The sequence below is a fragment of the Neoarius graeffei genome, chromosome 3 (genome assembly GCF_027579695.1).
Source record: "Neoarius graeffei isolate fNeoGra1 chromosome 3, fNeoGra1.pri, whole genome shotgun sequence".
Taxonomy (NCBI): domain Eukaryota; kingdom Metazoa; phylum Chordata; class Actinopteri; order Siluriformes; family Ariidae; genus Neoarius; species Neoarius graeffei.
In genome coordinates, this window is record NC_083571.1 from 3,482,809 (window position 1) to 3,535,304 (window position 52,496).

At 42.3% G+C, this 52,496-nt stretch overlaps 1 protein-coding gene across 1 annotated transcript; it reads left to right on the forward strand.

Moving 5' to 3' along the window:
* Positions 1-15,065: 15,065 nt before the first annotated feature.
* On the forward strand, positions 15,066-37,797 carry calm1b (calmodulin 1b). The gene is made up of 6 exons (XM_060916270.1): positions 15,066-15,171; positions 29,516-29,546; positions 31,275-31,418; positions 35,008-35,114; positions 35,224-35,359; positions 36,802-37,797. Exons 1-6 carry the CDS (start codon positions 15,169-15,171, stop codon positions 36,828-36,830), a joined length of 450 nt encoding a protein of 149 aa, XP_060772253.1. The 5' UTR covers positions 15,066-15,168; the 3' UTR covers positions 36,831-37,797.
* Positions 37,798-52,496: the final 14,699 nt, after the last annotated feature.

Consider the following 52,496-nt stretch of genomic DNA (forward strand, 5'->3'; position numbering starts at 1 on the left):
CCACATGTAATGTTCATGAAATCAGATTTATGGTCACCTATCTGCACAAACTGTTGCCTGTTTCTTAGATAGCTCGACAGCCAACTCCACCCAACTCCCCTAACACCACACTTTTCTAGTTTACTAAATTTTAGGAAGAACATCAGCGAGATATCAGTGTAGAAACGCTTTACATTTGAGTCCAGGCAGATGAACAGAAGCTTGGAGCTCTGCAAATACCGCAGCATCGATCTGAACTGTAGATAAACAGCCAATGCACAATTTAATTCTCCCTGTGACAGCAGTTTGAGTTGAGAGCGTGAAGTGATGCATTTGAGTAAATCTGCGTTAGTCCTGCACTGCTCTGCATTATGCTGTGTTTTATTGCCACTGCATTGCATAGCAGCATAGCTTCCCTCCATAAACACACGCCCGAGTTCTTCCTCAAGTGTGTGTACGTGTGTGTGTGTGTGTGTGGGCATGTTTTTGTATCTTGGTGGCTTAAAATAATTCCCTACAAGGAAGTTATATATATATATATATATATATATATATATATATATATATATATATAAAACTCAAAGTTACAAAAACCTTTTAGTTCCTGAAGATTTAGGTGCAGGATAATATTAATTACCTACATTAAGAAGTATTTCAAAAGAAAGTCCTCACAAAGATAGTAAGACAAACGTGTGTGTGTGTGTGTGTGTGTGTGTATTCTGGGAATAAATTACTGCGTACTACAGTGGGGGAATTCATCAGACTGAGGAACTCCCTGGCAGGGCATCCCAGCTCAGCAGTTCCCTTGAGGCAGCTGTGTGTGTGTGTGTGTGTGTGTGTGTGTGTGTGTGAGGGGGATGCTGAGGGTGGGGATATACTCTGCATTCATTTTGATTTTTGTTTTCTTCTTCTTCTAATATTTTAGTTATAGAAAGTGATACTAAACATGTACACACACACACACACACACACACACACACACACACACATGCGTATAAAAGAAATTATTAGAGATGATTTGGTGTAAAATGATTTTCTGATTGACTCTGTATGAAGTAAATTAAAAATTGCGAGTTGGTATCCATGTTGTATTTCACATCAGTACACCTGTTTAGTTATTGTACACAGGCACTGTAGAATATATAATAATAAACAGTTAAAAATATAGTACTCTCAAGATCTACAGTATCAAAACCACCAAACTTCCCCAAACTTCAACTCTGTATAATGTATGTTGTACGAGATCTTTTCACACGATGCTTATCAGACTTCTGTATTGCTCATATATCTGTTCAACTGCATGCACTTGGGGCAGCACGGTGGTGTAGTGGTTAGCACTGTTGCCTCATGGCAAGAAGGTTCTGGGTTTGAGCCCAGCAGCTGGCGAGGGCCTTTCTGTGTGGAGTTTGCATGTTCTGTCTGTGTGGGTTTCCTCTTGGTGCTCCGGTTTCCCCCACAATCCAAAGACATGCAGGTTAGAATAATTGGTGGCTCTAAACTGACCGTAGGTGTGAATGGTTGTTTGTCTCTGTGATGACCTGGCGACTTGTCCAGGGTGAACCCCACCTCTCACCCATAGTCAGCTGGGATAGGCTCCAGCTTGCCTGTGACCCTGTCGAACAGGATAAGCAGCTACAGATAATGGATGGATGGATGCACTTGGAACACCTTCAGAAAGTTAAGGGGTTTTAGCTTCTTTAATGTTTTTTACGTCTGCTGCTGGTGCGAGAGGGACTTTGACTTGACTTTGTAAGATTCTGTTTGGAAGCTTTTCAGACTGCCAGAAAACCACAGCGAGGACCCTGAGCATGATGTGAACATCTGTCCCTCTGAATGCTGAAAATCGATTCTGTCTTGATTGTAAATATCTTTGGATTAAAGTGTTTGATAAGTACAACCCTGATTCCAAAAAAGTTGGGACAAAGTACAAATTGTAAATAAAAATGGAATGCAATAATTTACAAATCTCAAAAACTGATATTGTATTCACAACAGAACATAGACAACATATCAAATGTCGAAAGTGAGACATTTTGAAATTTCATGCCAAATATTGGCTCATTTGAAATTTCATGACAGCAACACATCTCAAAAAAGTTGGGACAGGGGCAATAAGAGGCTGGAAAAGTTAAAGGTACAAAAAAGGAACAGCTGGAGGACCAAATTGCAACTCATTAGGTCAATTGGCAATAGGTCATTAACATGACTGGGTATAAAAAGAGCATCTTGGAGTGGCAGCGGCTCTCAGAAGTAAAGATGGGAAGAGGATCACCAATCTCCCTAATTCTGCCCCGACAAATAGTGGAGCAATATCAGAAAGGAGTTCGACAGTGTAAAATTGCAAAGAGTTTGAACATATCATCATCTACAGTGCATAATATCATCAAAAGATTCAGAGAATCTGGAAGAATCTCTGTGCGTAAGGGTCAAGGCCGGAAAACCATACTGGGTGCCCGTGATCTTCGGGCCCTTAGACGGCACTGCATCACGTACAGGCATGCTTCTGTATTGGAAATCACAAAATGGGCTCAGAATATTTCCAGAGAACATTATCTGTGAACACAATTCACCGTGCCAGCCGCCGTTGCCAGCTAAAACTCTATAGTTCAAAGAAGAAGCCGTATCTAAACACGATCCAGAAGCGCAGACGTCTTCTCTGGGCCAAGGCTCATTTAAAATGGACTGTGGCAAAGTGGAAAACTGTTCTGTGGTCAGACGAATCAAAATTGGAAGTTCTTTATGGAAATCAGGGACGCCGTGTCATTCGGACTAAAGAGGAGAAGGACGACCCAAGTTGTTATCAGCGCTCAGTTCAGAAGCCTGCATCTCTGATGGTATGGGGTTGCATTAGTGCGTGTGGCATGGGCAGCTTACACATCTGGAAAGACACCATCAATGCTGAAAGGTATATCCAGGTTCTAGAGCAACATATGCTCCCATCCAGACGACGTCTCTTTCAGGGAAGACCTTGCATTTTCCAACATGACAATGCCAAACCACATACTGCATCAATTACAGCATCATGGCTGCGTAGAAGAAGGGTCCGGGTACTGAACTGGCCAGCCTGCAGTCCAGATCTTTCACCCATAGAAAACATTTGGCGCATCATAAAACGGAAGATACGACAAAAAAGACCTAAGACAGTTGAGCAACTAGAATCCTACATTAGACAAGAATGGGTTAACATTCCTATCCCTAAACTTGAGCAACTTGTCTCCTCAGTCCCCAGACGTTTACAGACTGTTGTAAAGAGAAAAGGGGATGTCTCACAGTGGGAAACATGGCCTTGTCCCAACTTTTTTGAGATGTGTTGTTGTCATGAAATTTAAAATCACCTAATTTTTCTCTTTAAATGATACATTTTCTCAGTTTAAACATTTGATATGTCATCTATGTTCTATTCTGAACAAAATATGGAATTTTGAAACTTCCACATCATTGCATTCCGTTTTTATTTACAATTTGTATTTTGTCCCAACTTTTTTGGAATCGGGGTTGTAAACGTAATGTTATAGTTTACCATGTTGCTTCTTTGACATATGAAAGAGACCTTAACACTGTATGTGTGTGTTTTGCTTGGCTTCTCATACAGATGGTTTCTAAGTCAACCACTTCTTCTGCATCCATTGATCTGCTTTTTTCAGTTTTCTGTGGTTTTAGTTTCCTGTGCACCAGCCAGTGCTTTTTTCAGAATTACATTCGTTTGATTTTTGTTTCTTTTTTGATGGCATAGTTTGCTGCATTCACAGTATGTGGCTCTAGACAACCCATCAGAACCTTCCTCATCTAATGGATTCTCTCATCTGTCATTTCCCACTTTTTATTATAAACAAAATTCGCTGTCATTTTTTCCTCTCATGAGTGTCACAAATTCTGGCTTTTCCTAAATTTGGATTTGAATTTGGATTCATTTGGAAATGAAATTTGCTCCAAACTATACTGAGAGAGTGTATTTAACGTACAATTTCTGTTGTATGTTAGTTTATGGCAGTCAGAATCTTTCTTTAGTCCAATTCCTATAGAACAGGGAGGAAGTTCAGCCATTTCTAGATGTCTAAGAACAAACTAATTTATACTGATCTCAAACTGAAAGCAACTACAATTAAATTCCCTAGTGAACTATTCAAAATATCCAATCCTTGCAAAGAAACACATTCAGTTAATAACATTGGTACATTTTCTCAGTGCTCTGTATTACAATGCATTTAATTTAATCCAAGCAATATAATGTTATCTGAACAAGTATGCAGTTTACAGACTCTAAAACTATAAGATATGAGCCACCTGTTCTGGTATCAAAGGTCACCTATTGTGCTGTGTTGATATTGATAAGGCTGGCTGTTGACTGGTACACAATAGCTGGTCATTGATTGCTAATGTTACACAGTCTTAGATTAAAATCAATTTACAAATAATTAATACTGAGCATTAATTGAAATTTTATTTAAAATTGAGGAAGAAACATGTCTCCTAACCTACTTGAGCCTTATTGAAGCATTTATTAACCCTCAAATATCAGTTGTATGAAAATATATCAAAAATTAGAATTAGGTGAAAATGGATTTTTTTAAACCCCTGTAGTTTAAAAATACTTGAGAGACACAGAACAAAAATTTGGAAATATAAAATATGGGTCTTGGGGATTACTGAAAAAAATTTACAAGTTCCTAACTGCTATCGCACATTGGATTTCTTGCTACTGAAAATGGCATGTTTTAGAAATCGGCGAATTTCAAAACCCTATTACAGACAAACTAGGAATAGTGGAGACTTGATAAAACTGAAATTGGTAGATATTTCTGTGTAGATTTGAATAACATTCTTAGTTTAAGCATTACTGCCACAGGCAAGCTTCCAGAATGAATTAAAAATGCAAAAAATGCAAATTTGTCTTTTTAATTTCCTTGTTAAAATCACCATTTAATATACAATGACCATTGAAATTCTAAGTTGAAGCTTGTAGTACAAGACATTGAGTCTCTCTATGCAAAATTTTAGGTTTCTATCTTGCATAATAAAGATTATATTGCACTTTGAAATATGTATGTTTTGAGTAAAATGCAAAAAAATCGAAAAATTCAAATGCCTGTATCTCTGAAACCGTTGGAGATAGGAAGCTCAAATTTTGGGGATTAACTTCTTTTAATAGTATCTCTGAGCCCTCCAAATTTCATTGAAATCTGAGATGGTCGAGCATAAATTTGTCAGATATTTGTTGATTTGGCATGGAATGACCCAGTAGTATCATAAATAAACCTTACAAATGAAGCCAGTGATGGGCACGAGGGCACTAATTACAGCACATGTTGGTTGACTTCTCATTGACCATGTTAGGGGTTCAGTGTCTGGTTCTGAAATCTCCTGCTGACATGTTGCTCCTACTGGCAGATTTAGACACTGACTCAGAGTGAAATCTGACCCAAACACAGCAACCTTAATAACTTGCCAAACGGACTGGCCACACAGCACTTTTAGGTAACTGTAACCTGGTTTTGTGTTCACAAAGATTCTCGTGATCTTGCTTAAGCCCCAGGCAGGGAGACTCACACACTCAGGACCCCCTATTCCTCTCTGGGGCTTTTGGAACTAAGAGATTTTCAGAAGTGAGTTATTATCCAGTGGTTGGACCCCAAATACCACAGACAGAGACATACAGGATGGGCACGGGCGCAGATAGAGGGGGGGACGGGGGGGATTCGTCCCATCCAGATTTAAATTCACCTCGTTCGGTCCCCCCCACTTATAGGGAGGAAAAAACATCTATGCTGTCTTTCTTTGCATAAGGCAAACCTCACGGAAAAATCAAAAGACAAATTACCATTCGGTTTATTGAGGTGCACAGCAGTACATACATAGTTGCAACTGCGCAGACTGCACGGGTTGCGAGCTCGAGCTTGGTTGCTATGGTTACCCACAACAAGTTTGACAGGCATATCGGGGACAGCTCCTCCTAGTTCAGGACCCCAACACGGCATGATGAAGGGTGCCAAAAGGCAGAAAACGATTGCATCGTTTAAAAAAAAAAAGACTGTAAGTAAACTGTGCCTTACTTTATCATATCACCTTGCAATTTATTGATAGTCTGTTCAAAGTAATGTCGTAGTGAAAGTAAAATCGTACGGAGTAGAGATGCCTTTCTGGTAGCCTCCTTCTTTCGGTGGTAGCCTGTAGATACAGTGCTCAGAAGGCAGTTTTAATGTTTAATCTGGCGTTCCCTGCCATAATTTCAGCGAGCATATTGTTTCATAAGGAAACTTTGCGAAGAGTTGTTGACTGACTGCCGCTCACGCAACACACAGGCATAGTTAGAAAGTCAGGATGCACTAGTTTACACTTTACACACACACACGTAGCCCAGCCTCTCGCTATGTTTAACAGTTGGAACTTAGCGGTTTTAAAACTAGTTTTGCAATTTCTGTGCGTGATGATAATGTGTAAACTTTGGATTTCCATAGGCTATGTTAAAATGTTATCATTGTCCTGGCCTGCAGGTAGTTCCTGGTGATGGCAGTGAAGGAGGTGAAATAACATGTATATACACTACCGTTCAAAAGTTTGGGGTCACCCAGACAATTTAGTGTTTTCCATGAAAAGTCACACTTTTATTTCCCACCATAAGTTGTAAAATGAATAGAAAATATAGTCAAGACATTTTTCTGGCCATTTTGAGCATTTAATCGACCCCACAAATGTGATGCTCCAGAAACTCAATCTGCTCAAAGGAAGGTCAGTTTTATAGCTTCTCTAAAGAGCTCAACTGTTTTCAGCTGTGCTAACATGATTGTACAAGGGTTTTCTAATCATCCATTAGCCTTCTGAGGCAATGAGCAAACACATTGTACCATTAGAACACTGGAGTGAGAGTTGCTGGAAATGGGCCTCTATACACCTATGGAGATATTGCACCAAAAACCAGACATTTGCAGCTAGAATAGTCATTTACCACATTAGCAATGTATAGAGTGGATTTCTGATTAGTTTAAAGTGATCTTCATTGAAAAGAACAGTGCTTTTCTTTCAAAAATAAGGACATTTCAGAGTGACCCCAAACTTTTGAACGGTAGTACATATCTCATCTCATCTCATTATCTCTAGCCGCTTTATCCTTCTACAGGGTCGCAGGCAAGCTGGGGCCTATCCCAGCTGACTACGGGCGAAAGGCGGGGTACACCCTGGACAAGTCGCCAGGTCATCACAGGGCTGACACATAGACACAGACAACCATTCACACTCACATTCACACCTACGCTCAATTTAGAGTCACCAGTTAACCTAACCTGCATGTCTTTGGACTGTGGGGGAAACCGGAGCACCCGGAGGAAACCCACGCGGACACGGGGAGAACATGCAAACTCCACACAGAAAGGCCCTCGCCGGCCACGGGGCTCGAACCCAGGACCTTCTTGCTGTAAGGCGACAGCGCTAACCACTACACCACCGTGCCGCCTGGTAGTATATATATATATATATATATATATACACACAAAATGGAATCATTTGCTGACAGCTCAGTCCCCCCCAGTTCAAAAATCCTATCTGCGCCCCTGAGGATGGGTACAGGCTCTAGTATGCTGGAGACACAAGGCTTTTCAAACAAGAGTTCTATCTGGGAGTGATGCCCCTTTAGAGAGACTCAACATGGATACCTCCTTGACTGGCTGAAGAGCAGTGTCGTGCCACAGTGGCATCGGGGCAGTTGACTATGGGGTGGTCATGTGGTTTTGTAAACCAATGGATTGATGTACAGGTCATACTTCTTTGGCACATGTATCTTAACCCATAACTAATAGGAGTAAATTGAGACTTGTTGTTACAATATTATTCATGACCAACTGAGGACTGCGGTGAGGTTCATTCCTTCCTTCCTTCCTTCCTTCCTTCCTTTATCGTCCTTTCCTTTCCTTCCTTATCTCTCCCTGTTACTTATTACCCCCAACAAGGAGGTTTTGTTTTCGGTGTGGTTTGTTTGACTCTAAGAAGGATTGCACAAAACCTACCTACCCAATTCCCATGAAACTTGGTGGAAGGTTGTAGCATGGCTCACCGAAGAACTTGTTAAATTCTGGAGTGGATCCCAGTCACAGGGATGCCAAATCTATGAATTTAATTTTACTTTCACTAACATTGTGAGATACAGCATTTAGCCTTGGCAGAGGACTGTACTCTCCGAGTGCACTTCTAGCTCCTTATTTTTCTCTTCCTATTACTTTATTATTTTGTAAAATTATTTGCTATCTTGATTATTATTATTATTATTATTATTATTATTATTATTATTTTAGAAAGGGGGACGTCTATGGGGTAAATTGAATCGCTGCACACGCAACCAGAGGAATCTGGACACTTGTTCAGTGCTGGAACATTTGCATTGAACAAAATATAGATTATGTAGACAAGTTTGTGAGAGCTATTTGCAATAAATAATGCAAAATTACAAAATTTAAGTTGTCATTTGACTCACCTTCATACCTAATGCTTACATATTCCTGTCTCACATGATCAATAAAAAAATATAATTTGATGTTGCTTTCGACGATCTCACATGATGGTCTTTATTCTGTCTCAGTTATCTAATGTCTAACTAGAATTTACAGAAATAGTTATGAATTTTAAGTTACATGAACTCGTGCAAATTTAGGAAAATGCCTGTATCTCTGAAACTATTGGTGATAGGAAGCTCAAGTTTTGGGGATTAACTTCTTTTAATAGTATCTCCGAGCCCTCCAAATTTCATTGAAATCTGAGATGGTCGAGCATAACCTCTTGTTTATTTGGCATGGAATGACCCTATTGCATCTCAAACGATTAGAATATCATGAATAAGTTCAATAATTTCCATCAGATATTTAAGAAAGTGGAAAATTTAATATATTCTAGACTAAACTTTCTCAACCGGGGTGCCGCGGCACCCTGGGGTGCTGTCTGGCTTCGTTAGGAGTGCTGTCAAACAATTATATATTCTAACATTGAAATAAATAAAATGAATTAAAATTCCAAAAAATGATAGTTACGGTACACTAATGCAGATCATCGCCGCCTCATGCATCATCAAAATTTGTCTCATGGCCCCCTTTCCCGTGTCACAACGTCACTGCTGGGGTCAGCGTGACTGTGTATATTTTATATGGGGGTGCCTTGAGAATTTGCATACTTCTGAATGGTGCCATGACTGAAAAAAGGTTGAGAAACACTGTTCTAGACTCATGACACGTAAACTAAACTGTTTCAAGCATTTTTCTCTTTTAATTTTGATAATTATGGCTCACGGTGCAAAACAATTTAAAAGCCATCTCAAATTATTAGAATATTTAATTTCAAGTTTGAGTAAAACAGTATAAATGCCATGCACCTCTTGGTCTAGTTCAGTTCACACAACCACAATCAGGAGGAAGACTGCTGACTTGACAGTTGCCCAGAAGATGAGCATCGACACCCTCCACAAGGAGGGTCAGCCACAGAAGTTCATTGCTGAAAAGACTGGCTGGAAAAGGTGTAAAAGCAACAGAGATGAGTGCAGCCTTGAGAGGATTGTCAAGAAAAGTTGATTCAAGAACTTAGGAGAGCTTCACATGGAGTGGACTGAGGCTGGTGTCAGTGCATCAAGAGCCACCACACCCAGACATCTTCAGGAAAAGGGCTACAACTGTCACATTCCTAATATCAAGCCTCTCCTAAACCAGAGACAACATCAGAATTGTCTTACCCGGGCTAAGGAGACAAAGAACTGGACTGTTGCTCAGTGGTCCAAAGTCCTCTTTTCAGGTGAAAGTAAATTTTGCATTTCATTTGGAAATCAAGGTCCTAGAGTCTGGAGGAAGAGTAGAGAGGCACAGAATCCAAGGGGTTTGAAGTCCAGTGTGAAGTTTCTGCAGTATGTGATGATTTGAGGTGCCATGTCATCTGCTGGTGTTGGTCCACTGTGTTTTATCAAGTTCAAAGTCAACACAGCATCTACCATGAGGCTTCCATCTGCTGACAAGTTTTATGGAAATGTTGATTTCCTTTTCCAGCAGGACTTAGTACCTGCTCACAGTGTCAAAACTACTACCAAACTGACCATGATATTACTGTGCTTGATTGGCCAGCCGACTCACCTGACCTGAACCCCAGAGAGAATCTACGAGCTATTGTCAAGAGGAAGATGAGAAACACCCGACCCCAAAATACAGACGAGCCGAAGGCCACCATCAAAGCAACCTGGGCTTCAATAACACCTCAGCAGTGCCACAAGCTGATCACCTCCATGCCACGCCCCACTGATGCAGTAATTTGTGGTAAAGGAGCCCCAACCAAGTACTGAGTGTATAAATGAACATAGTTTTTAGAATTTGGACAGTTCTATATTGTAAATGCTTTCTTGATTGATCTTAGGAAATATTCTAATAATTTGAGATACTGGATTTCTGATTTTCATCAGCTATAAGCCATAATCATTTAAAAAAAAGGTCTGAAATATTTCACTTTACGTGTCTTGAATGTAGAATATATGAAAGTTTACCTTTTTGAATTAATTTCCAAAGAAAAACGAACTTTTTCATGACATTCTAGTTGTTTGAGACGCACTAGTAAATAAAGGTACACACTGAGGTTTTTAAAACATTTTATTTCGTACTTATACAGTCCAGCTCGGCGGCATGGTGGTGTAGTGGTTAACGCTGTCGCCTCACAGCAAGAAGGTCCGGGTTCGAGCCCCGTGGCCGGCGAGGGCCTTTCTGTGCGGAGTTTGCATGTTGTCTGTGTGGGTTTCCTCTGGGTGCTCTGGTTTCCCCCACAGTCCAAAGACATGCAGGTTAGGTTAACTGGTGACTTTAAATTGACTGTGAATGGTTGTATGTGTCAGCCCTGTGATGACCTGGTGACTTGTCCAGGGTGTACCCCGCCTTTCGCCCGTAGTCAGCTGGGATAGGCTCCAGCTCGCCTGCGACCCTGTAGAACAGGATAAAGCGGCTACAGATAATGAGATGAGACAGTCCAGCTCTTATAGGTCTTCTTGTCAGAAAATAAATTCATTACCTGGTTTAATTCTCCAGAAGTCTTCAATTTGTCTTCTTTCTCTTGCAACATTTCCACTTTTTTGAGTGTGTGTTTTTGTTCTTTTATATACTTTGCAGTTTGTGTGTGCGTTTTTTTTCTAGGTGTAAGAGCCAACACCTGTCTTAACCAGAGTCTGCTGATATTGTAGTTCTCTTTCTCTCTGTGTAGCCAGCTCGACACTTTTACAAGTTCTGAGCAGGATTTGAATGGAGGCCCCTAAGCCACAAACTTCGCTGCAGTTCCCTGTCAAAGTGACGGCAGAATAAACAACTTCCTTTGTCAGTGGTATCTCCACGCTTTAAACCAAATCGAATGTCATGTCTTCTTTGAAGAACAAACTCCAGGTCATTTATTTATTGAGGAACATGATCCTGTATTAGGGCGGCATGGTGGTGTAGTGGTTAGCGCTGTCGCCTCACAGCAAGAAGGTCCTGGGTTCGAGGGCCGGCGAGGGCCTTTCTGTGTGGAGTTTGCATGTTCTCCCCGTGTCTGCGTGGGTTTCCTCCGGGTGCTCTGGTTTCCCCCACAGTCCAAAGACATGCAGGTTAGGAGATCCTGTATTACATATTAAGTGAGTGTCAAAAGTATGGGAACCTTTGCTTTCAGTATCTGCTCTGAACCCCGTGTGCAGAAATAACTGCAGCTCAACGTTTGCAGGAACTGCAGCAGTTCTGTGTGTTACTTTTCTGAAATGTAACTTCAAGCCTCATTTAAATGAAGAGCGTACGTGCTGTTTTAGTCTTTTTCTCCATCCTGACTCGCTGCACTAGTGTAGGAGGTCAGCAATGACAAATTGACCAAATATATATTGCACTTCTACTTCTACTAGCTCATCAAAAACATTGCATGACTCTGAATCAGTGGAACAACAGAAGTCAAGAAAACAAACATGAAAACATGATGAAACTTTTATTGCATATAGATTTATTCAAGTCCTAATTTATAAATCTGGAATAAAAGATGCAGGGTGGTTAAGGCTTGGGGTTGTGGCAAGTTCATGTCAATTTGGGGTCATTTAGCAAAAATTAGAACAAATAGAACCTTATAAATATATTAATATACAGTACACTGGTTTATGTTCTGTATATATCCTGTTGTGGTTAGCGCTGTCGCCTCACAGCAAGAAGGTCCGGGTTCGAGCCCCGGGGCCGGCGAGGGCCTTTCTGTGCGGAGTTTGCATGTTCTCCCCGTGTCCGCGTGGGTTTCCTCCGGGTGCTCCGGTTTCCCCCACAGTCCAAAGACATGCAGGTTAGGTTAACTGGTGACTCTAAATTGAGCGTAGGTGTGAATGTGAGTGTGAATGGTTGTCTGTGTCTATGTGTCAGCCCTGTGATGACCTGGCGACTTGTCCAGGGTGAACCCCGCCTTTCGCCCGTAGTCAGCTGGGATAGGCTCCAGCTCGCCTGCGACCCTGTAGAACAGGATAAAGCGGCTAGAGATAATGAGATGAGATGAGATATCCTGTTGTAATATTTGGACTTAAATCATACAGACAGACTTCTGCTTTGTTGGATCCTTCCTTCTCTGTGTGTGTGTATACTACTGAGGACCAAATTTCCTCACAAGGATAGTAAAATCTGACAATTTGAGCTTGTGGGGACATTTGGATGGTCCCCACAAGGAAATTGCTGTTGTGGATTTTTTTTAAATAAAATAAAAAAATAAAAGAGCCAGAAAGTTTCGTTTTCTTTATTGAGATTAAGGTTAGGTTTAGGTGCAGGCACAGCATTAATTAACTGCAAAAATAATTATGTTAATGGAAAGTCCTCACAAGGATAGTGAGACAAACGTGTGTGTGTGTGTGTGTGTGTGGAGAGAGAGAGAAACCCTCTTATCAGCATGAGCATTAAACAGTCTGGAGAGGTTGCATTACAAAACACTGAGCACACACAAGCGACCAGTGTGTGTGTGTGTGTGTGTGTGTGTGTGTGTGTGAATTAAAGTGAGGACGCATGGGCTTTTCTGTATCAGCAGGGGACACACACACGTTTTGAATGTTCATATTTTATACCATTATATTAAACTAGCTCACTGTTACTGGCTCCACAACTCAAAGCCTTTCATTATTAGCAGGTTACTATGAGTTTTTCGATGATGACCCCATGCTGATCATAGCATACACTCCTGCACACAGTGTTTACATTCACATTATCATTTACTCATCTACAGTATCATGTGCTTGTAAAAAAAAAGTACATGTTCTTTAATCAGGTAAAAACTGTTGTGGACCAAGATGAAAAAAGAAACACTGCGGCATGTGATTTTATCAGAAAATAATTAATTCTGGGTCATCACATCACCTTGTAACTCAGTATTTTACTATTACATCATCATCACACACACAGTGTTTATTATTCACATAACACACTCAATTATCTGTGTAAGTATACAACATAATATTAACTATTTCAGATTTAATGATCACTGTCACATATTTGTGTATTGTTGCACGAAATTATAGTAACTGGATATTGTACAAGAATGTATGTGTTGGTTATGTGATCGAGTATTCATTTTCCTTTAATCCTGTAGGTGTGTCACCTGGTCAAATGGGATAATTGTAAACACTGGTGTTTCATTTCCTAATCACCGTCAGATGTGTTTAATGAACAGGTAGAGTCCATCCTGTGGGTCGATCTGTGTGTTCGACTAACACACACCATCATTACAGTGGTGCTTGAAAGTTTGTGAACCCTTTAGAATTTTCTATATTTCTGCATAAATATGACCTAAAACATCATCAGATTTTCACACAAGTCCTAAAAGTAGATAAAGAGAACCCAGTTAAACAAATGAGACAAAAATATTATACTTGGTCATTTATTTATTGAGGAAAATGATCTAATATTACATATCTGTGAGTGGCAAAAGTATGTGAACCTTGGCTTTCAGTATCCGGTGTGACCCCCTTGTGCAGCAATAACTGCAACTAAACGTTTGCGGTAACTGTTGATCAGTCCTGCACACCGGCTTGGAGGAATTTTAGCCCGTTCCTCCGTACAGAACAGCTTCAACTCTGGGATGTTGGTGGGTTTCCTCACATGAACTGCTCGCTTCAGGTCCTTCCACAACATTTCCATTGGATTAAGGTCAGGACTTTGACTTGGCCATTCCAAAACATTAACTTTATTCTTCTTTAACCATGCTTTGGTAGAACGACTTGTGTGCTTAGGGTCGTTGTCTTGCTGCATGACCCACCTTCTCTTGAGATTCAGTTCATGGACAGATGTCCTGACATTTTCCTTTAGAATTCGCTGGTATAATTCAGAATTCATTCTTCCATCCATGATGGCAAGCCGTCCTGGGCCAGCTGCAGCAAAACAGGCCCAAACCATGATACTACCACCACCATGTTTCACAGATGGGATAAGGTTCTTATGCTGGAATGCAGTGTTTTCCTTTCTCCAAACATAACACTTCTCATTTAAACCAAAAAGTTCTATTTTGGTCTCATCCGTCCACAAAGCATCTTTTCAATAGCCTTCTAGCTTGTCCACGTGATCTTTAGCAAACTGCAGACGAGCAGCAATGTTCTTTTTGGAGAGCAGTGGCTTTCTTCTTGCAACCCTGCCATGCACACCATTGTTGTTCAGTGTTCTCCTGATGGTGGACTCATGAACATTAACATTAGCCAATGTGAAAGAGGCCTTCAGTTGCTTAGAAGTTACCCTGGGGTCCTTTGTGACCTCGCCGACTATTACACGCCTTGCTCTTGGAGTGATCTTTGTTGGTCGACCACTCCTGGGGAGGGTAACAATGGTCTTGAATTTCCTCCATTTGTACACAATCTGTCTGACTGTGGATTGGTGGAGTCCAAACTCTTTAGAGATGGTTTTGTAACCTTTACTTTTGCCACTCACAGATATGTAATATTGGCTTAAACATTTCTTATACTTTCTCATTTCAGAAAAAGACCGATTTTGTGGTGAAATGTTTTAATCTTTTGAAAAATATGACATATATAATGTAATAGAAGTCCGTGTTGCAGCAGCGCCCTCTAGCGGCCACTGAAACCGCGGAAGTGCGCAGAGGGGCAGTGGGCGTGGCCCGGAAGTGGGAGTGTGGTGGCGGAGGGATCCAGTTCCGCCTCAGAGCGAACAGCACCGCTGCAGCCGGATCACAGCCTCTCTCTCTCTCCCTCTCTCTCTCTCAGACATGGTGAGCGACACTGACGGGCTGATACTTATTTAAATATCTATATATTTATCTGCACACTTTATGTCTGTTTATCGTGTTTGATGTTTTGCCGCTTCCTGTTTACCGCAGACAGATGTGTGGCCTGATTATAGTCCGCATCTGTCTGTGGGATTCATTCAGACATTAGAAAATAAAGCTGCAGTCCGAGAGGTTTATTAAGGATGATGTGATAAATGTGTAAAGAATGTGTTCGATAGCCGCAGCTGGGTTTAACTGCGGGATTTAAACACGCAACCTTTCGGTTTATCAGTGCTGATGGAGGAGTCACTCACTAATTAATCAACTAGGCATGGGATTTATTTTCCTCATTACAGTAATAAAGAACACAGGGTGTGTGTGAATCCAGACAGTTTATCTTTCAAAACTATCCAGAAGAGCCAGTGTGTTCCTCATAGGAAACGGGATTAGTGTATAGTGACCAGCGTGTGGTGAGCTGTGCGTAGTGACCAGCGTGTGGTGAGCTGTGTGTAGTGACCAGCGTGTGGTGAGCTGTGTGTAGTGACCAGCGTGTGGTGAGCTGTGTGTAGTGACCAGCGTGTGGTGAGCTGTGCGTAGTGACCAGCGTGTGGTGAGCTGTGTGTAGTGACCAGCGTGTGGTGAGCTGTGTGTAGTGACCAGCGTGTGGTGAGCTGTGTGTAGTGACCAGCGTGTGGTGAGCTGTGTGTAGTGACCAGCGTGTGGTGAGCTGTGTGTAGTGACCAGCGTGTGGTGAGCTGTGCGTAGTGACCAGCGTGTGGTGAGCTGTGCGTAGTGACCAGCGTGTGGTGAGCTGTGTGTAGTGACCAGCGTGTGGTGAGCTGTGTGTAGTGACCAGCGTGTGGTGAGCTGTGTGTAGTGACCAGCGTGTGGTGAGCTGTGCGTAGTGACCAGCGTGTGGTGAGCTGTGCGTAGTGACCAGCGTGTGGTGAGCTGTGTGTAGTGACCAGCGTGTGGTGAGCTGTGTGTAGTGACCAGCGTGTGGTGAGCTGTGTGTAGTGACCAGCGTGTGGTGAGCTGTGCGTAGTGACCAGCGTGTGGTGAGCTGTGCGTAGTGACCAGCGTGTGGTGAGCTGTGCGTAGTGACCAGCGTGTGGTGAGCTGTGTGTAGTGACCAGCGTGTGGTGAGCTGTGTGTAGTGACCAGCGTGTGGTGAGCTGTGCGTAGTGACCAGCGTGTGGTGAGCTGTGCGTAGTGACCAGCGTGTGGTGAGCTGTGCGTAGTGACCAGCGTGTGGTGAGCTGTGCGTAGTGACCAGCGTGTGGTGAGCTGTGCGTAGTGACCAGCGTGTGGTGAGCTGTGCGTAGTGACCAGCGTGTGGTGAGCTGTGCGTAGTGACCAGCGTGTGGTGAGCTGTGTGTAGTGACCAGCGTGTGGTGAGCTGTGCGTAGTGACCAGCGTGTGGTGAGCTGTGCGTAGTGACCAGCGTGTGGTGAGCTGTGCGTAGTGACCAGCGTGTGGTGAGCTGTGTATAGTGACCAGCGTGTGGTGAGCTGTGCGTAGTGACCAGCGTGTGGTGAGCTGTGCGTAGGGACCAGCGTGTGGCGAGCTGTGCGTAGTGACCAGCGTGTGGTGAGCTGTGTGTAGTGACCAGCGTGTGGTGAGCTGTGCGTAGTGACCAGCGTGTGGTGAGCTGTGTGTAGTGACCAGCGTGTGGTGAGCTGTGTGTAGTGACCAGCGTGTGGTGAGCTGTGCGTAGTGACCAGCGTGTGGTGAGCTGTGCGTAGGGACCAGCGTGTGGTGAGCTGTGCGTAGGGACCAGCGTGTGGTGAGCTGTGCGTAGGGACCAGCGTGTGGTGAGCTGTGCGTAGGAACCAGTGAAATGTACAGTGTTTAGTGAATTGTGTGTTGAGGTTGATTAGGTTTAAAATAGGGATGAGTCATGGTTTTGGAATATTTGAATAATCGTTAAACTATCAATAATAGAAGAGTTGATGTGACGATGGTCTTGTGTTCCGGGCCCCCAGGCTCCTGGAGTAAGTAACACGTTCCTGCTGCCTTAATGTCTGTAAACGCTGTGTGCCAGGCGCTGCTGATCAGCAGAAGGAGAACGCGGTGTGTGCCAGTGAAACGTGTGTAACGCTGTGAGGTTAGGAGACGCGTAAAGATTCCTACAGCAGTGAGACAGTTAAAACACCACAGGGAAATCTAGTGTTTAATCTGTCTGTCTGACTCTCTCTCTCTCTCTTTGTCTGTCTGCCTGTCTCTCTCTCTGTCTGCCTCTCTTTCTGTCTGTCTCTCTCTCTGTCTGTCTGTCTGTCTCTGTCTGTCTCTCTCTCTCTCTCTCTCTGTCTGTCTGTCTCTCTCTCTGTCTGCCTGTCTCTCTCTTTTGTCTGTCTGTCTGTCTCCCTCTCTTTGTCTGTCTGTCTCTCTCGCTCTCTCGTGTAAGACACTGTGACTCTCTCTGAAGGCTGTACTTATCTCTCTTGTTTTATTTACACCGTAGGTGAGGAATGACTGACTGACTGACTGACTGACTGACTAAAGCCAGCATGCATTTAAACCCTTGACCCAAAGATCATTAAAATATCAGAAGGAACATAAAGAATGAATAAAAGCGCAGCAGTGGCGTTTGGCCGCGCCGTGCGCGTGCAGCCCTGAGTTGGTATAACCGTGTGATGTAATGAGGGTCAGCGATCCAGCGCTCCGACTGCAGCCAGTTAATCCTGTAACAGGTCTGTGAAACAGAAACAGCCGAGCCATCCGTCCCTCAGCTGTGCTTACAGATGTTTACAGATGTGCTGTGAATACATTAGCGTGTGCTTCCAGGCTGTGTTGTGTATCGGTTCGATTCCGATCATCACTCCACTGTTAACACCGGATGCGCCTGATGCGAAAGATCTATCAGGAAGAGAAAATGCCAGATGAATGGAGAGCCAGTGTTCTAGTAGCTGTCTATAAGGAGAAGGGAGACATCCAGGACTGTGGCACTTACAGAGGTATAAAATTCTGAAGATCTGGGAAAGGTTAATAGAGAAAAGGCTGAGGATAGAAACATCAATAGGTGATGAACAGTTTGGTTTTAGGCCAGGTCGGGGAACCATGGATGCAGTTTTCACACTGAGGCAGCTAATGGAAAAACATCGGGAAAGAAGAAAGGGCTTGCACCTGGCATTCATCGACCGAGAAAAGGCATATGATGGAGTTCCTCGACAAGAATTATGGAGGTCCATGAGGATTAAAGGTGGGCCAGAAAAGTATGTGCGCTTAGTACAAGATATGTACTTGTGTGCTAGAACTCGGGTAAGGAGCAGCGGGGGCCTGACGGGATGGATTACTGTTCGAGTGGGCCTGCATCGGGGTCTTCGCCTAGCCTCTACCTTTTCCACTTAATAATGGATGCCATCTCTGAGGGAATAAGGGACCCATCTCCCTGGTGCATGCTGTTTGCTGATGATATTGTGATCTGCTGCATAAACAGATTGGAAGTCGGAAGGAAATTGGAGCTTTAGAAGAGGGAGGGTTAAAGATCAGCAGGAAGAAAACCGAATACCTGAGTTTCTGTGATGGAAGTGAGGGTGAGGTTAGTATGCGAGGGGAGTCCTTGAAAAGAGTGGAGAGCTTTAAATACCTGGGATCCACCGTGGCAAGTGATGGAGATTTAGGCGCTGAAATAACACACAGAATCCGGGCAGGTTGGAGGAATTGGGGGAAAAAGAAATCCGGAGTATTGTGCAACAGAAAAATAAATATAGGGACCAAGGGCAAGGTTTATAAGACAGTAATAAGTCCAGCACTGCTATACGTATAGAGAAGACGCAAGAGAAAAGACTGGATGTGGCTGAGATGAGAATGTTGAGATGGGCGTGTGGAGTAACGAAGATGGATAAGATCAGGAATGAAAGAATAAGAGGAACTATTTGGTGACTGAAGCTTTCAAGAAAGTGCAGGAGGGGAGACTGCAGTGGTATGGCCATGTAACGAGAAGGGAGGAGGAGCACGTTGGAAGGAGGGCGATGGAGACGGAAGTGCAGGGAACTCGAAGTCGTGGAAGACTGAAAAGAAGATGGATGGACAGTGTGAGGGAAGATCGAAGAAGAAAAGGACTCACGGGAGGAAGTGGAGGAGACGTGTCAGAAACGCCGACCCCACGTAGAAGTGGGAAAAGGTGGAAAGAAAGAAGACTCCACAGTTAACACCGGAGAGAAAAACCAGTGAAACGCTTAATTTACTGTAAAGCACTGAGGAGAACATCCAATAACAGGAAGATCTCGAGAACAAGATATAACTTAATTACTCCATAATTGAAAAGTGTGTGTGTGTTAGAGAAAGAAATGGCAAACAGTTAGACAGGAAACAACTGAACATCTATAATAATAATAAGTCTGATATAGTATTAGGGGGCGGCACGGTGGTGTAGTGGTTAGCGCTGTCGCCTCACAGCAAGAAGGTCCGGGTTCGAGCCCCGTGGCCGGCGAGGGCCTTTCTGTGTGGAGTTTGCATGTTCTCCCCGTGTCCGCGTGGGTTTCCTCCGGGTGCTCCGGTTTCCCCCACAGTCCAAAGACATGCAGGTTAGGTTAACTGGTGACTCTAAATTGACCGTAGGTGTGAATGGTTGTCTGTGTCAACCAAGTTCCCGGGGGTGCACGTCACAGACAACTTCACCTGGTCTGTGAACACCGCGTCACTGGTCAAGAAAGCACAGCAACGTCTGCACTTCCTACGTAGGATGAGGAGAGCCCACCTGCCCCCGCCCATCCTCATTACATTCTACAGAAGCACCATAGAGAGCGCTCTGACCAGCTGCATCTCTGTTATCCTTTTTCCACCAAATCAGTTCCAGGGCTGGTGCTGGTTCACAGCTCGTTCAACTTGCGAGCCAGCTGAGAACCAGTTTGCTTTTCCATAGCTCGCGGTGCTAAGGGGAGCCATGTCATTACGTCGCTGTATACGTCAGTTACGTCGCTACGTTTGCATAAACCTTGGCGCGAATATCGAAACAAAAAGAACACAGAAGCAGCAGCAACAACAACAATAGTAATAATAATAATGGCTGACTTTGCGTTTGTACAGCTGCGGCTTCTCGTCGCTTAAAAATGGCGATCTTTCGTGGTCTTGTTATTGTTGTCGGTCTTAACAACTCCGCGCCCCCCCCGCTGATGTAAGCGGTTCTTTCCTCTGGCCCAGCAGAGAGTTGGTGCTAGCCTGGAACCGGGTTTTCTGGCCCCAGAGCCAGTTCTTTGTCAGTGGAAACAGAAAACCCGGTTCCAAACTAAGCCCCGAACCAGCCCTGGAACTGCTTTGGTGGAAAAGGGGCAAAAATTGAGCATAGGTGTGAATGTGAGTGTGAATGGTTGTCTGTGTCTATGTGTCAGCCCTGTGATGACCTGGCGACTTGTCCAGGGTGAACCCCGCCTTTCACCTGTAGTCAGCTGGGATAGGATCCAGCTCGCCTGCGACCCTGTAGAACAGGATAAAGCGGCTACAGATAATGAGATGAGATATAGTATTAATAATAGATAATGATTAATAATGACCAATGAGCTGAAGTGTGTGTGTGTGTGTGTGTGTGTGTGTGTGTGTGTGTGTGTGTGTGTGTGTGTGTGTGTGTAAAACTCAAGCACAAGTCAAATGTAGGCATTTTAAAACCTGTTTAAGACCAAAAGGAGAAAACTGACTACGGTTCAAATCCAACACACACACTTTAACAGCTATAAGTTATTACAAACTGAATTATTTGTTTGTCCGTTATACCATGACACGCCTTGATAAAGTGTGAATAAATCACACATCAGCCCTATTCTCACTGGAATAGTTTACACGTGCAATGGAGTTATGAGCGGAGAATATCTGGGGTTTTAGTCCCATCTGTGACCTATGAGGGACAGATTGATCCGTATTCTACAGAACGAGCAGAATGCTAACTCCGGGTAGCATCCCGTTCTGAACAGATGTGCTGTTAACGATCGGGTTTTATTCTGTGGCCGAACAGGTTTTCCACTTCTCTTCAGAATAACACACACTCCAGGAATCACTGAATCTTTTCTCGCTTCTGTCGTCTCGAAAGCTGAAAGGATAAAACGCAGAACAGTCGGTGTTATATGACGTTTAAAAGGACGCGTCAGATTAACGTGATGATTACAGCGAGGAATGTTCACACAGATCAGTCTTCTCATTCATATTTCATATTAGTTTTAATTTTTAAATTGATTTTATGTTGCCTCAAACTGCAGTTTACAGCAAAAGTAAAAAACAAACAAAACCCCCTATTCAGACTGGATTAGTTTATCAGCGAAACATCTGAAATAAGTTTCATATAAAAACCTGGCGTCCACGCAGCGATAGAATGATGACAGGAGGAGGGTTACAGCAGGCGGTGTTTTATACGAACCCGGGCTTCTGTGTCGCGTCGGTTGTTAGACGTTTAACGAGCTGTTAGTTCTACAGCAAGGCATTATTTATATATACAGTTCTGATATGTATGTACGATATAATATGATTTCATTTTTCTATGATATTTAAAAAAATATATATTAAATGAAGAAAATTTTAATTGCAAAAAAGCAACATTTATTTTCCTATTATCAACTCATTTTGTTAAAGTAAAAAACAACAACTTGTTGTTTATTAGAAAATGAAACCAAATCATTATTTGTCCTCGTTTTCTAAAGGTTGGAGTAAAATATAATCACCTGTTAACTAGAATATTCCTTTTATTAAAAATGAACAAGAAGACCGAGTCGTGTGTTTCCCCCAGAGGTGGACAAAGAACCCGACTTCATTACTTAACTCGGAGTCCAGATCCCGCTGGTCAAATGTGACTCCGATACAAGTGAAAGTTGTCCAGTCAAATTTTTACTAAAGTTAAAGTACTGAAGTATTCGCTTTTAAAAATACTTAAGTATTAAAAGTGCATTTCCTGTCAGCGCATTGTTGTATTATTGCCACAACGCTTACAAAACCTAACGCCTCTGAAGCGACCGACTGGATTTACTGACTAACTTGTAGAACCTGGAGAATAAACGCCTGGTAGAGCATTACAACATGAAACACAACTGAACTGAAAAAGAGCCAGTGTCATTTTCATTTTTTGTAATTGTAACCCTCCTCCCCACCGCCACAAAGCAGCACGGTAGCGTTCTGCCCCGCCTCTGGCAGTGTGCACATGTACGGTATGTGTGTATCAGGGGTTTTTCTAGAAAAATTTAGTATGAGGGCGCTCACCATGGCGAGGGAGCGGGGGGGGGGATGGTGCCGGTTGTCCGTCCCCCCCTCCGCCGTGCAAAGCCTTTGAAAAATTGAGGCTACAATGGGACATTCTGAGGCTATCTGAGAGGGAAATTCTAACAAATTGTCAACATTGAAAAAGAAAAGTAATCATCTTCTGCCCCGGAAAGTCTTTGGCTTTCTTCCGTTTTGTGCCGCGGGATGACATCTTTAAGGCCATTATTAAAAAATGTTCTGTTTCCGGTCCACCGGCCAGGTGAGCGCCGTTTGTGCGGTTGAATTTTTTTTTTTTTTAACGCCGGTTTTTCGACATTTTTTTTCGGGTTCGTAAATGACAAATAAGTAGCCAGCCGGGGAGAGTAAACACAAAATAAACTCCTGTGCACGCAGTTCCCAGGATTAAATGTATTTTCCACAGACCATTTATTTATTCACTTTACTCAAATACTTTACTCAAATGGCAGTAAATCTTCTTTCTTTTCTTGCGTATTGCATCATGAGGCGTTCCTGGCTTGTAAATCTCTTATTTTCGGTGCATGACACATTCACGCAGCTGAGCATGCTATGAATTAACAACGACAACGGTCTGCAGTGGGGCGACACAATTACACACTCAGCCAACATTTCTCCATTTGTGTATGAAAATACACTCCAACCACTCAGTTTGGCTTCATTTACAACCAACGGTGTCTTTTGATGCCGGCACGTAATTGAACGAGAGAAGACTGGTTTACCGGAGACAAAATAAGCGTCATCTCTGCTTCTGTTCCCTCCGACACACTACTGCCTCCGCCGAGTGCGCGCGCACTCTGAACTGAATCAGCTCTGCGCATGCGCCGTGCGGCACAAAAAAATGTCCGCCACCATGAAGGAAGCAGATCCGGAGTTTTCAAACATTTGCTTAAGTGTGAAATCGCAAAATGGTATTCTAGCGAACAACAAAATAGTAAAGATTCAGAAAAACAAATCATTCAGTGATCATTTTAATAGTGTAATTTAATCCGAACTAGGCCTAACGCTCGATTTAGAACTACAAAAAGTCCGTGTGTCGGACATTTTAAGTACCTTTGTAAAAGTTTTGCAAATGTTGCAGTCAGCATTTAAAATGCTAACTTAAAGTTTTTGTACCAGTTTCAGTTGATTAAACTGTCATTTTATTAAATGTGTCTGCTTTTGTAATAAAAAAGTACTGAAAGAAAAAGCAAACACAACATTGCGATTTCTTATCCATCCATAAAAAAAAATAATAATAATAAAAAAAATAAATCCCTCCCTCCTGACTGAAAATTTTTTTGCTCACCCAGTGGACAGGAAACGGATTTTTTTTTTTTAAGGATGGCCTAAATGCCCAAGTGTCAACAAAAACAACTCGCGAACTACTTCTGTCAAAAGCTCCCGCGCCGGTGGGTGAAAGGTCATTCAGTCTCGAGAAATCTCGCTCTACAAGTCAGCTGACCTTGTATGTAACCCATGTCAAATCTCGCAAGAGCAGCCGCGACAAGTAAAGAACTAAACAACATGGCGTGTCAGTCTGGAAAACGCCAATTCGGATTGTTTTTGCACCGTCTGGCGGTGTATCTACTATGACTGTAATATTTTTGGAGTAATTATAACGTATTTGATGATCAGACACATTGTCACGTGGTGTTGCTGGGATGTTTTCACGGAGAAAAGATCGTTCTGAGAAAGATTGCATGTTGTGCAGTAGCATATAAGTGCATGGCCTAAGTGTGACTTGGGGTTCAATTGGCATTTCGGTAAGAGGGCGCAGCGCCCCGTTCCCCGGTTTAGACGAAAGCCTGGTGTATTAATCAGGAAGACAGTGGAATAGTTGTAAATGCAGCTTGCTCAGAAAATTAAAAAAAAAAAGACAATCCAACCTGATTAAAACCCAGATCCATACCTCGAGCTTAATAACAGCCCAACAGCAACTCTGCTTTAAGACAAAAAAAAAAGCACGAGATCATCATCTGACATCAAAACAAAAACAATTTGTTGTGACTGACTAGTACAATACTGTCCATCTCACAGGTCATTAGGGCTGTAACGATATGCGTATCGAAATCGCGATACGCAGAGCCACGATCCGTGTCACGATACAAGAAGGCAGAATCGCGGTACACCCTTTCAAACTTCTCCTCAGCCCAAAAACAGAGGCGCTTCCAAACTTCAATTTATGAATACTTTACTTTTTATTTAAATTACATTTTAAACTTACTTAAATTACTTTTATTTTTTATATCTATTAGTAAGTCGTTTTTTCGCTGACCTGTGACAATCTTCTGCGAGTCACTCAACGTCCACACTCGCCACTGGCAGAGCATTCATTTCTTTTAAGCGGTCGCCATTCTGGTTGCGACGCGGGGAGCGAATCTGTAAACAAGCAGCTCATTGGCTGGCTAGGTGTGCCACAAGCCAATCACAATCACTTGACCGGAAAGGCATGCAGTGTTGCCAGATTGGGCGGGTTTAGGTGCTTTTTGGCTGGTTTTGAACATATTTTGGGGTGGAAAACTTTAGCAATATCTGGCAACACTGAAGGCATGTCTGCTTGGGCGGAAGCCTTCTGCGGCAGTTACAGTTTGACACGCGAGCAATGTTTCACCATAAAAATTCCGTAATTTCCATCTGTTTTCCGCGATCACAGAAAATCATTGGCCCTATGAGAGTGAGACAGTGAGAGAGCCACCCCCCAAAAAAAAATTTTAACAGATTTACACGATTTGGAAAAATGACTTTTTCAGAACCGAAAAAAACAGAGCTTCCGGCTCAACAGTATTATTTTGAGAAATAAAACAGTCTTTGGATATACATTTGTTCATTTTTGCATACATATTACTCATTCTCTGCAGTGGTCTGAATTATTTGTTATTAAATAGTTAATGTAAGTAAGTAAATGTTAATAAGTCAAATTTACTACTTTAAAAAAACATTTTAAAAAAATCGTGGGCGTATCGAATCGTGGGTCAAAAATCGCGATACGAATCGAATCGTGAGTTGGGTGTATCGTTACAGCCCTACAGGTCATGTGCGTTTTCATGCATGTATGACTCTGCCTGTGGTTTAACGCTAAGCTAGCTCGTCAGTGAAGCGCCACCTGACATGCTAGCAAAATCTTTTCAAACTCAAAATCACATTGGGTAGCTAATGTTACTAGAAAAGAAAGATTTCTACATTTTGTTTATTTGGCAAGATTATGCTAAAACATTTCTGAAAGGACTTCAGATAAGTTAACGTTATTCATGTTAGCATAACTCTCTGTTTTTACATGCTAACTGCGTGTTAACGTTAACCGTAGACAAGGCTACAGCAACTTGGCGGGCAAATCCATAGAAAGTCATTTGACTAACCAGACTGCATAGCTGTTGCAACGTTATCGCTAGCTTTAAAAGCACAGACAACTTCACTGCAAGCTTTCTCTTGGAATAAAACGTTTATATCCCTCAGTATGCTTCCGCAGGTTGGACGGCGAGTTTTTGTGTGCTCCGTTTTAGGCAAACAAAGCGAACATTTAAAATGAAATGAATCTTTAATCCTTTCAGAAAACTGACGTGTTCTAGCTATAGCCATGAGTGCGTGCGTTCCCCAGATGAACCGCCTCCTTCCGTTCTGCCATCAACTGAACGTGTTCAAATAACGCTGCTGAGAAATCATTGAACTTGATTTTATACAGTCTGTGGACGTGACGTGACCCGAGTGATTACTGATCGGCTCTCGGTGTCACCTGGGAAAAAACAATCACGTTTTAGAAAAGAAAAGAAAAAAAACATCCACTTTCAAAGCTGCTTCATAGTAACGAGGAGCTTGATAGAAATGTAGTGGAGTGAAAAGTACGATATTTGTCTTTTAAATGTCGTGAAGTTAAAGTCATAAGTTGCCAAAAAAAAATTAATACTCAGGTAAAGTACAGATACTCAAAGTGTATTAAGTACAGTACTCAAGTAAATGTACTTGGTTACTGTCCACCTCTGATATCCCCCCTCCCCCCCAATATACCAACTATATACCAAGTTTCAAGATATTATTTGTCACATTTTTCAAGTTCTGCTGCAGGAAACCAACCTTCCCTCTTTACACTGACTTCAGCAGCCTATGCCATAAACCCACCGGACCTTTGGTCCAGGTGAGCTAAAAATGAAAATTTCTCACATTTCTTAGTATCAAACGGCACAAATAGATTACTGAATCAACACATATACCAACTTTCAACACCAAACCACTTGTAGTTTAAGTTCTGCTCCAGAAACAAAACCTGCTCCTAAGATTAACCTGAGAGACTAAGTCTGAAACTGTTTCCATGGGAACATTAAAAATTTAAATTTCTCAAATTTCTTAGTATGAAAAGGCACATCTACATCACCTTGTTAACATGTATACCAAGTTTCAGATCCGTATCATCAATAGTTTTGGATATATGCTCTAGAAACCAACATCGCTCTAAGAAACTAAGTCAAAATCTATTTTTTATGTAAAAATTTGAAAGATACTTTTTTTCAAAAATCCAAACTAGCAAAAGGCACCAGTTCACACGTTGCTTGATATTTATACAAAGTTTCATGAAGAAATCTTCAGTAGTTTTATAGATGTGGCCTGGAAACGAAAACGTGACCAGACGGATGGAACCCGTTTCTATTGAGGTATTTCACCTGACGTCACAGGGTCACGTGACGCCCCGGTGTCCACCATTTTGGACGGCAAGCTAGCTAATGTCAGCAACATAGTAGCTGGTATGTTACTGTAGCAATATTTACGTTCAGTCATTTGGATGACTGTTAAAACCTTTCAGTCTCAAGTTTTTCCTTTACTGGATTTACTAGTTTACTGAGCTAGCACGCGATGGCTCCCGGCTCGGCCGGCGAGCGCGCGATGGCTCAGTAAACTAGTAAATCCAGTAAAGGAAAAACTTGAGACTGAAAGGTTTTAACAGTCATCCAAATGACTGAACGTAAATATTGCTACAGTAACATACCAGCTACTATGTTGTTGACATTAGCTAGTGCTAACAGCTAGTTGCTAATACACTGCTACAACACAGACACCGACCCTAATAATACAGTTCTTGGTCATTGCCTGGTAACAGCAAATTTATAACGGGCCATGTCTCAACAGACTAAGAAGTTATTTCAATGACATTTAATAACATTTTGTTTATCCTGAGGACCGAAAGTAAATGAAAATGTGAACAAACCTTAGCTGTAATAAGATGGCAACCACCGGCTCCAGGGACGACCCGCTGATGTAGGCATGTTACCCAGCCTGACACAAAATATTTGTAGGCATCCAAACTCGTATACGCTTTCAGATCAATACCTGTGTATGGCGATGGGTTTTTAACGACATAGGTATACAGATCATGTGGGCTGAAGTCAGGTAAAGACGAGGGCTTCGTGTACTTCCGTACGTCAGTGAACAATCCTGGTGGAAGCAGGTAAACGTCGTTCTCTAAGCCTGCTAACCTCAATTTTTGCAAATCCCTCTCCCTCTGCTCGCCCTGTAAATGCCCTACGTCGCTGGATAGTGAAGGTGTTTTCTGCATCTCGCTCCTTTTTCTTTTATGTTTTTCGTTTGTCGCCTTCCTCGCATTCAAACTGATTCGAGCCGTGCCATCCAAAATGGCAGCGTCACATGACTTGGTCACGTGAGTGAAATACCTCAATATCCCCTGCTGAATTCTTTTGGGCAGGGGATAAAAAGTTAATAACAAATATTCCTTTTCTTAATAAACTTTTATGAACATTTGTTCTGCCTCCATTTGCTTCTCCTTTCTTTATCTTTCAGCAGTCTGTAAAGAGAGCGAGAGAGAGCGCGACGATTTCTTGTTAAATCTTTGTACACAATCGCACAACACCTCTTTGCCATTTTACATCTGTTTATTGTGTTTTTGTGGCATTAGAGCGGCGTTACTTCCACCTACAGTGAAGTCACGTATTTTGTTATTGCACCCCCTACTGTCTAATTGTACGATGAATGAAGATATCAGGCAGCGTCAGCACATGGAAGATGATGATGATGATGATGATGTGACCATCTTCCGAGAGGAGGACCGTTGGACCGTTCGAGCCTGTGTGTAGAATGAAGGATGACTGCTTGTTGAAGATAATCATGCTTGGTACAGTTGATGGAAGCAACAGAAAGAGGCTGGCCTAGACGGGCGGGGATTGGTGACATCACAGAATGGACAGATATGACCTTTCACTAGGTGACTGAGAACAGTGGAAGGCAGTGGGAAACGTCAGGAAACGAAGCACCAGCGGGGTTTTTTGAGCTCATGGACTATTGATTGATTGATTGCTGTCTAAACAACACAATTACAGCGAGGAAAATCTAAGAGATTACGCAGCCTGAATAATCAGGATTGGTGTTTTTACTCAGCCTCGGTTTGCGATGTAATCCTCCGTGGTTGAGCGGTCTAGAGCGCCGTGTAGGAAAGGAACGGCTTTTACAACGTGGAATCCTGGTGTCGACGAGTTTCTGAGTGGACTTTTTTTTTTTTTTCTATTTGTGTACCGTAGCTTCTGTCTCACGCTCAGACCTGCACAGGTCTCTAGTTCATGTGGGAAGTGTTTAATATCTTGGCGAGGGTCACTGATGCACACGCTACGAAACTAAACACGGTAAGATGCAGCAGTCAGACATCAGACGAGCTCCGAGAAGGTGATGGAGGACGGAGAAGAGCACCACCAAGGCCGTTCCTGATGGAAACGCAACTACAGAGGAGCTCCTGTAACCCAGGGAACGACCCCACAACCCTGTGTGTATTCACCCCGTCTGAATAGGGCTGGAGCGAGTGAAGGCGTGGCTGCTGTACGAAGGATGACTCATTATTCTGTGCTTATTAGAATATTAGACCACGCCCATCATAAAGGATTTTATTGCGTTTTAAATTAAATATTGCAGGATGTTTGTATAAAATACCTCCATGGTTGTATCCGTACCGTACCCGGCGTTCCCTCGGCTCACGAAATTGCAGCACGTTTTTCCATCCCGTTTGAGTTTTAACGGCGTTATGTTTACGCTTAATAAATCAGTGTTGATGAAACTGTGCTTTTAAACGCAGGTTTGACTGAGAGTGCAGTTTTCTTCACATAAACATTAAATTAATTTCAGATGCTGATCATTTCAGCTCTGTAATAATCCCATTTCCCTGTGTTTTGTGTTAAAGGCTGATCAGCTCACAGAGGAACAAATCGCAGGTAAGAGCTGACGACTGTCTTTAATCTGTACAACCGAGTGATCCACTTCTGCTTTTCTTTAGCGTTTCAATCTTCGTTCCCAGCACGAGAGCGCACACACACTCTCCCATCACGGAGTTTATTTTATATTTGTGTGTGTGTGTTACCCATAATGCACTGTGAGCGTACATCAGGTTGAACAGCCTGTACAGGTGTCTGTAGTGGAACTGGATCTCTAGTTATGCTGCGTTTCCTGAAGATCCAGTTTTACATAGTGTGAAAGAGAGAGAGGGGAAAAAAGGTGAAAGGGGGAAAAACCCTCCGTTTTAAAAGGGAAAATGTTGTTTAGAAAAGAAAAGAGATGAGGATAGAAAAATAAAAGGACAAAGTACATAAGAGGAATAAAAAGCAAGTGAGAATTAAAGAAGAAAAGATGAAAAAGGAATTGAAACTAGATGGAGACCGGGACTAAAGTCACAGAAATGTGCGCTGGCTGTTACAAACCGGGACGTCTGATCACCGTCCCCTGTAGCTCCAGAAAACTCAGAGTTATAAGTGATTGAAAAAAAAATAATTCTGTTTTTCATGGATCATTCCGGATCAGCGATCCTGATCAGCACCAAAAGTCCTAGCAATGTAACTCAGCCCAGAGGTGTTCTGTATGTGACGATTGGTTGAAAACTGATGGAGAAATAGCCTCCTAAAAATGTTAGAATAATAATAAAAAGAATGAAATAGAAAGCTCCTGGGTGAGAGTAATAATAATTTGTGCTAGTGCGAATTAATAACTGATAGAAAGTACAGGATGGATGGAGAGGAAGACAAGTAGAATAGAATGAGCAAAGAAAGAAGGAAAGTGAAAGTAGGAAAAAAGTAAGCTGAAAAAAGGCAGAAAAGAGGAGTCAAGTTCGAATAAAAGAAGGCGAAAAACAAGAGAGTAAATAAATAAATAAATGGATGTAGAGAGGAGAAATGTAGAGTAAACCGAATAGACATGAATAAAGAATAAGGGAAAGGTTATAAAGTGAGGGAGAGAAAGAAAGCAAATGAAGATGGCGCATATTAGACGCAACAAAGAAGAGAGAAATTCTGACTGACTGAAGAGAGGAAGAAAAGTAGACGAAGAGAAAGTGGAATCGCACTCGAAGCACGCAGACCTCCAGCAGGGACGAAGTCGACTCGCAGCTAGTTTATACGTCTGGATGAGTCGCACTTCAAAGCCATCGCAGCCCGATTTAATTGTTTCACATTAATCTATTTTGAACCCCGTGTGGTTTCCATGTGTGTTACGTTTGAGAAAATATCCTCCATGTGGATCTCGGAGAATTATTAGTACCTGTGATATGAAGTCGTCGTATTTCTACATTGACTGTTTTTTTTCTTTATTGAACTTTACTGCCATCTGCTGGATTTTATGATGTATGGCATCGTTGAGCACAGACTTTCGTCGAAGCTAAATGCTGTATCTTCCTTGGCCCGTGTTACACCTTTCCGCCAAGTTTCATGGAAACCTGGTCAGTAGGTTTTGCGCAAACCTGCGTACAGACAAACACTGAAACCAAAACCTCCTTGACGAAGGTAACAAACGAAGTGTGTTCTAGTTTATTAACGACATCACCTGATTGGAATCCACACTTCCCGCCATTCCTCAGTGTGTTTCAGGCTCGGATTAGATTCTGTTTTCTTTACCTTTGTTTAAACCGTAGTGTTTTTAAACTCCGCCCCCGGACTGTTTTTGTTTGTTTACAGAGTTTAAGGAGGCGTTCTCGCTGTTCGATAAGGACGGAGACGGCACCATCACGACTAAAGAGCTCGGAACGGTGATGCGCTCTCTGGGACAAAACCCCACCGAGGCTGAGCTGCAGGACATGATCAACGAGGTCGACGCTGACGGTGAGGGTTTAATTTAAAAAAAAAAAAATGGAATATTTTAACTTCTTCCACTCATTAATCAGCATGAGAGAGAGAGAGAGAGAGAGAGAGAGGTGTAGGGGAAAGGAAGTGAGAGAAAACGAAAAAAACTGATGGATGGAAAAAGAAATGTAGAATGAAATGAAGGAAGGAGTGGAATGGAGAGAAAAAGAAAAAAAACTAAAGATAAGAAAACGAGAACAAAAGGGAGAGAACAGAAATAAGCAAAAAAAGAGAAATCAGTAAAATGAAAGAAAGGAAAGAGGAATGACTATAAATAAAAGAAGAGAATAGAGAAAGGAAACCTTACATGTTGCCTGTTATTGAATGGATGAACAAAATTGTGCTTTAAAAAAAAGAAAAAATTGCTGAAGGAGTATTTTCAAGTTCCTTAAATTGACCAATTAAAATAAAAGTAATAAACCTGATTTAAATCTGAATTTACTTATTTGTATTAAGATTTATTTACCGAACATCAGGATCACTTTCAGGATCAAAACCTCCATAATTTCAACTAATTTATCATTTTAAATTACACAAATACACATTATTCCAAATAAACACGCTTCAGTTACATTGTGTCCGTGATCGTTTCCAGGGGGCCAATAATAGTGTTTGTTACAAATATATTTCTTGATGAGGGATTTGTTTTTCTCTGAATGCATTTATTTCAATTAAACGTTGGATTTTCTCTTTTTTTTTTTTCAGTGTGAGATGAAGCGACTTCACCAAAAGGTGGATTTGTTTTTTTACTGAGCTTTACAAAGGGTGCCAATAATTATGGAAGACACTGTAGGTCAGATGATGATAAGGAAATAAGTGATTACATAAGCCCCACTGCGCTCTTCACGCATGGAGATGAGAACGCCGCGAGTGGCAGGCATTCGGAGGAAAGGGTAGTTCAGGTGTTAACGTGGGAGGCGTGGCCTATAAAAGACACCTCAGTTTCACCGTGATGTCGGATTTGGGGAATCGATCCATGTCTGTCTGTTTCTGGTCTTATCTCTCTGCAAGAAAGGAAGGGGGAAAAACAACTGATGAAAGAAAGGAGAAAAAGATAGAAAGAAGTGAGAAGGAGAGGAAGAAAATCGAAAGGAAAAAAGACAAAATTAAAAGCAAGAAAGAGAATTAGAAGAAGAGACAGGACAGAAAGAAACAAAAAAGGAAAAATGTACACAACGAATGGGGAGAAGAAGAAATGTAGAATAAAATGAAGAAACAGAAATGAAGTCAGAAGGAGAGGTGTGTGTCTGAAGGAAACGGGTTCCGGTGCTGATCTCGGAGCTGGAACCCAGTGAGGAAACGAAATGTTTAAATTTGGTTTAATTCTTGTTGAAATCGCTGCAGGGGTGTTTCTGATTAACGTTGGGCGGAGCGGTGCAGGAGGGCGGAGCGGTGCAGGAGGGTGGAGCGGTGCAGTCCAGGACAAGCTCCTCTTTCCACCTCCAGGTCGTTGGATTTAAATGAGTTTGCAAAATGCAAAAACGAAGGTCACCTTTAACGGCGTCTCCACCCGAGAATTTCCCTGGAGGTGAAGGCGGAGCGTTTAACCGCTGGGACGTGAGCTTCTTTTGCATCTCCATACCAACGCGGCTGCTCCGGAACGCCACACGGGCCGCGTTCCAGATCCGCGTCAGCATCAGGGTGTCCCGTGTTTGTGGGTTAAAGACGAGGAAAACGACATGGCTCCAAAAATCTCTGATTCACAGCCGCACTGGTTTTATTTTCTACAATTCAACGTCTATTTTTATTTCTAGTTTTGCTTTTAATTTCAGTCGTTTTTATTTTATTTATTCACGGCTCCTGCTGTTGATCTGCAGTGGGTGCTGTAATATTAATTACAAAGCAAGAAAGCAAAAGAAATGAGGAAGGAAGAAAGAAAGAAAAAGAGAGAGAAATGAGGAACCAAGAAAGAGAGAGAAATTAGGAACCAAGAAAGAAAGAGAGAGAAAGAAAAAGAAATGAGAAAAAAGAAAAAGAAATGAGGAACCAAGAAAGAAAGAGAAATGAGGACGAAAGAAAGAGAGAATTGAGGAACCAAGAAAGAAAGAGAGAGAAATAAGGAACCAAAAAAGAGAGAGAAATGAGGAACCAAGAAAGAGAGAGAAAAAGAAATGAGGAACCAAGAAAGAAAGAGAAATGAGGACGAAAGAAAGAGAGAAATGAGGAACCAAGAAAGAAATGAGGAACCAATGAAAGAAGGAGAGAGAAATGAGGAACCAAGAAAGAAAGAGAGAGAATTGAGGAACCAAGAAAGAAAGAGAGAGAATTGAGGAACCAAGAAAGAAAGAGAGAATTGAGGAACCAAGAAAGAAAGAGAGAGAAATAAGGAACCAAAAAAGAGAGAAATGAGGAACCAAGAAAGAGAAAGAAAAAGAAATGAGAAAAAAGAAAAAGAAATGAGGAACCAAGAAAGAAAGAGAAATGAGGACGAAAGAAAGAGAGAAATGAGGAACCAAGAAAGAAATGAGGAACCAATGAAAGAAAGAGAGAGAAATGAGGAACCAAGAAAGAAAGAGAGAAATGAGGAACCAATGAAGGAGAGAGAGAGAAAGAAAAAGAAATGAGAAAAAAGAAAAATAAATGAGGAACCAAGAAAGAAAGAAAGAGAAATGAGGACGAAAGAAAGAAAGAGAAATGAGGAACCAAGAAAGAGAAACGAGGATCAGATATAGAAAGAAAGAAACAAAGAAAGAAAAAGAAATGAGGACCCGACAAAGAAAGAAAGAAAGAAATGAGGACCCGACAAAGAAAGAAAGAAAAAGAAATGAAGACCTGACAAAGAGAAATGAGGAGCCAAGAAAGAAAGTAAAAGAAATGAGCATTCAGAGAAAAGCAGAAAGAAATAAACAGAAAAGAGAAAAACAAAGAGGTGAGAAAAGAAAAAAGAAGAAGAAGAAAATCAAAAGAAAAGAAGACGACAAAATTACAAGTGAGAAAGAATTAAAAGAAGAGAAGAAACGGGACAGAAAGAACCAAAAAGGGAAAAGAATGAATGAAGAGGAGAAGAAATGTAGAATAAAATGAAGAAGCAGAAATGAAGTCCGAGGGAGAGAAGTGAAGACGCACGTTTTTAGGAAGCGTGTGAATATAAACTCCTGCAGTGGAAGCTCTGAACCTTCCCAGTGAGGAGACGAGGTCATGCTGAAGGTTGTGAATAAACGAAGGCGGTGAGCGGTGAGTTTGGTGAAGAGCGAAAAATGGAAGTGTGGTGTCCAATACGCAGCCCATAATAACCATAACAATAATAACCAGACCGCTTCCAAATATAGACGGGGGGGAGGGGCTCGGCTCGTTTACACTGATGGGGTTTGGGACACGCCCTTATCCTTTAGAGTCTCGAACAATAATTCCATCCTCGTGCTGGTTGATGAGCTCAGGGACGAAGGGTGACCTCAGTCTGAAAGCCCTGTTGGGAAGTAAATTAGGAGGCAAGAACACGAGGTTGATGTAACGTTCAGGTTCCAGAGTGCGTCCGTTCCGCTGGTTGGATAAACAGAAACCCGAGTCGCTGTGGTGGGATTTGAGTGGTGGAGTGAACACTGTATTATTGTACATTTCTGACTCTCAGGTAACGGAACAATCGACTTCCCCGAGTTCTTGACCATGATGGCCAGGAAGATGAAGGACACGGACAGTGAGGAGGAGATCCGTGAGGCCTTCCGGGTCTTCGATAAGGTTCGTTTGAACACATCAGCCTGTTTAAACGGCGCTCACGGGTCATGTGACATGTCTCGAGCCAGGTTCTGTCCCAGGTGTGTGAAAGACACTCTTTTCCTCTCTCTAGGATGGAAACGGCTACATCAGTGCTGCGGAACTGCGCCACGTCATGACGAACCTCGGCGAGAAGCTCACAGACGAGGAAGTGGACGAGATGATCAGAGAAGCCGATATCGACGGAGACGGGCAGGTGAACTACGAAGGTACGGAACTTATTCAGACTGGAGATGCTGTAAACAGGGCTCTAATCCCGATCTGCTAGATCGGACTGGATTCTGAGTTGGAGATTAGAATTAGCGGTGAAAGTTCATGATAAACCTCAGGAGTTAGTGGGTAGGGTTTAACGGTGGTTACTGCGAATAATTTAGGATCAGAGATTAGTCTCGAAGGGGTTAAATATAAAAGTTCATGAACATTCTACACTGCAGCCTCGCTATAGCGAACTCCTTGGGTGCGTCCAAATAACTCGTTATACCGACAAGTTCGTGATCCTGAAATGAAGCCACTCATCACACCAAACACTCAGTCTTACGTAAAACAATACCAACAGTGTTTCATTTATATTTACGCTTAATTCACTTCCACATTTACGAAGTAAAGGAAATACATTACGCTCGCCGTTGTTTGCTGGCTGCATCTTCTTTCTTTTCAGCTCGTCGTGTTGATCGCAGTTAAGGACGAAGTCTCGGAGTTCTTTTACTTTAAAAGTTGAAATAGAATTTTTCGGGATACTGTATTCTTTAGACAAATTCGTTGCTTTCTCACTGCTGCTCACGTACACGAACAAAGCACCATCAGGACTAATTACCCTGCACCTGTTCCGGATTAGAGTGCCATCACAGTGCGCACTTATAAGGACTCTCAGTACCCAGCGTCTCACATTACCAACCCTTTTGTACCACTGTGTTGATATTCTGGTTTCTGACTCTGGGTTTTTATTTTTATTTGATTTGATTTGATTTATTTTTGGATTTTGCCCTTTGTCTCCGCCTTTGATATCGTGTCTGTGCTTCGCTTGAGCGTTACCTGTTTCTCGACTCTGATTCGGAGCTGTTTGCCAACGTGTTTTTTAAATAAAACTCTTCCGGCGATTGCATCCGTCTGTCGCCTGTGTTTTCTGACGGACAGAGAGTATCTTATGTTTACGAGTTGCCATGACAACAGTGCTTACAGAGTAAAAACTCGAGTAAAGCTGATTTTTAGCTCGCAAAATAAAGTCCTTGAAGGAAATTGGTGCTCACCGTTCTCGATAATTGTTAGTGATCGACGCCTAAGCGAGGCTCGTTAAGCCTTTGTTTTATGGCGTGAACACATTTTGTTAACTTCACTGAGGACTTGATTACTTATTGTTTGTCTCTGAGGGGAAGAGGAGCGCGCGGCTCAGTGACGTTTTCTTTTGAAGACTCCGACTCGTCGTTGTTGTTAAAGGCGGAGACGCGATCTTGGTTTGTTAAATGCGAAAGTTCGTAGTGAGGGTTTGTTTTAGCACAGCTGCAGTGTATAAAGCCAGTTTGAAGTGTGATGTTTCCTGAATAAATGAAACACTCTTCATGTCTTGATTAACGGTTTATTAATAAATTATTTAACATCACCAGAACCACACTGCCTGACCATATTTATTTATTTATTTATTTAATCCCCCCAGAATTTGTACAGATGATGACTGCGAAGTGAAGCTTCCCGCCATCTTAGAAGAAAAGTTGTATTTACCTCTTATGGGAAATAAATATCCAGTTATTGAGAATTGTTTCTGTACAGAGAATGACAATGCTGAATTTAAAATCTCTTTCTTCTGTCCACACGGATATAAAATCAACAAACCTGCATGAAAACATTAGTGTTCCGTCCCTGCAGATCCCCCGTCTGTTCTTCACAAACTCCAAGAATCACCCTCCAGCTCACGACACACACACACACACACACACACACACACACACACACACACACACACGTATATCTGTAACACTCGGGCCATGTGTGATCTCTCCCCTTCTCTCCCTTTCTCTTCTTCCTGCATGCAGAGTGAGAATGAACGTCATGTCGGACTTTTTGTACATCAAGACAAACAGCTATCGATATTAGGCATGTGTTGATATTAATATTTACACATCTTACAATCATTACATCATATAGTTTAATTACGGTTTACCAAAAATTAACAGTATATTAATAACTGGGCATAAAGAAATCACGACCTTGTTAAAATGTTAAAGCTGAGTGTGAGAAAAAGATCTTAATAATAAAAGTATTGTCCGTTAAGTACAGTTTTATTATTATTATTATTATTATTATTATTATTATTATCACATGCCTAATAAATAAAAGCTGAGGGACTGTTACTGTATGGATGGAAATAAAAAATAAAATTGGTTAAAGTCTTAAACATTTGGCATGATTTGGTTTCAGTGCTTATTATTATCATTTTTATTTTTTAAAGGTTATTTTTGTGTTAATTTTTGCTTGGATGGCCCTCGTCCACTGTGGAGGAGAACCGCATGCAGAACACTTATTATTTTTATTATTATTATTATTATTATTATTGAATCCATTTTCTTTGCTAAATTACTGTTTACATCCATTCCAAGTTGTACATGCTATTCTTTTTTCCCTCTTTTTCAAATAAAAAAAACTCCATAAACAATGTGTGATTTGTTTATTTCTAATTATTTATGGCTATTTTTTAATTAAAGAAGAAGAAGCCTTTATTTGTCACATGCACACTTCAAGCACAGTGAAATTCATCCTCTGCATTTAACCCATCTGAAGCAGTGAAAACACACACACACACACTCACACACACACACACACTCAGAGCAGTGGGCAGCCACACCAGAGTGCCCGGGGAGCAGTCAGGGGTTCGGTACCTCGCTCAAGGGCACCTCAGCCCAAGGCCGCCCCACGTTAACCTAACTGCATGTCTTTGGACTGTGGGGGAAACCGGAGCACCCGGAGGAAACCCATGCGGACACGGGGAGAACATGCAAACTCCACACAGAGAGGGGCTCGAACCCGGACCTTCTTGCTGTGAGGCGACCGTGCTAACCACTACACCACCGTGCCGCCATTAATTAAGAATCTATCTGTCTTTCCTCCTCTCCATCCAAGTGTGAACCTGTCTTACAGCATTAATAAAGAAAGCTGTCTGTCCATCGGTCTGTCTCTGTTTAAAGCTGTCTCATAACCCGTTTATCTGTATAACCAATCTCTCTCTCTCCATCCACTCATCCTAATATCCATCTGTCTATCTGCCCGTGTGTCTATCCTTCTACTTGTCTGTTTTTACGGGTCTCTCTTATTTCCCTGCACAGTTGTCTTTCCCCTATTCTCTTAATAAAATAGAGCTGTCTGTCCAACTTTCTGTTCACCTGTCTGTCTATCCATCTAACTCTGTACTTCAACACTTCTCTTGGCCTGCCATCCATGTGTCTGTCTACCTTTCTATCTACTTCTAACTACCCAGTTACCCATCTCTCTCTACCCTTCTGTCTGTCTGTCAGCTATAAATAAAAAAAACTGTCTGTCCCATTAATCTGTATTTCTAACCATCTACCCATCCCATCCATTAATCTGTCTGTCTGCCCTTCTATCCCACTCTTTTCCTGAGTTTGCTTCCCTATGCACATATGTCTCCCCATCTACCTGTCTGTCTGTTTACCACTTGTTTATAGATCCGTCTCTCTCTCAGCATTAATATAAACAGCTGTCTGTTCATCGTTCTATCCATCAGCAGAGGGAAAGTAATAGAAAAAGGCAAAAACTCCAGTTTTCTTTAAAGATCGACTGACTTTCAGATTTTTCAAGTGTAGGTCATAAAAAGAATTTTCCCCGACACCCAGTTATTTTTGTTTAATGTCCGAAAGGGACTAAACTCAGCAAGGTGTGGCGGCCCCTGGAAGCTCTGCAGTTGTTAAACGCCCGGAGACGCGTTGTGAGCGGTCAGAGACATGTCATATCAAAAATATGCTTTAAAAGTAGGAACTTTCAAAACCATTTTATTAGTCACTGAAAGTGATATTGTCAGAGTTGCAGGTACAGTGGTGCTTGAAAGTTTGTGAACCCTTTAGAGTTTCCTATATTTCTGCACAAATATGACCTAAAACATCATCAGATTTTCACACAAGTCCTAAAAGTAGATAAAGAGAACCCAGTTAAACAAATGAGACAAAAATATTATACTTGGTCATTTATTTATTGAGGAAAATGATCCAATATTACATATCTGTGAGTGGCAAAAGTATGTGAACCTTTGCTTTCAGTATCTGGTGTGACCCCCTTGTGCAGCAATAACTGCAACTAAACGTTTGCGGTAACTGTTGATCAGTCCTGCACACCGGCTTGGAGGAATTTTAGCCCGTTCCTCTGTACAGAACAGCTTCAACTCTGGGATGTTGGTGGGTTTCCTCACATGAACTGCTCGCTTCAGGTCCTTCCACAACATTTCCATTGGATTAAGGTCAGGACTTTGACTTGGCCATTCCAAAACATTCACTTTATTCTTCTTTAACCATTCTTTGGTAGAATGACTTGTGTGCTTAGGGTCGTTGTCTTGCTGTATGACCCACCTTCTCTTGAGATTCAGTTCATGGACAGATGTCCTGACATTTTCCTTTAGAATTCACTGGTATAATTCAGAATTCATTGTTCCATCAATGATGGCAAGCCGTCCTGGCCCAGATGCCGCAAAACAGGCCCAAACCATGATACTACCACCACCATGTTTCACAGATGGGATAAGGTTCTTATGCTGGAATGCAGTGTTTTCCTTTCTCCAAACATGACACTTCCCATTTAAACCAAAAAGTTCTATTTTGGTCTCATCCGTCCTCGAAACATTTTTCCAATAGCCTTCTGGCTTGTCCACGTGATCTTTAGCAAACTGCAGATGAGCAGCAATGTTGTTTTTGGAGAGCAGTGGCTTTCTCCTTGCAACCCTGCCATGCACACCATTGTTGTTCAGTGTTCTCCTGATGGTGGATTCATGAACATTAACATTAGCCAATGTGAGAGAGGCCTTCAGTTGCTTAGAAGTTACCCTGGGGTCCTTTGTGACCTCGCCAACTATCACACGCCTTGCTCTTGGAGTGATCTTTGTTGGTCGACCACTCCTGGGGAGGGTAACAATGGTCTTGAATTTCCTCCATTTGTACACAATCTGTCTGACTGTGGATTGGTGGAGTCCAAACTCTTTAGAGATGGTTTTGTAACCTTTTCCAGCCTGATGAGCATCAACAACGCTTTTTCTGAGGTCCTCAGAAATCTCCTTTATTCGTACCATGATACACTTCCACAAACATGTGTTGTGAAGATCAGACTTTGATAGATCCCTGTTCTTTAAATAAAACAGGGTGCCCACTCACACCTGATTGTCATCCCATTGATTGAAAACACCCGACTCTAATTTCACCTTCAAATTAACTGCTAATCCTAGAGGTTCACATACTTTTGCCACTCACAGATATGTAATACTGGATCATTTTCCTCAATAAATAAATGACCAAGTATAATATTTTTTGTCTCATTTGTTTAACTGGGTTCTCTTTATCTACTTTTAGGACTTGTGTGAAAATCTGATGATGTTTTAGGTCATATTTATGCAGAAATATAGAAAATTCTAAAGGGTTCACAAACTTTCAAGCACCACTGTATATGCGTAGAACATAATTACAACTGATATATGGTTGTCTTTATGAACGTTGCATTGTTATATAATGCATTACCACATGACACACTACAGTGTAGAACACTGACCACAAAACACCTTCCGTCAGTAAATTATTACTGTTTTAGCCACTGCAGTCTGAGCTCCTGCTCAGGACAGTCAGTGTCCAGATAAGACGGTGATTATCCCCAGGGACACTGAGGGACTGTCAAGGCCCACTTAATACAGAACTCAATACCGAGAGAACTATAAACACAGACTGCAGGAGCTGCATGTCTGTAATACACAGTCAGTAACTGCAGTCTGAGCTCCTGAGTCGAACAGACTGAGAGAACGATACACCGATTGTGTGAGCTGCATCTGAACAAGTCCTATAATAAGTCTCAGTTCGCAAGATTCAAGGGATTTCAAGCAGATTTTCTTCAGAGCCACTGCAAAAATCAACATCTCTCACAGCTGCTGTTGGAAAAATCAAAGTGAGGCTCAGTTCCAAAATGGCACGTGTCCCATGTACATACACAGGGTATAGTGAGTACAGGGAGACCCTATTAATGAATACAAGCAGGAGCTGGACAGCCGACACGTGTGCGTATGCAGTAAGCCTGCTGCAGCATCTGATCATTTTGGCTTGTGAACCTGCATTTTAATGATACTATAAGCCAGGGGTTCCCAAACTTTTCCATGCCAAGGCCCCCCAAACAGCATTAGCTTCTGGCTGGGGACCCCCTTTGCAAACCCACAGACAATGCTACAAAATGTGTAAAGAAACATCAACTTTTAGAATGTTTTCTCTTACTTTTATTCAATAGTCAATAATTATTACATTTGTTTAGCACAAGAATATTATTAACTAACATGTTTTCAACACAAATATTTTTGCACTGAACAATAAACTGTATAACCTCCTGTAGTACCTGATTCAACTCGTTATCCATCCTTTTTGCGACCAGTGCCTCGCGATGGAGCATGCAGTGTGTGGCCCCTACATGCGGGGCCTTCTGCTTAATGAGAGCGGTCACTCCACTGATCTTCCCGGTCATTGCCGCGGCTCCGTCCGAACACACCCCCACACAACGGGTCCAGTTCAATCCGTTAGACTCTATGTAATCATCCAAAACTTGAAAAATGTCTTTCCCAGTAGTTCTTCTTTCAAGTGCTTTACAAAATAGTATTTCCTCCACAAATCTTTCCTGTGAAATAAATCTGATGTACACAAGCAGTTGGGCCTCAGCCATGTCACCAATCCGTCGGCTCATGGTGTTATCAGAGAGTAGGACAGCATCGATTTTTTTTGGCAGCATCCTCACCAAGCAATTCTCAGACAATGTCTTTGGTGGCTGGTAAAATCAAATCTTCTCCAATTGAGTGAGGTTTTTTAGCACGAGCAATGTGGTACGAGGCTAAAAATGATGCCTTCAGGGCCGCTCGGGGACAGTACGGTAGCTTGCTGGGTGAATGCAGCAGATTGCCTGACCAAATGCTCTTCTTTGTGTCTGAAGAAATCTACGTTTTTTTCGGCATCTATCGGATGTTTTTGTACCGAGTGACGCTGAAGTTTCGAAGGTTTTAAGCACTTGTTTGACAGGGTCTCCAGACAGAGGACGCATTTCGGGCAATCATGGCCATTTTTCTGTACGGCTGTAAAGCCATACTTAATGTATGCTGCCTCATATTTTCGGATTTTAGTTGGCCAGGACTTCTTAGTTTTTTTCGCAGCAGTGTCCTCCACAGCAGGGCTGTTGGTTTGTTCCTTCGGTCTCTTCTTCAAAAACCTGTCCATTTTGCACTAGCAATACTAGCTTGAGGAGCAAAGCAGCTTGATAAATGACGCAAACCGCAACGTCACAGGCAATCGGAGAGATGAGCATGGCAAACAACGTTTCGATATGATGTATTATTATTAATAATTATATTTTATAGTAATGATTAAAAAACTAATTACAATATATTTAATAATAATTATTTTTAAAAAGTATACATTTTTTGTTATCGTCCCTCCAACTTTCTGAGGCCCCCCTAGTGTCCCCTGGCAGGGCCCCCACTTTGAAAACCACTGCTATAAGCACATAAGGATGGCACACACCCTTTACATGGAGTCTACAGTGCAGTCTGGGAATACAGTATGTTATTATGTCGATGCACGAAGTTCCCGCACCCTGTTAAAATCCAACAGGACTCGCCCAGCTCACTTTTCACTGCATTCATGTCATGAGCGAAAAAAAACAACAACTAAGCTATAGGACCTACTATTAAATATAAATTTATACCATAAACGCTTCAGCTCAATCCCACATAATGATTCATTTTGTTTATTTTTTTAAACCTTATTAATTAAATAAAAACCAGCGAGCATATGTCGGTATCTGCAATACTAAAACCATTTCTTTTATTGGGGGGGGGTTGTGTGTGTGCACCTCCCTCTCAAATCCACGCCAGTCTTCTAGAACATCTCCGCTTTTGGCCTGAGCCCGTCTTAATGTGATCCACAAAACAATACGTGAGGCGTCTGCTGAAATCTGGTAGATGTTTCGGTTTGGGTTTTTTTTTTCTGTCTTTTTTTTCAGGTCTGTCAGTTGTGGTTAAAAACAGGGACATTTCCAGGAACAGCTCCAGCCGGGGACAGGCCACCAAAAATGGGGACTGTCCCCAGAAAACGGGGACGTCTGATCACCCTAGAGAACAAGCATTTATAGCTGCTGTAACATCAGCGAGAGCAGGAGCTCACTTGTTTCACAGGCGTTCCACAACCTTAAATGTAACTACAAACTGATAAAACGTCAAACATGGTGGTGTTTAACAAATCCATAATTGTAATGGTTGGCCATGTGCTGTGGTGTAGGAGGAATAAAACACTTGGGGACATGCTGTAATGGGAAAATAATCCACACCAGGGTCATAACAGTAACTGCACATCATCCTACTCAGTACTGCAGAACAGCGCCACACAGTGGACTGTTCCTGACTCCAAACACATTCATGCTTATACCCCACTGGTCTATTAGACACATCTTTATCTGGTAGATCTATAAATACTTTTAAGGAAAAGATCAAAGTGTGTAGCTTTGTGATCATGAAGAGGCAGTAACAGGAAGTCATCGTGTGTGTGTGTGTGAAAGAGAGAGAGAGAGAGAGAGAGAGAGTTGTTTCCACAGAAAAATGTGTCTGTGAAATGTGATTTTTCATGGAGATATTCAGACGAGGGCGGCACGGCGGTGTAGTGGTTAGCGCTGTTGCCTCACAGCAAGAAGTTCCGGGTTCGAGCCCCGTGGCCGGTGAGGGCCTTTCTGTGCGGAGTTTGCATGTTCTCCCCGTGTCCGCGTGGGTTTCCTCCGGGTGCTCCGGTTTCCCCCACAGTCCAAAGACATGCAGGTTAGGTTAACTGGTGACTCTAAATTGAGCGTAGGTGTGAATGTGAGTGTGAATGGTTGTCTGTGTCTATGTGTCAGCCCTGTGATGACCTGGCGACTTGTCCAGGGTGAACCCCGCCTTTCGCCCGTAGTCAGCTGGGATAGGATCCAGCTCGCCTGCGACCCTGTAGGACAGGATTAGCGCCTACAGATAATGGATGGATGGATATTCAGACGTTTCAGCTCCAACTTGCCCCCTCGTGGACAAACGGTTTACTGCACTACTGATATTCTCTCTCTCACACACACACACAAAATTAACATTACTGCTGCATTAATGTGTATGTTGTCTTTTACTGCTGTAGGTGTTTAAGGTTGAGATAATTTAATTAATTTATATACTGTTGGATCATTTAATCTACAGCAAAGCATCAAATTTTACAAGATCATCATATGTTTGTGGCATCGCTGTCCTGTGGGAACCACGTAGCGTCTCTCTACACACTCAGCTTTTCACGAGCTCAGAGAAACAGCCCTGTTTTCATCTTTGTGATGATGCATTTTTCATCTAATCCAATAGGGTTATTAAATAGTTTATTTCACTTAAGAAGTAGGACAGTTTTCTTAACCATTAAAGGAACATTTAATCCTTCAGTTTATCACAAACATTCAAAATCACCACACTGGGAGATACACAGTTTTCACTGGATAGATAGATACATACATACTTTATTCATCCATCCATCATCTGTAGCCGCTTTATCCTGTCCTACAGGGTCGCAGGCGAGCTGGAGTCTATCCCAGCTGACTACGGGCGAAAGGCGGGGTACACCCTGGACAAGTCGCCAGGTCATCACAGGGCTGACACATAGACATAGACAACCATTCACACTCACATTCACACCTACGCTCAATTTAGAGTCACCAGTTAACCTAACCTGCATGTCTTTGGACTGTGGGGGAAACCGGAGCACCCGGAGGAAACCCACGCAGACACGGGGAGAACATGCAAACTCCGCACAGAAAGGCCCTTGCCGGCCGCTGGGCTCGAACCCGGACCTTCTTGCTGTGAGGCGACAGCGCTAACCACTACACCACCGTGCCGCCCACACACATACAAATGAAAACTGGAGAAAAAAAACCCCTCTAACTCACAGAATTGACAGTTGTGAGATGATCACAGATTCTCAGCTGTATGCAGAGTGGAAGTGGTGCAATAGGATGCTGTGGTAGAACAGAATGTGTACCATGGCAGTCCTGCCAAAAAAAGTGAACAATGCAGGGATATATCAGTGCAATTACTCTATCTGAAACAAAATACAAATACACAATATACCAATACAAGAATGTAAACAGCAATAGAAGTTAACTCTACAAATCCTTTAATACTCTGTAAACAAGTCCTAGAATTAAAAGATAAAAACAACAGGTTAAAATTTCGGACAATACAGACAGTCAAGATTTAAAAATAAGCAAAAGGTTTGTGTGTAGGGTGTGTTTGTGTGCCAATATAGCCAGTAAAAGAAAAAAAATGACAGTCTGGGTGTAGGCTGGTATGATGTGGTGGGGACAGACTGAGGTAGACTCATGCCCAAAAGTCCATTTCACCCCTCCCCTTCTGTGCTGAGTTGAACAGTTGGATGGCCCTGGGGACAAAGGACCTCTTCAACCTGTCTGTTGAGCATGACAGCAACAGAAGTCTGCCACTAAACATGCTCCTCTGTCTGGTGAATATACTGTACAGGGGGTGGCGGTCATTGTCCATTACTGACAGCAGCTTGTTCAGGGTCCTCTTCTCCAGCTCAATGTCAACAACAGAGCCAGCCTTTCTCATCAACCTGTCCAGTCACCCAGCATCTCTCTTTCTAGTGCTGCCTCCCCAACACACCACAACATAGAAGAGGACACTGACCATGACAGACAGGAAGGTCATGGAAGATTATAATCTGAAAAGTAGCTAGGGAAGCCATGCCCTAATTGTTAGAGAAGCAGCTTTGGGAACAAAAGGTCACTGGTTCAATTCCCTGGACCAGCAGGAATGGCTGAAGTGCCCTTGAGGAAGGCACCTAACCCCCAACTGCTCCCCAGGCTGCTCTGGGTATGTTGTATAAGAATGTCTGCTAAATGCCATTAATGTCTTGTAACTAGGAGATAAAGCTGTCAGACAAATGTTGTGAAGTAAAAGCATAAAGTTACATAAAATGGAAATGTACAAGTACCTTCAGTTTGTAGTTACATAGCTGTTAGACTGTGAGTTGGCCTAGTGGTTAGTGTGTCTGCCTCCCGACCGGGAGATCATCACTGGGGGTCACACCAAAGACCATCATAAAAATGGTTCCTTCTGCCATCTGGCAAGGCACGCTACCAGAGGGACTGCCCCCCACCGTAACCCTAGCTATGGAAATGGAGATCGGCACTGCACCCATGCACCTCAAAGAGTTGGTTAGTACTGGGACAGGAGACTGCCTGGGAAGACCAGATCCTGGTGTGGAAGGGACCTTGACTTGACATAGCTCTCACTCTCATATCTGTTTAATAGAAAGTAGAATACGCCTACCAGCTGCCTACCCTGCCAGAGGTTGACCAGTCCTGGATTGCCAAGTGGTCATGCTTTGATCCATGCAAAGGTGGAAAAATGTGTTGGTGTCCACCTCAGCCATTGCCGACCCCCAGTGCCACACCAGCATTGGAATGGCACTTTGGGCACCAACTGTTCCTGTGGATGCCAAGGAATCTTTGGCATGTGTGACTAATCTGTCCATATCCAGACTGTGGCCAGTCAGAGCTCACATCTGCTGGACTACACCAGAGGGTCAGGCATGTGGTTGGTGTCAGCAGCTCTTTCTACATGGCATCTGAATATCTTGCCTGTGAGAGCTGCAAAAGACTGGTCATCAGCTGGAGCAACACCATCATCTCCCAGCTTGACATTAGCTACTGTGTGTTCTGATACTTCTGCTTCAAAAGCAGCTGGAGGAGCAGCGTGTAGAGATCTTCAGTTCCCCTCTGATTAAAGACGAGTTGCACATGCTGTCTCCTCGGGGCTGATTTCATCTTGTTGGGGGACTTGCCAGCTGTGCCTGCAGTGTCAAAACATTGCTGGCTGATGCAGGTGATGATGATGATGGACTTATAAAGCACCATTTCAGTGAGTTTAATAGCGCTGAAGACAAGTTACAATTTAAAGGCCTGATTAAACAAACGCGTCTTGAGTTTTCGTTTAAAGCAGTTGATGTTAGTTTAGTCCTTGATATCTTCAGGTAAGTTGTTCCACAGTTCAGGAGCAGCAATACAATAAAGCATGGCTTCCGTAGGTCTTGAGATTGAAGGAAGGTTTCTTTAAGGGATTCCTACTGGAGAAACAGAGGGAATGTGATGGCTTGTAAGGAGTAATTAGATTCTTGAGGTAGTCAGGAGCCATGTCATGAAGTGTCTTGTAGGTCAGCAGCCTGAATTGAGTATTGGGGAAAGTGGAATTACCCCTTAAGCACCATTTCTCCCAGGCCCACTCTGACCTGGAGTGGTAGCACCTGCCTGAGTTCCAGCTATGGGTTAAATAGTACGTTACTAATAAGGTGCTGGCAGCAGGGCACTTTTCAGTGCAATGTAGCAGATGAACCCAACAGGGTCAATGGCACACCACCAGATGGCATGCAGAAGAGCCACTCAGATGGCCAATGGATGGCATCACTCAGCAGGTCACTTGTCACTGCTGGGCAACTTCTATACCCATCAGGTCTCTGGCACTTTTGTGTACCACTTGGCATAAGGTCTGGAGGTCCAGAGAGACAACACGATGAGGACACGACATTATTTGTCTTACTTTACTGTGCAAGGCGCTTCATTGGGAGAGGAGAATAGTATGCAGGAGCTCACAGGGCCAGACATTCCATGGCGGCTTGGCCAGGCCATTCGTACTGCTGCTGCAGACGGCTCTGTCGCTCTGGTGCGGGTCTCACGGCCAATCTGTGTTTCTGTGCATCCTAATGAAGCATTCATCATCATTAGTGATGGACAGCCGTCGATGACATGTAGGTCAGGATCAGAATTTTAAACTTTACACGATAATCCACAGGGAGCCAGTGAAGTTCCTGAAGGATTGTCGTTACATGATCAAACTTGGTATGTGCCTAGGATATCCCCAGCAGGCTGGATGAACTTAAGGCCTCCATCACATCACTCTTTGTCCAGGTTATTAAGATGGACTCAACAAAGAAAACTGTGAGGAAGCTGGCAGGTCAGGCCCAGTTCACAGCTGCTTGAGCCACCAATGTCTCCAGTGAGCAATAGAGAAATAAGGGTATCAGTTCTGTACCCAAAGGTACATTTGTCAGAAAAGTTCCTGTATGGTACAGAAACAGTGATAACTGTGTTACCAATGTTTAATTTTAAAGGTACAAAATAATTACTGACAGTTACATAACGGGTACATGATGGTGCTTTTAACGAGCTTAATATATAAGCAAATGATGCAAAAAATCACTCTTGACTTAAATAGAGAGTTGGGTTTATTGAAATAAAGTAGGCTACTGGTACATTTCTGTTCAGTCCTTGCTCTATGTGGCCTGGGGATAATTTAATGAGCTTCAATTAATAACTTAGCTGGGTGTTCATATTGGTGATTTCTGCTCGTCTTTACATTGCATTGTTATTATGTAAATGACAACTGAATAGTTTAAAAAATTTTTTTTTGTAGGCTCCTGTGTGGGTGGCACAGTGGTGTAGTGGTCAGTGCTGTTGCCTCACAGCAAGAAGGTCTTGGGTTGGAGCCCCGTGGCCGGCGAGGGCCTTTCTGTGTGGAGTTTGCATGTTGTCCGTGTGGGTTTCCTCCAGGTGCTCCGGTTTCCCCCAAAGACATGCAGGTTAGGTTAACTGGTGACTCTAAATTGAGTGTGAATGGTTGTCTATGTGTCAGCCCTGTGATGACCTGGTGACTTGTCCAGGGTGTACCCCGCCTTTCGCCTGTAGTCAGCTGGGATAGGATCCAGCTTGCCTGCGACCCTGTAGAACAGGATAAAGTGGCTAGAGTTGATGAGGATCCTGTGTGTGAGATGTGTGTTTTTCATTCAACTGTCAACAGGCTCTCACTCTCATGTCATTACTTTTAAAGACCAGTAGGGGTCAGTGTTCCAGCTCATCCCCATTGTGTTCCTGTCTTCAGGGACATGAGATGGCACCCAAGGCAGTGAAAATGCTGGTTACTTTTCCTGCTTCTTAGTCGAGCTTGTCCACAGAATAATTAATTTAAAAAAGTGAAGTTGGAAAACAAATGAACTAAGAAGAGTTAAGGAAATTCAGTGGTAAGTAATCTAACCTTAATGTTCTGTTAATGCTACTATTAGGTAGCTAGCTAACTTTAACACGCCTGAGGTAACTTCACTATTAGCTAGAGCGCTGGCTACAGTTATCGACAGTTCATTGACACCCTTTCAGATTTACCAATAAAAAACAATTTTACAAAGGTGAGTTTCAGTTACAACAGTTATTATTGGTTAATTAATCGACCAGAAGACCCACCTCACCCTTTGATTTTGTTGTCTGATGACACAGCTCGTTACCTGAGATGGAATTTATTTAGCACAATCAGCAATTTTTCGGAAAACCCGGACATTATCATCGCAGGTAAGCATGGTGGAAAGATCATGAACATGTTTTTACTGATCAAATTCACCGATATTTCACGATCTCCTCGTCGAAACCTACTTCGTTTCTTACTCTCATTTGACAGTCGCCATTTTGTATCTAAACGCGCGTTTGAGAATCACGTGAGGTGTCGATAATAGTGATCACTTTCACCAGTGTCCACCATTATCGACATCCTGTGGGATTAAGGGACATTTACAACTGTTATGGATCGATCTTTGTGTAACATTTCTGAAGTAGAACAATGAAGTACTTTAAAAAATAAAAGTGCTGTGATTTATAATAATTTTTTTTCTGATTCATAACAGAATGGAATGTTTATATACTAGTGCATCTCAAAAAATTAGAATAACATGAAAAAGTTCCTCATCTCATCTCATTATCTCTAGCTGCTTTATCCTGTTCTACAGGGTCGCGGGCAAGCTGGAGCCTATCCCAGCTGACTACGGGTGAAAGGCGGGGTACACCCTGGACAAGTCGCCAGGTCATCACAGGGCTGACACATAGACACAGACAACCATTCACACTCACATTCACACCTACGCTCAATATAGAGTCACCAGTTAACCTAACCTGCATGTCTTTGGACTGTGGGGGAAACCGGAGCACCCGGAGGAAACCCACGCGGACACGGGGAGAACATGCAAACTCCGCACAGAAAGGCCCTCGCCGGCCACGGGGCTCGAACCCGGACCTTCTTGCTGTGAGGCGACAGCGCTAACCACTACACCACCGTGCCACCTGAAAAAGTTCCTTTTTTTCATAATTTAATTCAAAAAGGTAAACTTTCATATATTCTATATTCATTACATGTAAAGTGAAATATTTAAAGCCTTTTTTGTTTTAATTTTGATGATTATGGCTTATAGCTCATGAAAATCAGAAATCCAGTATCTCAAATTATTAGAATATTCTCTAAGATCAATCAAAAAAATGACTTACAATACAGAAATGTCCAACTTCTGAAAAGTATATTCATTTATACACTCAATACTTGGTTGGGGCTCCTTTACCATGAATTACTGTATTAATGCGGTGTGGCAAGGAGGTGATCAGTCTGTGGCACTGCTGAGGTGTTATTGAAGCCCAGGTTGCTTTGATAGTGGCCTTCAGCGTATCTGTATTTTTGGGTCGGGTGTTTCTCATCTTCCTCTTGACAATACCCCATAGATTCTCTATGGGGTTCAGGTCAGGCAAGTTGGCTGGCCAATCAAACACAGTAATATCATGGTCAGCAAACCATTTGGTAGTAGTTTTGGCACTGTGGGTAGGTGCTAAGTCCTGCTGGAAAAGGAAATCAGCATCTCCAAAAAGCTCGTCAGCAGATGGAAGCATGAAGTGCTCTAAAATCTCCTGGTAGATGGCTGTGTTGACTTTGGACTTGATAAAATACAGTGGACCAACACCAGCAGATGACATGGCACCCCAAATCATCACAGACTGTGGAAACTTCACACTGGGCTTCAAACACCTTGGATTCTGTGCCTCTCCACTCTTCCTCCAGACTCTAGGACCGTGATTTCCAAATTAAATGCAAAATGTACTTTCATCTGAAAAGAGGACTTTGGACCACTGAGCAACAGTCCATTTCTTTCTCTCCTTAGCCCAGATAAGACACTTCTGACATTGTCTCTGGCTCAGGAGTAGCTTGATATTAGGAATGCGAAAGTTGTATCCCCTTTCTTGAAGATGTCTGTTCGTGATGGGTCTTGATACACTGACACCAGCCTCAGTCCACTCCTTGTGAAGCTCTCCCAAGTTCTTGAATCAACTTTTCTTGACAATCCTCTCAAGACTGCGGCCATCCCTGTTGCTTGTGCACCTTTTCCAGCCACCCTTTTCAGCAATGACCTTTTGTGGCTTACCCTCCTTGTGGAGGGCATCAGTGATCATCTTCTGGACAACAGTCAAGTCAGCAGTCTTCCCCATGATTGTAGTTGTGTGTACTGAACTAGACCGAGAGATGCACTGTGTTCATACTGTTTTACTCAAACTCGAAATGAAATATTCTAATATTTTGAGATGGGTTTTTTATGTTTTTGTACTGTATGCCATACTGATTAAAATTAAAATAGAAAAATGCTTGAAACATTTTAGTTTATGTGTAATGAGTCTATAATATTGAACTTTTTCACAATATTCTAATTTTTTGAGATGCACTAGTATGTTTATATTTGGAATCTGATTGCAATAAATAGAATTAGAGCAGAATTAAATTCCAAGCGTATAAAAAATTACATGCTTGAAATATTCAGATTTTCCTATTCCATTCAGAAAATATTTTTGCAGTTTGTTGTAAATATCTACCACATATTAAAATATCAGGAGACATTTTATATTCTGGTTTGAGGAATGATGTGCGACCTTTGACCTGGATTGTCATGTGGTTACAGTGACGATTTCCTGTTGAGATTTATCGGTAAACGACAAAACTAGAAATTAATACAAACAACAACGAATGATGAACAAAATGTGATCTATGAAAATATTTAGAAAGTGGAACAAAAAGATTTTCTGACGCAGGTTAAACGTTATCAGTTAATTTGTTTACAAACATTAGAATTACTTCCTCATTTACGTAAACACCGACATCCATATATTTATATAAAAAATATTTTGGAGTAAATATAAGTCTATGGAAAAGACATTTTAAATAAAAACTATGTTTTGTTAACTTAATACCACATACCA

Bases quoted from the DNA above. Each gene is read 5' to 3' on its own strand.
- calm1b (XM_060916270.1), top strand. The intron at 29,547-31,274 runs GTAAGAGCTGAC...GTTTGTTTACAG, and splicing joins CACAGAGGAACAAATCGCAG to AGTTTAAGGAGGCGTTCTCG. The intron at 35,115-35,223 runs GTTCGTTTGAAC...TCCTCTCTCTAG, and splicing joins CCTTCCGGGTCTTCGATAAG to GATGGAAACGGCTACATCAG.